Here is a 72089-nt window from a genome sequence, read left to right as displayed (position 1 = left end):
ATGCATGAGGAGGGTTTCACGTTGAGATAAAACCCCATAGAGAGAGACAGAGGCTAGGGTTGCCTGATTAATGCCAGTCTCATAGCATCATGTGCCTGATTTGGCCCTTAACAGCCCTGACAAAACCATGATGAGCTGTTGACTCATCATTTTACATTCTTCACACTATCTGTTAAAGATTAGGTGTCCTTGTGTAAATCCTTTGTGTCAGGGCCCAACCCTGGCCGGGGCCCCCGTAATTTACTCACAGCACAGATCTGGCCCCTGAAGAGCTATTGATTTAAAGTATAGCTTCGGCCCATGTGGTATCGCTTGACGAATTCTGCCGCCTCAGTCTCTGGCTTTATCTCCATCTTGAAACAGCCCTACTTAAACACAGCAAGGATCAGTAGAGGGCCTTCAAAGACTTACAGAGAGTAATCTCAATCATCTGTTGGTATAAGGAATTGATCAAAGACTTACAGAAAGTAATCTCAATCATCTGTTGTTATAAGGAATTGATCCCCAGTCTGCCCCTAGTTTAGCTCACCTTGCTTTAGTTCCTCCACCTACAGAGAACAAACCCTCTCCAAAGCCCTTCATGAACCACAACACAGACAGAGTGTTATTACCCTCGGTCATTATGGTTGATCTCGGCCACACACACACACACACACACACAGACACACACACACACACACACACACACACACACACACACACACACACACAGAGACACACACACACACACACACAAACACACACACACACACACACACACACACACACACATAATTATGGTTGATCCCACCCTGGGGTATAAAGTCCCCCTCTACCCCCCCTCTACCCCCCCAACCCCAGGGTTACAGTTAAGGACAAGCAAATCGCTCTCTGGAAATGCTTTGGATAACTCCAGGAAAGTACCTTGCCTTATAATTTGGTTTCTGGAGCTACAGTAAAGCTACAGTAAAGCTACAGTAAAGCTACAGTAAAGCTACAGTAAAGCTACAGTAAAGCTACAGTGGAGCTAGAGTAAAGCTACAGTAAAGCTACAGTGGAGCTAGAGTAAAGCTACAGTAAAGCTACAGTAAAGCTACAGTAAAGCTACAGTAAAGCTACAGTAAAGCTACAGTGGAGCTAGAGTAAAGCTACAATGGTGTGGGGGGGGCGATGGGAATGGTGTGGGGGGACGATGGGAATGGTGTGGGAGGGACGATGGGAATGGTGTGGGGGGGACGATGGGAATGGTGTGGGGGGGACGATGGGAATGGTGTGGGGGGAATGACAGGAATGGTATGGGGGGGCAGTGGGAATGGTGTGGGGGGGTGCAGTGGGAATGGTGTGGGGGGCAGTGGGAATGGTGTGGGGGGACGGTGGGAATGGTGTGGGGGGAATGACGGGAATGGTATGGGGGGGCAGTGGGAATGGTGTGGGGGGGTGCAGTGGGAATGGTGTGGGGGGCAGTGGGAATGGTGTGGGGGACGGTGGGAATACTGTGGGGGGGATGGTGGAGAATGGTGTGGGGAAATGGTGTGGGGGGACGGTGGGAATAGTGTGGGGGGACAGTGGGGAATGGTGTGGGGGGGCAGTGGGAATGGTGTGGGGGGACGGTGGGAATGGTGTGGGGGGACAGTGGGGAATGGTGTGGGGGGGACGATGGGAATGGTGTGGGGGGACGGTGGGAATGGTGGGGGGGACGGTGGGAATGGTGTGGGGGGACGGTGGGAATGGTGTGGGGGGACGGTGGGAATGGTGTGGGGGACGTGGAGAATGGTGTGGGGGGACGGTGGGAATGGTGTGGGGGGACGGTGGGAATGGTGTGGGGACAGGTGGGAATGGTGAGGGGGGACGGTGGGAATGGTGTGGGGGACGTGGAGAATGGTGTGGGGGGACGGTGGGAATGGTGTGGGGGGACGGTGGGAATGGTGTGGGGACAGGTGGGAATGGTGAGGGGGGACGGTGGGAATGGTGTGGGGGGACGGTGGGAATGGTGTGGGGGGACGGTGGGAATGGTGTGGGGGGACGGTGGGAATGGTGTGGGGGGACGGTGGGAATGGTGGGGGGGGACGGTGGGAATGGTGTGGGGGGACGGTGGGAATGGTGTGGGGGGACGGTGGGAATGGTGTGGGGGGACGGTGGGAATGGTGTCCTCCTGACTTCATAGTCAGGAATGGGTCTTTGATGTTGTCGCCACAATGTGTCAATAATGAAGAGGTCTGTGCTTTTACTGGTTGGCTTCTGTTTCTTTCTCAATCCAACAGCAGCCACACAGCCCAGAGTGCCGCACCCTTCCATTACAACGGTGAGAGGTCTCAACCCCCGAGGAAAATATATTTTTGGAGAGAACCAATCAAACCCATCGCACAATTTCTGAGTGAATATTGCATTAACCCCTTACACTTGTGGAAATTGGCCTATATGGATTGAATCTCACTGGAATACCAAATTAACCTCTGTGAATACCCTCACTAGGATTAATTGAATTAGATAGGCTTTGTGTGTGTGTGTGTGTCTGTGTGTGTCTGTGTGTGTGTGTTGATTGGAGTCCACATGTGGTAAATTCAATTGATTGGACATGGTTTGGAAAGGCACACACCTGTCTATATAAGGTCCCACAGTTGACAGTGCATGTCAGAGCAAAAATCCAAGCCATGAGGTCGAAGGAATTGCTCCCAGACAGGATTGTGTCGAGGCACAGATCTGAGGAAGGGTACCAAACAATGTCTGCAGCATTGAAGGTCCCCAAGAACACAGTGGCCTCCATCATTCTTAAATGGAAGAAGTTTGGAACCACCAAGACTCTTCCTAGAGCTGGCCGCCTGGCCAAACTGAGCAATCGAGGGAGAAGGGCCTTGGTCAGGGAGGTGAACAAGAACCTGATGGTCACTCTGACAGAGCTCCAGAGTTCCTCTATGGAAGGAAGCCACTCCTCAGAAAAGGCACATGACAGCCCGCTTGGAGTTTGCCAAAAGGCACCCAAAGGACTCTCACACCATGAGAAACAAGATTCTCTGGTCTGATGAAACCAAGATTGAACTCTTTGGCCTGAATGCCAAGCATCATGCTGTGGGGATGTTTTTCAGCGGCAGGGACTGGGAGACTAGTCAGGATCGAGGGAAAGATGAACAGAGAAAAGTACATTCTTGATGAAAACCTGCTCCAGAGCCCTCAGGACCTCAGACTGGGGCGAAGGTTCACCTTCCAACAGGACAACGACCCTAAGCACACAGCCAAGACAACGCAGGCGTGGCTTCGGGACAAGTCTCTGAATGTCCTTGAGAGGCCCAGCCAGAGCCCGGACTTGAACCCGATCGAACATCTCTGGAGAGACCTGAAAATAGCTGTGCAGCGACACTCCCCATCCAACCTGACAGAGCTTGAGAGGATCTGCAGAGAAGAATGGGAGAAACTCCCCAAATACAGGTGTGCCAAGCTTGTGCCGTCATACCCAAGAAGACTCAAGGCCGTAATCACTGCAAAAGGTGCTTCAACAAAGTACTGAGTGAAGGGTCTGAATACTTCTGAAATTTCCATTTTTTACTTTTAATAAACTTGCAAAGATATCTAAAAACCTATTTTTGCTTTGTTATTATGGGGTATTGTGTGTAGATTGATGAGGGGGAAAAACGATTTAATCAATTTTAGAATAAGGCTGTAACGTAAACAAAATGTGGAAAAAGTCAAGGGGTCTGAATACTTTCCGAATGCTCTGTGTATCACATCACCACACCAACCTAAATATTAGACATTCATATAGACTGGACTGTAGGCTAGCACCAGCCAAATTACAAACCTCCGCCAAGAGATCACAGGACTGGGTTTCTGCACCACGCGGCACACACACACACACGCACAAACACACACACACACACGCACAAACACACACACACACGCACCATCAGCAGCTGTTTGCGTGTTGTCGTCTGTGAAGTGGCATGCCAACAGACTCTACCCACATAAATAAATGCTCCAGTTTACTACAGTACTTACTATATAATTTTGTAGTAAACTGTAGTATACTGTAGAATACTATACTACACACTGTAGTATCCCCCCGATCAGGTGTAGTACTAACTATAGAATGTTAGTAAATACTAAAGTATTATATAAAAAAGCACTGTAGTAAATACTACAGTAATGTCTGCAAAAACACTCCAGTCTGCAAAAACACTACACTTGTTTTTACTACAGTAAATACTACATTATTTATACATATACCCTGCCCATTCCCCTCCTCCATATAACAACTTGTGCCACCCATAAGTGAGAAACCTACTTGCCAAGTATAGACCATATATAGTGTTCCCTACAGGTTATAGAAAATATAACAGAAGCTCTGAAATATTAGTCTTACCTACAGGCTAAATTTGCTCTTTTAGTATTTGCCCAGTAGGTTTCCTGAAGGAGAAAGCCTCCACTTCTATTTCAAAGATAATAAAGTTAAATACTAAATACTGCAGTAATGTCCCCAAAAACACTACAGTAGATACTACAGTATACTACAATCTGCAAAACACTACATGAATTACTATAGTGTATACTACGGTTTTCTTTTACTACAGTATTTATACTATAGTTAACTGTAAATATTACAGTAAATACTACTTGCAGACTGTAGTCCACAGAATCATTACAGCGAATACTACAGTAAATTCTGGAAAAAAACACCACCGACTTTTTTATAAAATAGTAATTCTATAGTATTGTTTCATGTGGGTAAGCCTGAGTTCCAAATGGCACCCCATTCCATTCCTATTTGTATTACTTTGGACCAGTCCCTCACACTATGGAGCCAAAAGTAGGGAACTATATAGGGAATAGGGTGCCGTTTGGGACCCTACCACTGCAGTCCAGTAGGTCCCGTGTGTTTCTCTTCTAGAATCGTAATTAATTACTTCTTATCCTCTCAGAGTAAGTCAACAATAATGTAGTCATCCTGCCAAGCAGTGACCGGTGAGCTTCCTTCTCCTAGTCTCCACTAGTCTCCCCTAGTCTCCACTAGTCTTGTGTATCTGGGTGAAGCTGTGGTCTGGCGCCAACCCCAGGAAGACATGGGGAGAGGGTGGAAGTGACTACAGATTGTAACACAACAAGACACAACACAATGCAACACAGAACATCACAAAGCATCTCAATGCAGTACAACACAAAACATCATGACAAAGTACAACACAAAACAACACAACAACACACAACCCAACCCTACAACACTACACTGCAACACAACAACACAACAATACAACACTACACCACACCACAACACTACAACAACACAACACTACAACAACACAACACTACACCACAACACTACACCACAACAACACAACATCACAACACCACAAAACTACACCACAACACTACACTACAACACTACAACACTACACTACAACACTACACTACAACACTACACCACAATGCGGTCCTCTGTAGCTCAATTGGTAGAGCATGGCGCTTGTAACGCCAGGGTAGTGGGTTCGATCCCCGGGACCACCCATACGTAAAAAATTTATGCACACATGACTGTAAGTTGCTTTGGATAAAAGTGTCTGCTAAATGGCATATTATATTATTACTACACTACACTACACTACAACAATACACTACTACACTGCAACACTACAACACAACAACACTACACTAAAACGCAACAACACAGACAGCAGCTGCTCCCATCAAGCGGACTACTGTCCCATTTGCTGCCATGTTGCTGAGGACTGTCTGATCCTGCCTTGTTTTTGGTTAGAGACATTTGTTGGAATTATAGCAGGACAATGTGCTTGACATGAATGCATTTATTTTTGTTTGCCATTGTTCCTCAGAGCCTAGTTTGACTGCCGCTGCTACCTCTTTTAGTTCAGTGGAGTCAGACTGACAGCTACCAGTGTGTGTGCGTGTGTGTGTTTGTGTGTGTGTGTGTGTGTGCTTACAGTACATTCATGCTACACACACATCACAACTGCTGCTAACAGACTCCTATTATCCTGCTCAGTTTATACACTGCCACATCCTCCCCTTCCTCAATACATGTGTAAATATTGGACTATAAATGCTGCCTTCCTGTATTATACTTAAGCTAAAATGTTTATTCTATTCTACTGAGCCATTTACTTTACGTTCTTATTCTCAACACGACCCAGCCCAACCCAACCCGACCCCAGCCCGACCCACCCAGCCCACCCCACCCCGACCCCAGCCCGACCCACCCAGCCCACCCCACCCTGACCCAGCCCAACCCAGCCCGACCCCAGCCCGAAAAACCCTGACCCAGCCCGACCCAGCCTGACCCAGCCTGACCCGTCTCAGCCAGGTCCAACACAGCCCACCCCGGCCCACCACGAACCCAGCCATCCCTGACCTAGCCCACCCCAGCCCAGCCCTCCCCGACCCAGCCCACCCCAGCCCACCCCAGCCCACCCCGACCCAGCCCACCCCAGCCCACCACGACCCAGCCGTCCCAGCCCTCCCTGACCTAGCCCACCCCAGCCCAGCCCTCCCCGACCCAGCCCACCCCAGCCCACCCCGACCCATCCCACCCCAGCCAGTCACTATAACGGCTGAAAACTATTTCGGGAGGTAAAAGGGCATTTGACCATCAGGTGTTCAAAGATAGGTGAACAATGGGTCCAGACTTCCATAGCGCTCGAGAAAAGCAGAGAATATTGCAGTTTCGAGAGTCCCGTTGGTATCAAATCCGCGATCGGAGGTCATCCATCTTACTATCAAGTGAATATATATTGGCCAGTAGAATGGAGGGAAGAGGTGGCCGGTTCTCCCTTCTCCTTGATCTCTCCAGGATCCCCCCTCTCTTGCCTCTGTAACGTCGGCCTTTCCTCTTGGGTAGCTCGAAAATTGAGTCGGAATTACAGAAAGAGCCCAGGGCAGATCAGTCTAAATTGAAGTCAGAATTGAGGTAAGTAACTTCCGATCTGATGTTCAAAAGTTATTGTCGGTACGGCCTCCCGAGTGGCACAGCGGTCTAAGGCGCTTGAGGCGTCACTACAGACCCGAGTTTGATCCCGGGCTGTGTCGCAGCCAGCCGTGACCGGGAGACCCATGAGGCAGCGCACAATTGGCCCAGCGTCGTCCGGGTTAGGGGAGGGTTTGGCCGGCCGGGATGTCCTTCTTCCATCGCGCTCTAGCGACTCCTTGTGGCGGGCCGGGCACATGCACGCTAACACGGTTGCCAGTTGTACTGTGTTTTCTCCGACACATTGGTGCAGGGTCGTGTTTCGGAGGACGCATGGCTCTCGACCTTCGCCTCTCCCGAGTCCGTACGGAGTTGCAGCGATGGGACAAGACTGTAACTACCAATTGGATATCACGAAATTGGGGAGAAAAAATTCCAAATGTGCTATTTCATAGTTTTGATGTCTTCAATATTACTCTACAATGTAGAAAATAGTAAAAAATAAAGAAAAACCCTTGAAATAGTAGGTGTGTCCAAACTTTTGACTGGTAGTGTACAGTTGAAGTCGGAAGTTTAAATACACCTTAGCCAAATACATTTAAACTCTGTTTTTCACAATTCCTGACATTTAATCCTAGTAAAAATTCCCTGTCTTAGGTCAGTTAGGATCACCACTTCATTTTAAGAATGTAAAATGTCAGAATAATAGTAGAGAGAATTATATATTTCAGCTTTTATTTCTTTCATCACATTCCCAGTGGGTCAGAAGTTTACATACAATCAATTAGTATTTGGTAGCATTGCCTTTAAATTGTTTAACTTGGGTCAAACGTTTCGGGTAGGCTTCCACAAGCCATTCCTCCTGACAGAGCTGGTGTAACTGAGTCAGGTTTGTAGGCCTCCTTGCTTGCACACGCTTTTTCTGTTCTGCCCACAAATGTTCTATATGATTGTGGTCAGGGCTTTGTGATGGCCACTCCAATACCTTGACTTTGTTGTCCTTAAGCCATTTTGCCACAACTGTGGAAGTATGCTTGGGGTCATTGTCCATTTGGAAGACCCATTTGCAGCCAAGCTTTAACTTCCTGACTGATGTCTTGAGATGTTGCTTAAATATATCCACATAATTTTCCTTCCTCATGATGCCATCTATTTTGTGAAGTGCACCAGTCCCTCCTGCAACAAAGCACCCCCACAGCATGATGCTGCCACCGCCGTGCATAACGGTTGGGATGGTGTTCTTCGGCTTGCAAGTCCCCCTTTTTCCTCCAAACATAACGATGGTCATAATGGCCAAACAGTTCTATTTTTGTTTCATCAGACCAGAGGACATTTCTCCAAAAAGTACGATCTTTGTCCCCATGTGCAGTTGCAAACCGTAGTCTGGCTTTTTTATGGCGGTTTTGGAGCAGTGGCTTCTTCCTTGCTGAGCGGTCTTTCAGGTTATGTCAATATAGGACTCGTTTTACTGTGGATATAGATACTTTTGAACCTGTTTCCTCCAGCATCTTCACAAGGTCCTTTGCTGTTGTTCTGGGATTGATTTGCACTTTTCGCACCAAAGTACGATCATCTCTAGGAGACAGAAAGCGTCTCTTTCCTGAGTGGTATGACGGCTGCGTGGTCCCATGGTGTTTATACTTGCATACTATTGTTTGTACAGATGAACGTGGTACCTTCAGGCGTTTGGAAATTGCTCCCAAGGATGAACCAGACTAGTGGAGGTCTACAATTTTTTTTCTGAGGTCTTGGCTGAATTCTTTAGATTTTCCCATGATGTCAAGCAAAGAGGCACTGAGTTTGAAGGTAGGCCTAGAAATACATCCACAGGTACACCTCCAATTGACTCAAATGATGTCAATTAGCCTATCAGAAGCTTCTAAAACCATGACATCATTTTCTGGAATTTCCCAAGCTGTTTAAAGGCACAGTCAACTTAGTGTATGTAAACTTCTGACCCACTGGAATTGTGATACAGTGAATTATAAGTGAAATAATCTGTCTGTAAACAATTGTTGGAATAATTACTTGTGTCATGCACAAAGTAGATGTCGTAACCGACTTGCCAAAACGATAGTTTGTTAACAAGAAATGTGCGGAGTGGTTGAAAAACGAGTTTTAATGACTCCAACCTAAGTGTATGTAAACTTCCGACTTCAACTGTATACACTAATAAAAAATATTTTAAAAAATCTTGTTGGTTGTAAGAAATGATACATTTAGAGGAAGTAAAGTAATAATAAACGACAAACAAAATCACAAAATGGCAAAGTTGGGTCGGAGCTTGCAAAGCGGTGGCCATGCAGTACGGGGCCATCTTGTCGCTGGTGGTTTATAGTCCAGGGAGTTCCTAGTAAAATATCATTAGGAAAGCCAAAGGGTCACCAAAGTACACCACATCAAGACGTATGGCTGAGACAGGGTCACCAAAGTACACCACATCAAGACGTATGGCTGAGACAGGGTCACCAAAGTACACCACATCAAGACGTATGGCCCAAAGTACACCACATCAAGACGTATGGCTGAGACGTATGGCTGAGACGTATGGCTGAGACGTATGGCTGAGACAGGGCTGAGACGTATGGCTGAGACGTATGGCTGAGACAGGGCTGAGACGTATGGCTGAGACGTATGGCTGAGACGTATGGCTGAGACGTATGGCTGAGACGTATGGCTGAGACGTATGGTTGAGACGTATGGTTGAGACGTATGGCTGAGACGTATGGCTGAGACGTATGGCTGAGACGTATGGCTGAGACGTATGGCTGAGACATATGGCTGAGACGTTTAGGGAAGATACACACTTTGTTACTCATAGGACAGAACCCAGTGGTACTTGAGACATCTTGAAACTCTCAGTCTCTCTGTTTCTCTCTCTCTACCATCTGTCTCTCTTTCACCCTTTCTTCCTCTCTCTTTCCTCGGTCTCTGACTCTCTCGCCCATCTCCCTCCCTCCGCCCCATCTCCCTCCCTCCCTCCCCCCATCTCCCTCCCTCCCTCCCCCCATCTCCCTCCCTCCCCCCCATCTCCCTCCCTCCCCCCATCTCCCTCCCTCCCCCCCATCTCCCTCCCTCCCCCCCATCTCCCTCCCTCCCCCCCATCTCCCTCCCTCACCCCCATCTCCCTCCCTCACCCCCATCTCCTTCCTCCCCCCCATCTCCCTCCCTCCGCCTGACTCATCCAGAAACAATGAGAAGGGTCCAGGACCCGGTCTGGACTATAAAGCATCCAGCAGCATCTACTTCCCTGTGTTTTAAAATATCTGTCTTCTCTCTCGGTCCACAGAGCCATGGTCCTGCAGTGTTTCACAGTATCTGTCTTCCATGAGAGGTCCAGAACCTGCCTGCCTCCCACTGTGCCTGGCTGACCATAACACAGGTTAACTCTGATAATAAACCATCTAAAACTAAAGCCCCAGCCTCAAACCCCCCTCGGCCCAGCCTCAGCCCCAGAGCCCAGCCTCAAACCCCCCTCAGCCCCAGAGCCCAGCCTCAAACCCCCCTCAGCCCAGCCCCAGAGCCCAGCCTCAAACCCCCCTCAGCCCAGCCCCAGAGCCCAGCCTCAAACCCCCCTCAGCCCAGCCCCAGAGCCCAGCCTCAAACCCCCATCAGCCCAGCTCCAGAGCCCAGCCTCAAACCCCCCTCAGCCCAGCCCCAGAGCCCAGCCTCAAACCCCCCTCAGCCCAGCCTCAGCCCCAGAGCCGAGCCTCAAACCCCCCTCAGCCCAGCCCCAGAGCCCAGCCTCAAACCCCCCTCAGCCCAGCCTCAGCCTTAGAGCCCAGCCTCAAACCCCCCTCAGCCCAGCCCCAGAGCCCAGTCTCAAACCCTCCTCGGCCCAGCCTCAGCCCCAGCCTCAAGAGGAGGGGGAGGAAGAGGAAGAGGAAGAGGAAGAGGAGGAGGAAGAGGGGGAAGAGGAGGAGGAGGAGGAGAAAGAGGATGAGGAAGAGGAGGTGGAAGAGGAGGAGGAAGAGGAGGATGAGAGAGAGAAAAGAGAACGGACAAGGAGGAGTATAGAGTATATACATCATAGACATTATAGACATCGTTTAAGGACTAACTAGAACCCAGAGATTTCCCTGCCTGCTCAGGTCACACAGTCAGGAATAACTCCTGGCTCTATACGTGATACATACAGTACATGATGTTAGCGTAACGTAACGCCTTAACGCCATTTAAATAAACACAATGATGAACACAGAGAAAGGTCATAAAACAACTAACTGATCTCAGATGCATAACGTTAGCCTACAGAATGAAAAACAGGCCATGGAAACCCATTTCATGAAGCTCGCGACAAACAGTTATTGTGCTGACCTTGCTTCCAGAGGCAGTTTGGAACTCGGTAGTGAGTGTTGCAACCGAGGACAGACGATTTTTAAGCGCTACACGCTTCACCACTCGCCGGTCCCGTTCTGAGCCGGTTCGTGGCTGAGCCGTTGTTGCTCCTAGACGTTTCCACTTCACAATAACAGCACTGCAGGGCAGAAATTTGACGAACTGACTTGATGGAAAGGTGGCATCCTATGACGGTGGGAAAGGTGGCATCCTATGACGGTGTCACATTGAAAGTCACTGAGCTCTTCAGTGGGGCCATTCTACTGCCAATGTTTGTCAACGGAGATTGCGTGGCTGTGTGCTCGATTTTATACACCTGTCAGCAACGGGTGTGGCTGAACTGGCCGAATCCACTAATTTGAAGTGGTGTCCACACACTTTTGTATATATATTGTATATTGATGGATATATGGCAGGGCGTTAAATAGTTATATACACTGTTCAAAAAAATTGAGGGAACACTAAAATAACACATCCTAGATCTGAATGAATGAAATAATCTTATTAAATACTTTTTTCTTTACATAGTTGAATGTACTGACAACAAAATCACACAAAAATTATCAATGGAAATCAAATTTATCAACCCATGGAGGTCTGGATTTGGAGTCACCCTCAAAATTAAAGTGGAAAACCACACTACAGGCTGATCCAACTTTGATGTAATGTCCTTAAAACAAGTCAAAATTAGGCTCAGTAGTGTGTGTGGCCTCCACGTGCCTGTATGACCTCCCTACAACGCCTGGGCATGCTCCTGATGAGGTGGCGGATGGTCTCCTGAGGGATCTCCTCCCAGACCTGGACTAAAGCATCCGCCAACTCCTGGACAGTCTGTGGTGCAACGATGCAGTTGGTGGATGGAGCGAGACATGATGTCCAGATGTGCTCAATTGGATTCAGGTCTGGGGAACGGGCGGGCCAGTCCATAGCATCAATGCCTTCCTCTTGCAGGAACTGCTGACACACTCCAGCCACATAAGGTCTAGCATTGTCTTGCATTAGGAGGAACCCAGGGCCAACCGCACCAGCATATGGTCTCACAAGGGGTCTGAGGATCTCATCTCGGTACCTAATGGCAGTCAGGCTACCTCTGGCGAGCACATGGAGGGCTGTGCAGCCCCCCCAAAGAAATGCCACCCCACACCATGACTGACCCACCGCCAAACCGGTCATGCTGGAGGATGTTGCAGGCAGCAGAACATTCTCCACGGCGTCTCCAGACTCTGTCACGTCTGTCACGTGCTCAGTGTGAACCTGCTTTCATCTGTGAAGAGCACAGGGCGCCAGTGGCGAATTTGCCAATCTTGGTGTTCTCTGGCAAATGCCAAACGTCCTGCACGGTGTTGGGCTGTAAGCACAACCCCCACCTGAGGACATCGGGCCCTCATACCACCCTCATGGAGTCTGTTTCTGACCGTTTGAGCAGACACATGCACATTTGTGGCCTGCTGGAGGTCATTTCTGCAGGGCTCTGGCAGTGCTCCTCCTGCTCCTCCTTGCACAAAGGCGGAGGTAGCAGTCCTGCTGCTGGGTTGTTGCCCTCCTACGGCCTCCTCCACGTCTCCTGATGTACTGGCCTGTCTCCTGGTAGTGCCTCCATGCTCTGGACACTACGCTGACAGACACAGCAAACCTTCTTGCCACAGCTCGCATTGATGTGCCATCCTGGATGAGCTGCACTACCTGAGCCACTTGTGTGGGTTGTAGACTCCGTCTCATGCTACCACTAGAGTGAAAGCACCGCCAGCATTCAAAAGTGACCAAAACATCAGCCAGGAAGCATAGGAACTGAGAAGTGGTCTGTGGTCACCACCTGCAAAACCAGTCCTTTATTGGGGGTGTCTTGCTAATTGCCTATAATTTCCACCTGTTGTCTATTCCATTTGCACAACAGCATGTGAAATTTATTGTCAATCAGTGTTGCTTCCTAAGTGGACAGTTTGATTTCACAGAAGTGTGATTGACTTGGAGTTACATTGTGTTGTTTAAGTGTTCCCTTTATTTTTTTGAGCAGTGTATATTGATGGAATACAGTGCCAGTCAAAAGTTTGGACACACCTACTCATTCAAGGGTTTATCTTTATTTTTACTATTTTCTACATCGTAGAATAATAGTGAAGACATCAAAATAAATAACACATATGGAACATATGGAATCATGTAGTAAAATATATGAGAATCTGAGATCAATAAAAACGACCTTGAATCCATCAATAGCCTAGGCCTAGGTGTGTGGAGACATACTGTAGGCTACAATATGACGAGGAAATTATATCCCTTAACCTGCTTTCCAGTTTCACTGACTCACCCAATGACTCGCAGCTCACTCGCCGGTGATGGTCGATATATTAGATTCTTCAAAGTAGCCACCCTTTGCCTTGATGACAGCTTTGCACACTCTTGGCATTCTCTCAACCAGCTTCATGAGGAATGCTTTTCCAACAGTCTTGAAGGAGTTCCCACATATGCTGAGCACTTGTTGGCTGCTTTTCCTTAACTCTGCAGTCCAACTTATCCCAAAGCATCTCAATTGGGTTGAGGTCGGGTGATTGTGGAGGCCAGGTCATCTGATGCAGCACTCCATCACTCTCCTTGGTCAAATAACCCTTACACAGCCTGGAGGTGTGTTTTGGGTCATTGTCCTGTTGGGGAAAAAATTATAGTCCCACTAAGCGCAAACCAGATAGGATGGTGTATTGCTGCAGAATGCTGTGGTAGCCATGCTGGTTAAGTGTGCCTTGAATTCTAAATAAATCACTGACAGTGTCACCAGCAAAGCACCCCCACACCATCACACTTCCTCCTCCATGCTTCACGGTGGGAACCACACATGCAGAGATCATCCGTTCACCTACTCTACGTCTCACAATGACACGGCGGTTGAACCAAAAATCTTACATTTGGACTCATCAGACCAAAGGACATATTTCCACCGATCTAATGTCCATTGCTCGTGTTTCTTGGCCCAAGCAAGTCTCTTCTTATTGGTGTCCTTTAGTAGTGGTTTCTTTGCAGCAATTGGACCATGAAGGCCTGATTCATGCAGTCTCCTCTGAACAGTTGATGTTGAGATTTGTCTGTTACTTGAACTCTGTGAAGCATTTATTTGGGCTGCAATCTGAGGTGCAGTTAACTCTAATGAACTTATCCTCTGCAGCAGAGGTAACTCTGGGTCTTTCTTTCCTGTGGCGGTCCTCATGAGAGACAGTTTCATCATAGCACTTGATGGTTTTTGCGACTGCACTTGAAGAAACTTTAAAAGTTCTTGACATTTTCCGTATTGACTGATCTTCATGTCTTAAAGTAATGATGGACTGCTTATTTGAGCTGTTCTTGCCATAATATGGACTTGGTCTTTTACCAAATAGGGCTATCTTCTGTATACCACCCCTACCTTGTCACAACACAACTGATTGGCTCAAACACATTAAGAAGGAAATAAATTCCACAAATTAACTTTTAACAAGGCGCACCTGTTAATTTAAATGCATTCCAGGTGACTACCTCATGAAGCTGGTTGAGAGAATGTCAAGAGTGTGCAAAGCTGTCATCAAGGCAAAGGGTGGCTACTTTGAAGAATCTAAAATATAACAGATGTTTTTATTTGTTTAACACTTTTTTGGTTACTACATGACTCCATATGTGTTATTTCATAGTTTTGATGTCTTCACTATTATTCTACAATGTAGAAAATAGTACAAAAAATAAAGAAAAAACCTTGAGTGAGTAGGTGTGTCCAAACTTTTGACTGGTACTGTATGTCAGTGCGTTATATAGTTATATATATTGATGGATATATGGCATGGTATTATATAGTTATATATATATTGATTGATTTATGGCAGGGCGTTATATATATATATATATATATATATATATATATATATATATATATATATATGGAGAGATTACATTGTACAGTACTTTAAACATCTGTTTCTTTATATCAAACAGACAGTCCTGAAAATAATATATGATGATAATCTCATTTTGACGCCATCAACAGCCTTGCATAAAGGTTGTAAACGTTATGTGGGTAGAGTATGGGAGGAAAAATATACAGGATACTAGGTTGGCTATTGTTTGTTAGCCTGTGGCTCAGGCACCTCAGTGACCAGCGGAGCAGGCCATCAGAAAGATAAGCACTGTGAACAGTGAACACCGCACTGTGAGTACCACAGAGAGCGAAGTACGCGGCTTGCAGGCTCTTTACATTGGAGAGTGGGCAGCTCTCTAAATCAGTGTTAACGTGTCAACGACAGCATACTCAAACTCTCCAAGCAGCTTTCGCTCTGTTTCTCTCTGTGTCTTTCTTTCTCGCCCTAATATTTCCCTCCGTCTCTCGCTCCCTCTCCCTCTCTCTCCAAGCAGGTTAAAGTATCTTTCCCCATCTTTTGGTGCGTTTTCACCTTTAAACAGCAGCTGCATCACGCCTGATAAATTGAAATACATTTGCCAAAGTTATAGAATAACTGCTGTCTGTTCATAAATAAATGAACTAATTCAGAATAGCCTACTACACCATGAAAATGCCCATAATTTAGCCACAGAAGATCAATAGCTTCTCTGAAAAAAATTGCCTAGCTGTGGGTTGTGTGTAGCCAGAAACAACGCATAGCCTACAGTCGAGAACGCGCCGCAAATCTGTCAGTGAACAGCACCGAGACAGAACAGGCCTTTCGCAATATTTCAAATACGGGTTGGAAACCAAATGGCTCCTGCTGGAAAGAGAAGACTCTAATCTGTCTGCTGCAGGCTAACAAAATATTTGATAAACGTCCAAATATTGTTTTACAAAGTAAAACAAGCGCGAGATATGGGCTTTTGGCAGGAACGCATCGACCATCACCGGCGAGTGAGATGCGAGTCATTGGGTGAGTCAGTGAAACTGGAAAGCATGTTAAGGATCATAATTTCCTCGTCATATTGTAGCCTACAGTATGTCTCCACACACGTAGGCCTAGGCTATTAATGGATTCAAGGTCGTTTTTATTGATCTCTGATTCTCAGTTTGTCAGTGTCAAAGTAGCCCATCATTTTGATCATGTGTGCGGTATTAAAAAAGATTCTGCCAAAGTCTCCAGTCATGTAAAATGATGTAGAATGGCATGAAATGGAGACAGTCATAGTAGGAAAGACACAATGGAGACATAGTCACAGGAGGAAGACACAATGGAGACAGATTCACAGGAGGAAAGACACAATGGAGACAGATTCACAGCAGGAAAGACACAATGGAGACAGAGTCACAGCAAGAAAGTCATATCAGACAGGACCAGGGATATAGTTAAGGGTGGTTCACTACAGTGGACGTTACTCGTATCAGACAGGACCAGGGATATACAGTATATATATAGTTAGGGGTGGTTAACTAAAGTGGATGTTACTCATATCAGACAGGACCAGGGATATAGTTAGGGGTGGTTCACTACAGTGGATGTTACTCATATCAGACAGGACCAGGGATATAGTTAGGGGTGGTTCACTACAGTGAACGTTACTCGTATCAGACAGGACCAGGGATATACAGTATATATATAGTTGGGGGGTTCACTACAGTGGATGTTACTTGTATCAGACAGGACCAGGGATATACAGTAGATATATAGTTTGGGTGGTTCACTACAGTGGACGTTACTCATATCAGACAGGACCAGGGATATAGTTAGGGGTGGTTCACTACAGTGGACGTTACTCATATCAGACAGGACCAGGGATATAGTTAGAGGTGGTTCACTACAGTGGATGTTACTCGTATCAGACAGGACCAGGGATATACAGTATATATATAGTTAGGGGTGGTTCACTACAGTGGACGTTACTCATATCAGACAGGACCAGGGATATAGTTAGGGGTGGTTCACTACAGTGGACGTTACTCATATCAGACAGGACCAGGGATATACAGTATATATATAGTTAGGGGTGGTTAACTAAAGTGGATGTTACTCATATCAGACAGGACCAGATATATAGTTAGGGGTGGTTCACTACAGTGGACGTTACTCATATCAGACAGGACCAGATATATAGTTAGGGGTGGTTCACTACAGTGAACGTTACTTGTATCAGACAGGACCAGGGATATAGGTAGGGGTGGTTAACTACAGTGAACGTTACTCGTATCAGACAGGACCAGGGATATAGTTAGGGGTGGTTAACTACAGTGAACGTTACTTGTATCAGACAGGACCAGATATATAGTTAGGGGTGGTTCACTACAGTGAACGTTACTCATATCAGACAGGACCAGGGATATAGTTAGGGGTGGTTCACTGTATGGCTATTGGCTTACTTCTCTTGACCATTCATAAAACTTTACACTTGAATGTTCTATTTCTACCATTTTCAGATGGACCTTCCTTGAAAATCCAGTCAATGAATTACTCAATTTAGACAATGTGTTTCATTCTGAACCTCAGTCAGCCCTATAACTAAGCTCAGAAAGAAGATCATGGTCTAAATTGATTAGGCTTTATTGACTGTGTGGATTTTCAAGGAAGGTGAATGTCCATATGATATGAAAGAAATGGTTATATACAGAGCCACAAACGTTTGTCTAAAATAATTTTGGTAGAATACTGATTGATCTAGAAATAGTTTTTTCAAGTTTTATGTCTGCTTGTTTAAAAAAAATGGTAGAATTAATCAACTAAACAAAAAAATGATCTCGAAGACCACTCACTTTATAGAATTTACCTTCCCACAATATCTTCATAGCCTACCTCAGAGCACACTACAAACATATCCAGTTATCACACAGTAAACACAGCAAAGTTATCAGTTATCACACAGTAAACACAAAGTTATCACGGTTATCACACAGTAAACTTTTCTGCAAACTCACCAGACACTCTACTGTTGATAGTGAATCCTGAAGATGAGTTATTCCACTCCAAATTGACCGCAGACAGCCTACCGATACAGCGACAGAAACGGACCGCGGCAAGCCTTGAAAAAGCGCAGTGATGTGAGAAGTCTCCACATTGTCCCCCTCCACACGTTATAAACAAACTCCGCATGCTGGGCTGGGAAGGCCACTCCTCCAATAGTCTATAACGCTCCATCCTCCTGCGCTGCGCTTCCCAACTCCCCTCGCCGATATAATATCAGCTCATTTCACTCACACCGGGTGGGAACAGCGTGTTTGTGCAGGTGTATCGAGCCCACCATGATACAGTATTGATTGGGTAATATAACAACGGGCATAGACAAGTAATTAATTTTATTCAGCAAGTTATCCCACCCTTCCAGTTCCAAATGATGAAAAATACAAATATTCAAAATCATCGTTTTTTAATTTATTATAAAAAATACAGGTTATAGAAACGTTGTATTGTTTTTATTCTCCATGTAGGTTGTAAGGTGCATGTATTACAATTCAGATTGATATAAAACCATTTAATTGATTACAATTAGAAACACACACAAGCTCCACACTGGCAATACCTCTCTTACTCTCTGAGTTTAGACTTCAGTGGATGATCCCAAACCATAGAAACAGATTGACTAGATTCTCCACAGAATTAGAATGATTCTGCTTCTCATTCTATTTCTATGGTTCCATCGCTATGATCAAAACTGGAGAGGCGTCAGAGTTACATACAAACATGACATAATTCAGAATAAAATATTCCATTATCCAACTTCATATACTTTGGATTTCATTGCTATAGTATAGCATATACTTTCAATTTAATTGTGTGAAGGAAATGGAATGACTGGAATGAACAGGCACTGATTTTACACACACTGAGTTCCACAATGGCTAGCACCCTTTTGAGTAAAAATAATAATAATTACAAACGTAAAAATGTCAGGATAGACTTTTCCTCTATGCACAATCAATAAGACGGTAGTTACACATTTCTAGCATACTGTAGATGTTCCTTATCCAATGATTATACAACAATAAGTAAAGCATATTATAATGACTATGAAATATTCATTAAAAGGACAGGACTACCATTGCATTATTGGTAGGTTATTGGTAGGTGAAATAAAAAAATAAAAAAATAAAAATGAGATATTTCCTTTATAATATAACACAGGCGGAAGGATATTTAGGAGTGAAAACCTTATTCTCGAGACCGTATACAAAGTAGTCGTAGTCTTTTCCACTGTAGGAATAGAAGGCGTGAGTGATGGGGACCAGCTCAATGGTTTGACGCTGTGAAGAAACAGAAACATTTGAGTAGATATTTAAAAGACACGCGATCAAGTCCCTGCTGTCGTCAAACCTCCTCAATCCAGGGAGGCTCTGTTATATTGATGTCAGTGCTGGCCTCTAGTGGCCGTTAAAGGCAATTGCATTTAAAAAAAAGATGCAGTTGAAAAGTAAAGAAACAGGCCGCTATGGGCCTCAGGGTGGGGCACGGCAGGAGGGAAGGAGTCCGTTCAGGAGTATTACAACATGGCCCTCAGGCTGAGATACCCTTTTCACACTATCATCCTGACCCAAATCAAAACTGGGCTGACTCCAGAAACTATGCTGGAAAACTAACCGGGCTAGCTCAGTAGCGGCTTGGTCCGACTCGGCTTGGTTAAGTTCAGTATTGTGAAAAGCCCCAGAGAAGGGTCACCAGCTGCAGGATGCGACTGACAAGAGGATGAAGGAAGGAAGGAAGGAAGGAAGGAAGGAAGGAAGTAAGAAAGAATGCAGTTGAGTAGTATTGGGACAGAACCCTTACAGGGATGACTCATGTTGCAGGATTCTACTGACAAGAGGACAGGAAGGGAGGAAAGGATGGAAGGATCCAGGAGTATTAGGAAAGGTCCCTAACAGGGCTGAAAGACTAGAAGAATACCTGTTGTAGGATACGACTGACAGGGGAGAGGGAGGGAGGGAGGGAGGGAGGGAGGGAGGGAGGGTGGGAGGGAGGGAGGGAGGGGAGAGGGAGGGAGGGAGGGAGGGAGGGAGGGGAGAGGGAGGGAGGGAGGGAGGGAGGGAGGGAGGGAGGGAGGATGCGGTTAATGAGTATTGGACCAGGACACTAGCTATATGCCCAGAGATAACTCACCTGTTGTAGGATGCGACAGGGAACTTGCTGTGGTGAGAACTTGCTGTGGTGTTCCTGAGACGCCTTCTTGGAGGCATCACAGATCTCCTGGTCAGGGAAACCCACGATGGGGTACACCTGAGGGAATGGGGCCCGGTAAGGTTAGTGTCCATGGTAACATACACCACAGTGACAGACTAGGTAGCCTGGTGTGGTTCTAGCCAACCTCTCTATCATGAACGGTCACATACAGATCTGGGATCGGGTTAACATGTCTTTACAGCACCCACTTGGGAAAATAAAATAGACCTTCACCAGAATACTTTCATCAACGAAGAACGCGTCCCCAGACACCTTCTCAAACTTCTTGAGAGGGAACTCAGGCAGCCGGTCCGGTACGAACTCAAACACGTGGTTCTTCCTGTAGGATAAAGGAGCAACAGGATGCTTCTGTTCAGTGTTTCTCTGATATTCACTTACCAAGCGGTGGCCCACCGCTCCTAAATTGTTGCCACCGCTGCCAAAAATAAGTCATCATTTATTCCTATATATTTCTGTTGTGACGCTCTTAAATGGGATAGTCGTTGGCTCAATGACTGGAAGTCTATGGGAACAGCTAGCATGTCATTGCGCTAACCCATTGTCACCACTGCTGAAATAATAATAATATATCCAAGGGGAATCACTGCTTCTGTTGACTTAGAGTTGACACAATACTACAGGTTACACAAATACTGTTCAGCAGGACAATAACATGTACTGTTGGTTCAGCTTGCATTATGACTGTTCTGTACACAGGAAGTGAGTCTTGTCTTGGACTTGCCTAAAGCGACTTATTGACAAGTCTGTCATAACTAAAGTTATTGTTCTTCTAAACAGGAGACCATGATTAGTTGATTACTGGAGTCAGGTGTTTCAGCTGAGGCAATAGTGTGTCACCAATCAGGCCCCCCTGAGGACTGGAGTTGCCCATCACTGCTCTAAAACAGCGCTATCCAGTCCAATCTAGTCCACTACCACGTGACGGTGAGCTGAATGTAGTGGGATCAGATTCTTGCAGTAGACCTCCAGACAGATCTGGGCGTAGTTTCTCAGAGCCTTTGTAGCGTTAAGATCCCATCGTTAGAACCTTCTTACGATGGATCTTTAGTAGCCGAGGTAGAAACGTGGCTCTTAAAAACCATTGAACATCCGCGAGTGATCCGGACCCCTCGTAGAGCAGCCAATTTCCCCTTCCACTTTATTCACAGAAGAGCTCCCCGTAGAATCCCAATGTTTAGGCTATCCGTCTGACGGTGACTGACGATAACTTCAGAACGAAGTTGATTACAAATACAAAGTTTGCCAAAGTATTTGCAATTGTTACAAACAGGGGAAGGATAAAATTATGCTTCAAATTAAAACCGAGATGACTGCATTAAAATATACGGTACATGGGCTACATGGGGTCAACAAGCCTATTTCAATCATATTGAGTTATATTTTACAACTTGGCCTACTGCCTGTAATTTCTTTGCCTCAATGTGTTTCATGATGTGTGACAAGATGTGCGCAATGATGTACGCAATGATGCTTCTGCATCTGCATTGCTTGCTGTTTGGGGGTTTTAGGCTGGGTTTCTGTATAAGCACTTTGTGACATCTGCTGATGTAAAAAGGGCTTTATAAATACATTTGATTGATTGATTGATTGATGTGCCAAATCTGTGATTTAGTGCATTATTATTGGGTAGGCATAATATGCCTGCTCAATAGCCTATTTGCAGCCATAGGTGGTAATATCTCTCTAGGAGCTGATCCGTCATCAGCATTGTGGACTAATTCTAATGTTAAGGTAAGATTTGAATGGAGAAAGCTGATCCGAGAGCAGTGCTGCTTTTCAGTGTCGACACCAACGAAGTAGTGAGCGTTTCTCTCTGCGTGGTGTCAGGACCAATGCATTGTTAAAACACTTGTAGGCTAGAGGTGTCACTAGAGACCCGGGTTCGATCCCAGGCTGTGTCACAGCCGGCCGCGACCGGGAGACCCATGAAGCGGTGCACAGTTGTCCCAGCGTCGTCCGGGTTAGGGGAGGGTTTGGCCGGCCGGGATGTCCTTGTACCATCGCGCTCTAGCGACTCCTTGTGGCGGGCTGGGCGCATGCACACTGACCTCGGTCGCCAGTTGTACTGTGTTTCCTCCGACACATTGGTGCGGCTGGCTTCCCGGGTTAAGCGAGCAGTGTGTCAAGAAGCAGTGTGGCTTGGGCAGGGTCGTGTTTTCGGGGGGGACGCATAGCTCTCGACCTTCGCCTCTCCCGAGTGCGTACGGGAGTTGCAGCGATGGGACAAGACTGTAACTACCAATTGGATATCATGAAACTGGGGAGAAAAAGTACAAAGAAACACACACAAAAAAACACTTAGGTTCCATCAGGAAAACGGGCCCAGTTCAGTACCATGTGATGGTGAGCTGAATGAAGTGCATCAGGTTTCTGTTGCCCTGGCAGGTAGGGCAGGTCTTGTGGCCATGTCCATGGCAGAACGTGCATCTAGAGGAGAGACATCAATCAATAAATTAGCCAACCAATCAATCAACAAATTAATCAATTATGTCCATGGCAGAACATACATCTGAAGGAGAGACATTAAGCAAGCGATCAATCAATCAAGTCCATGGCAGAACATACACCTGAAGGAGAGACATTAATAAATAAATTAGCCAACCAATCAATCAATTAGCAAATCAATCAATTAACCAACCAATTAATCAATAAATTAGCCAACCAATCAATCAATTAGCCAACAAATCAGTCAACAGAAAGTACATCTGGAGGCGAAAACCAGAACAAAGGAGAGGTTTAATCATCAAAACTCAAGTAGCTATAATCAATGAATCACTAATTAAATCACTTAATCATTATTGATACAATACAAGTTGCACTTCGTATACAGTTGCTGTCCTTTTACTTTACATAACATTATATAAAATTACATTTCCAGCTAATGCCTCGTTGCGGTAGACATCATGTTAACTTCGTTTTTTTATATCATGAAGAGAGAGATTGTGAGTTAAGCATAGCTTAGTGATGAAGAAGCTCTTCTCTGTTATGGACGCTTAACCAACCGTGCTATTTCGTGTGTTTTTATATCGCATTGTTTGTAACTTATTTTGTACATAATGTTGCTGCTATCGTCTCTTGTGACCGAAAAGAGCTTCTGGATATCAGAACAGCGATTACTCACCTTGAACTGGACGAATAATTTTTATTTAATGAGTCGGACGAGAGGGATTTGCTCCAGACACCCGACAGGGCCCTCATCCCCGTCATTCGCAGTAGAAAGAAAAGGAGATATCGCGGAAGGAGATCGGGGTCCTTGGTAAGGAACCGGCGACGAGTGGCTAATCTGCCTTTGCCATCGATACTATTGGCCAATTTACAATCGCTTGATAATAAAGTGGACGAACTACAGGCACGTTTATCCTACCAACGGGACATTAAAAACTGTAATATCTTATGTTTCACCGAGTAGTGGCTGAATGAAGACATGAATAACATACAGCTGGCGGGTTATACGATGTATCAGCAGGATAGAACAGCAGCCTCCGGTAAGACAAGGGGTGGCGGTCTATGTATATTTGTAAACAACAGCTGGTGCACAATATCTAAGGAAGTCTCGAGGTTTTGCTCGCCTGAGGTAGAGTATCTCATGATAAGCTGTAGACCACACTATCTACCAAGAGAGTTTTCATCTATATTTTTCATAGCTGTCTATTTACCACCACAAACCAATGCTGGCACTAAGACCGCACTCAATGAACTGCATACGGCCATAAGCAAACAGGAAAACGCTCATCCAGAGGTGGCGCTCCTAGTGGCCGGGGACTTTAATGCTGGGAAGCTGAAATCCGTTTTACCTCATTTCTACCAGCATGTTAAATGTGCAACCAGAGGGGAAAAAAACTCTAGACCACCTTTACTCCATACACAGACGCATACAAAGCTCTCCCTCGCCCTCCATTTGGCAAATCTGACCATAACTCTATCCTCCTGATTCCTGCTTACAAGCAAAAACTAAAGCAGGAAGCACCAGTGACTCGGTCAATAAAAAAGTGGTCAGATGAAGCAGATGCTAAGCTAAAGGACTGTTTTGCTATCACAGACTGGAATATGTTCTGGGATTCTTCCGATGGCATTGAGGAGTACAACACATCAGTCACTGGCTTCATCAATAAGTGCATCGATGACATCATCACCACAGTCACCGTACATACATACCCCAACCAGAAGCCATGGATTACAGGCAACATCCGCACTGAGCTAAAGGGTAGAGCTGCTGCTTTCAAGGAGCGGGACTCTAACCCGGACGCTTATAAGAAATCCCGCTATGCACTCCGATGAACCATCAAACAGGCAAAGAGTCAATAAAGGACTAAGATTGAATCGTACTACACCGGCTCTGACGCTCGTCGGAGATGGCAGGGCCTGCAAACTATTACAGACTACAAAGGGAAGCACAGCCACGAGCTGCCCAGTGACACAAGCCTACCAGATGAGCTAAATTACTTCTATGCTCGCTTCGAGGCAAGTAACACTGAAACATGCATGAGAGCGTCAGCTGTTCTGGACGACTGTGTGATCACGCTCTCCGTAGCCGATGTGAATAAGACCTTTAAACAGGTCAACATTCACAAGGCCGCAGGGCCAGACGGATTACCAGGACGAGTACTCCGAGCATGTGCTGACCAACTGGCAAGTGTCTTCACTGACATTTTCAACCTCTCCCTGTCTGAGTCTGTAATACCAACATGTTTCAAGCAGACCACCATAGTCCCTGTGCCCATGAACACTAAGACAACCTGCCTAAATGACTACCGACCCGTAGCACTCACGTCTGTAGCCATGAAGTGCTTTGAAAAGCTGGTCATGGCTCACATCAACACCATTATCCCAGAAACCCTAGACCCACTCCAATTTGCATACTGCCCAAACAGATCCACAGATGATGCCATCTCTATTGCGCTCCACACTGCCCTTTCACACCTGGAGAAAAGGAACACCTATGTGAGAATGCTATTCATTGACTACAGCTCAGCGTTCAACACCATAGTGCCCACAAAGCTCATCACTAAGCTAAGGACCCTGGGACTAAACACCTCCCTCTACAACTGGATCCTGGACTTCCTGACGGGCCACCCCCAGGTGGTAAGGGTAGGTAACAACACAAATGCCACACTGATCCTAAACACAGGGGCTCCTCAGGGGTGCGTGCTCAGTCGCCTCCTGTACTCCCTGTTCACCCATGACTGCATGGCCAGGCACGACTCCAACACCATCATTAAGTTTGCAGATGAAACAACAGTGGTAGGCCTGATCACCGATAACGATGAGACAGCTTATAGGGAGGAGGTCAGAGACTTGGCCGTGTGGTTCCAGGACAACAACCTCTCCCTAAACGTGATCAAGACAAAGGAGATGATTGTGGACTACAGGAAAAAGAAGAGGACCGAGCACGCCCCCATTCTCATCTACAGGGCTGTAGTGGAACAGGTTGAGAGCTTCAAGTTCCTTGGTGGCCACATCACCAACAAACTAACATGGTCCAAGCACACCAAGACAGTCGTGAAGAGGGCACGACAAAACTTATTCCCCCTAAGGAGACGGAAAATATTTGGCATGGGTCCTCAGATCCTCAAAAGTTCTACAGCTGCATCATCGAGAGCATCCTGACTGGTTGCATCACTGCCTGGTATGGCAACTGCTCGGCCTCCGACTGCAAGGCACTACAGAGGGTAGTGCGTATGGCCCAGTACATCACTGGGGCCAAGCTTCCTGCCATCCAGGACCTATATACCAGGCGGTGTCAGAGGAAGGCCCTAAAAATTGTCAGACTCCAGCCACCCTAGTCATTGACTGTTCTCTCTGCTACCAGATGGCAAGCGGTACCGGAGCGCCAAGTCAAGGTCCAAGAGGCTTCTTTACAGATTCTACTCCCAAGCCATAAGACTGTTCCAAGATGGCGTAGTAGTGCAGTTCTGTTTTTGTCGTGTGTCTGTAAATAGCCTGTAAATACCCTGTTTTTTTGTATTTTTCGTACATATTTCCCTATCAGACTTTTCATCCTTCTACAAAATATACTTTCCTGCAACCCGCCTCACTCAATGTGGAACGGATTCTATTATTGACTTACCTTTATCTAGAATCTCCAGTTGAAACTAGCTAGCCAGCTAACTAGCTACTTGCTATTAGCCACAGCTAGCGGTATTTCACCCAGAACATTGGATTTTTTTTTTTTTTTTTTTTTTTTTATACTTTGTTTATTGAATTTTCAGTACCAGCATTTAGTAAATAATTGCACTTGAAAGTTATTTGGTATGAATATGGAACAACAATTTGAAGACAACGATACAGCAAAACATAGAGAGACAGACATGAAAGAAAAAATAGACATTAAACACATAAATAAGATAAATATACTCATATACTCATATCCTTCCATATCCTTGTCTGTACATAATGCCCTGAATCTTTTCTATAACACCCGGAAATCTGCCCCCTTTATTCTATGTACCCAACGCACTAGAAGACCAGTTCTTAAAGCCTTTAGCCGTATCCTTATTCTAGTCCTCCTCTGTTCCTCTGGTGATGTAGAGGCTAACCCAGGCCCTGCAGCCCTCAGTATCACTCCTACTCCCCAGGCGCTATCATTTGCCGACTTCTGTAATCGCAAAAGTCTTGGTTTCTTGCACATAAATATCAGAAGTCTACTACCTAAGTTTGAGTTATTCACTGCGTTAGCACACTCCGCCAACCCTGATGTTCTAGCAGTGTCTGAATCCTGGCTCAGGAAGGCCACCAAAAATTCTGAAATTTCCATCCCCAACTATAACATTTTCCGTCTAGATAGAACTGCCAAAGGGGGTGGAGTTGCAATCTACTGTAGAGATAGCCTGCAGAGCTCTATCATACTATCCAGGTCTGTGCCCAAACAGTTTGAGCTTCTACTTCTAAAAATCCACCTTTCCAGAAATAAGTCTCTCACTGTTGCCGCTTGCTACAGACCCCCCTCAGCCCCCAGCTGTGCCCTGGACACCATATGTGAATTGATTGCCCCCCATTTATCCTCAGAGTTCGTACTGCTTGGTGACCTAAATTGGGATATGCTTTATACCCCAGCCATCCTACAATCCAAACTAGATGCCCTCAACCTCACGCAAATTATCAACGAACCTACCAGGTACAACCCTAAATCCGTAAACATGGGTACCCTCATAGATATCATCCTGACTAACATACCCTCTAAATACACCTCAGCTGTCTTCAACCAGGATCTCAGCGATCACTGCCTTATTGCCTGCGTCCGTAACGGGTCCGCGGTCAAACGACCACCCCTCATCACTGTCAAACGCTCCCTAAAACACTTTAGCGAGCAGGCCTTCCTAATTGACCTGGCCCAGGTATCCTGGATGGATATAGATCTCATTCCGTCAGTAGAGGATGCCTGGTTGTTCCTTAAAAGTAATTTCCTCTCAATCTTAAATAAACATGCCTCATTCAAAAAATACAGAACTAAGAACCGATATAGCCCCTGGTTCTCCTCAGACTTGACTGCCCTTGACCAGCACAAAAACATCCTGTGGCGTACAGCATTAGCATTACATTTACATTTACGTCATTTAGCAGACGCTCTTATCCAGAGCGACTTACAGTTAGTGCATACATATATTTTTATTGTTTTTATATATATTTTTTATTGTTTTATTTTATTTTTAAATTTTTAAATTTATTTAAAAAAAAAATTATACTGGCCCCCCATGGGAATCGAACCCACATCCCTGGCGTTGCAAACACCATGCTCTACCAACTGAGCTACCTCCCTGCCGGCCATTCCCTCCCCTACCCTGGACGACGCTGGACCAATTGTGCGCCGCCCCATTGGTCTCCCGGTTGCGGCCGGCTACAGCAGAGCCTGGATTCGAACCAGGATCTCTAGTGGCACAGCTAGCACTGCGATGCAGTGCCTTAGACCACTGCGCCACTCGAATACACATCAAATAGCCCCCGCGATATGCAACTTTTCAGGGAAGTTAGGAACCAATATACACAAGCAGTCAGGAAAGCAAAGGCTAACTTTTTCAAACAGAAATTTGCATCCTGTAGCACTAACTTCAAAAAGTTTTGGGACACTGTAAAGTCCATGGAGAATAAGAGCACTTCCTCCCAGTTGCCCACTGCACTGAGGCTAGGAAACACTATCACCACCGATAAATCTACAATAATCGAGAATTTCAACAAGCATTTTGCTACAGCTGGCCATGCTTTCCATCTGGCTACCACTACCCCGGCCACCAACTCTGCACCCTCCGCTGCAACTTGCCCATGCCCCCCCCCGCTTCTCCTTCACACAAATTCAGACAGCTGATGTTTTGAAAGCGCTGCAAAATCTGGACCCCTACAAATCAGCTGGGCTAGACAATCTGGACCCTTTCTTTCTAAAACTAGCCGCCGAAATTGTCGCAACCCCTATTACTAGTCTGTTCAACCTCTCTTTCATAACGTCTGAGATCCCCAGAGATTGGAAAGCTACCGCGGTCATCCCCCTCTTCAAAGGGGGTGACACTCTAGATCCAAACTGCTACAGACCTATATCCATCCTGCCCTGCCTTTCGAAAGTATTTGAAAGCCAAGTTAACAAACAGATCACCGACCATTTCGAATACCACCGTACCTTCTCCGCTATGCAATCCGGTTTCCGAGCTGGTCATGGGTGCACTTCAGCCACGCTCAAGGTCCTAAACGATATTATAACCGTGATTGATAATAGACAGTACTGTGCAGCCGTCTTCATCGACCTGGCCAAGGCATTCGACTCTGTCAACCACCGCATTCTTATTGGCAGACTAAATAGCCTTGGTTTCTCAAATGACTGCCTCGCCTGGTTCACCAACTACTTCTCAGATAGAGTTCAGTGTGTCAAATCGGAGGGCCTGTTGTCTGGACCTATGGCAGTCTCTATGGGGGTGCCACAGGGTTCAATTCTTGGGCCGACACTTTTCTCCGTGTATATCAATGATGTCGCTCTTGCTGCTGGTGACTCTCAGATCCACCTCTACGCAGACGACACCATTTTGTATACATCTGGCCCTTCATTGGACACTGTGTTAACAAACCTCCAAACGAGCTTCAATGCCATACAACACTCCTTCAGTAGCCTCCAACTGCTCTTAAACACTAGTAAAACTAAATGCATGCTTTTCAATCGAACGCTGCTGGCACCCGCCCACCCGACTAGAATCACCACTCTCGACGGGTCTGACCTAGAGTATGTGGACAACTACAAATACCTAGGTGTCTGGTTAGACTGTAAACTCAACTTCCAGACTCACATGAAGAATCTCCAATCCAAAGTTAAATCTAGAATCGGCTTCCTATTTCGCAACAAAGCCTCCTTCACTCATGCTGCCAAACATGCCCTCGTAAAACTGACTATCCTACCGATCCTTGACTTCGGCGATGTCATTTACAAAATAGCCTCCAACACTCTACTCAGCAAATTGGATGTAGTCTATCACAGTGCCATCCGTTTTGTCTCCAAAGCCCCATACACTACCCACCACTGTGACCTGTACGCTCTTGTTGGCTGGTCCTCACTACATGTTCGTCATCAAACCCACTGGCTCCAGGCCATCTATAAATCACTGCTAGGCAAATCCCCGCCTTATCTTAGCTCATTGGTCACCATAGCAGCACCCACCCGTAGTCTGCGCTCCAGCAGGTATATCTCACTGGTCATTCCCAAAGCCAACACCTCCTTTGGCCGCCATTCCTTCCAGTTCTCTGCTGCCAATGACTGGAACTAATTGCAAAAATCTCTGAAGCTGGAGACTCTTATCTCCCTCAATAACTTTAAGCATCAGTTGTCAGAGCACCTTACCGATCACTGCACCTGTACACAGCCCATCTGAAATTAGCCCACCCAACTACCTCATCCCTATATTGTTATTTATTTTGCTCTTTTGCACCCCAGTATCTCTATTTGCACATAATCTCTTGCACATCTAGCATTCCAGTGTTAATACTATTGTAATTATTTTGCACTATAGCCTATTTATTGCCTTACCTCCATAACTTGCTACATTTGCACACACTGTATATATATTTTCTGCTGTATTTTTGACTTTATGTTTTGTTTACCCCATATGTAACTCTGTGTTGTTTTTATTGCACTGCTTTGCTTTATCTTGGCCAGGTCGCAGTTGTAAATGAGAACCTGTTCTCAACTGGCTTACCTGGTTAAATAAAGGTGAAATAAAAATAAATAAAAAAAACTCCTGAACATCTAATCAAATGGCTACCCGGATTATTTGCATTGCCCCCCCCCACCCCACCCCCCCTCTTTTACGCTGCTGCTACTCTGTTTATTGTCTATGCACAGTCACTTTAATAACTCTACCTACATGTACATATTACCTGAATTACCTCGACTAACCGGTGCCCTCGCACATTGACTCGGTACCGGTACCCCCCTGTATTTGTTTGTGTGATTTTTAAAATGTTTATTCTATCTTAAAACTGTATTGTTGGTTAAGGGCTTGGAAGTAAGCATTTCACTGTAAGGTCTACACCTGTTGAATTTGGCGCATGTGACAAATACAATTTGATTTGATTTGCAATGGTGGAACTAGCACGGATTACTTATTGCTACTGTATTGAAGGAAAATGTATTTACTATGAATGTGATATGTGGTATGTGGTTGTTGCACCTAGCTATCTTAAGATGAACGCACTAACTGGAAGTTGCTCTGGATAAGAGCGTCTGCTCAATGTAAAATATACTGTCAATGTTTACCTCTTCCTTCCTCTCCCCTGACAGCTGGAACATCTGTTGTTGCCGGCCCTGTTGTTACGTCCATGTCCTGTTGTCCTGCGTCCATGTCCATGGCAGAACGGACATCGCCTCTGAAACAGGGGATCGTCTATTAATACCTCTGAAACAGGGGATAGTCTATTAATACCTCTGAAACAGGGGATAGTCTATTAATAGCTCTGAAACAGGGGATAGTCTATTAATACCTCTGAAACAGGGGATAGTCTATTAATACCTCTGAAACAGGGGATAGTCTATTAATACCTCTGAAACAGGGGATAGTCTATTAATACCTCTGAAACAGGGGATAGTCTATTAATACCTCTGAAACAGGAGATAGTCTATTAATACCTCTGAAACAGGGGATAGTCTATTAATACCTCTGAAACAGGGGATAGTTTATTATTACCTCTGAAACAGGGGATAGTCTATTAATACCTCTGAAACAGGGGATAGTCTATTAATACCTCTGAAACAGGGGATAGTCTATTAATACCTCTGAAACAGGGGATAGTCTATTAATACCTCTGAAACAGGGGATAGTCTATTATTACCTCTGAAACAGGGGATAGTCTATTAATACCTCTGAAACAGGGGATAGTCTATTAATACCTCTGAAACAGGGGATAGTATATTAATACCTCTGAAACAGGGGATCGTCTATTAATACCTCTGAAACAGGGGATAGTCTATTAATACCTCTGAAACAGGGGATAGTCTATTAATACCTCTGAAACAGGGGATAGTCTGTTAATACCTCTGAAACAGGGGATAGTCTATTAATACCTCTGAAACAGGGGATAGTCTATTAATACCTCTGAAACAGGGGATAGTCTATTATTACCTCTGAAACAGGGGATAGTCTATTAATACCTCTGAAACAGGGGATAGTCTATTAATACCTCTGAAACAGGGGATAGTCTATTAATACCTCTGAAACAGGGGATAGTCTATTAATACCTCTGAAACAGGGGATAGTCTATTAATACCTCTGAAACAGGGCCAGGAGGTTTCCCTGACAACATGTCCAGACCAGAAACAACTCAGCACCCTGCTAGTTATAACCTATGGGACGATTCTCGGACATTTAGTTGGGATAGGCCTTAATATTATTTATGTACGGAAAAACCACCCCTATAACTTGCTGGTCAGGTCGCTTTGCTCAGGCAAAACTCCTGGACCTCCTTGACTAAAATGTCTAAAGAGAAGTGAGAGAGAGAGAGAGGGAATGTAAATAAGGAGGGAGGAGTTGCTACTTACATTTCCCCTCCCAGCACAGTGTGTGCAGCGCGTCCTACCACAGCCATGGCATCGGTGACACGTCTGAAACAACCACAGCAGTAGTGAGGAGACACGTCTGAAACAACCACAGCAGTAGTGAGGAGTGTAACACACAACCTTTACAATAGAATTTTGGACTTGGAAAAATTTATAAATTACAAAAAAAAGTAGAGTTGATGTAATTACAAAAAAGTTGATTTTATGTGTAGAATCAAATCAAATCAAATCTTATTTGCCACATGCGCCGAATACAACAGGTGTAGACATTACAGTGAAATGCTTACTTACAGCCCTTAACCAACAATGCATTTATTTCTTAATAAAAAAGTAAAATAAAACAACAACAACAAAAAAGTGTTGAGAAAAAAAGAGCAGAAGTAAAATAAAATAGCAGTAGGGAGGCTATATATACAGGGGGGTACCGGTACAGAGTCAATGTGCGGGGGCACCGGCTAGTTGAGGTAGTTGAGGTAATATGTACATGTGGGTAGAGTTAAAGTGACTATGCATAAATAATTGCCTACCGAGTGGCGCAGTGGTCTAAGGCACTGCATCGCGGTGCTAGCTGTGCCACTAGAGATCCTGGTTTGAATCCAGGCTCTGTTGTAGCCGACCGGGAGACCCATGGGGCGGTGCACAATTGGCCCAGTGTAGGGGAGGGAATGGCCGGCAGGGATGTAGCTCAGTTGGTAGAGCATGGCGTTTGCAACGCCAGGGTTGTGGGTTCGATTCCCACGGGGGGGCAGTATGAAAAATAAAATAATGTATGCACTCACTAACTGTAAGTCGCTCTGGATAAGAGCGTCTGCTAAATGACTAAAATGTAATAATTAACAGAGTAGCAGCAGCGTAAAAAGATGGGGTGGGAGTGCAAATAGTCTGGGTAGCCATGATTAGCTGTTCAGGAGTCTTATGGCTTGGGGGTAGAAGCTGTTGAGAAGCCTTCTGGACCTAGACTTGGCGCTCCGGTACCGTTTGCCGTGCGGTAGCAGAGAGAACAATCTATGACTAGGGTGGCTGGAGTCTTCGACCATTTTGAGGGCCTTCCTCTGACACCGCCTGGTATAGAGGTCCTGGATGGCAGGAAGCTTTGCCCCAGTGATATACTGGGCCGTACGCACTACCCTCTGTAGCGCCTTGCGGTCTGTCTCCAGACTCCTTTCCGGAGGTAATAAAGTACACATACCTTTACAAAGGAGGAGTGAGGGACACGCACTTTCAGGATCACATCAGTGTATCTCTGTGGCTGTTGCACCGGGACGTCCCACGGAGGGGGGCTCATCCCGTACTGAGGTCCGTCGACCACCTGGCCTGGGAGATGGGAGGAAGAGGAAGAAATACTCATTTAGCACAGAGTGCTGTGGATACCTCGCCTGGTTGCAGATCCGTGTGTGCTGTAGTTAAGCCAACTGTGTTGTCATGCGTTGTCGTGCCTTACATTACACGCCCTACACGTACTGTATAGGAAGAACCTGGAACTCCACTCAGAAATGTGTGTATTTTGTAACTGACAGCAATATGTCCGTTTCTGACGAACACCTTGTCTAGTTATTTGAAACAGACAAAAAGCTGTCCTGAGACAGTATTACTTTACCAGTATATGGCTCCATCTCCCAGGCACTGGATCTGGACTCAGTGTACGTCTCCAAACGATACTACCAACAAGAGGTTTCATAAGAGATACTACCAACAAGAGGTTTCATAAGAGATACTACCAACAAGAGGTTTCATAAGACATACTACCAACAAGAGGTTTCATAAGACATACTACCAACAAGAGGTTTCATAAGAGATACTACCAACAAGAGGTTTCATAAGAGATACTACCAACAAGAGGTTTCATAAGACATACTACCAACAAGAGGTTTCATAAGACATACTACCAACAAGAGGTTTCATAAGAGATACTACCAACAAGAGGTTTCATAAGAGATACTACCAACAAGAGGTTTCATAAGAGATACTACCAACAAGAGGTTTCATAAGAGATACTACCAACAAGAGGTTTCATAAGAGATACTACCAACAAGAGGTTTCATAAGACATACTACCAACAAGAGGTTTCATAAGAGTTTCATAAGACATACTACCAACAAGAGGTTTCATAAGAGATACTACCAACAAGAGGTTTCATAAGAGATACTATCAACAAGAGGTTTCATAAGAGTTTCATAAGACATACTACCAACAAGAGGTTTCATAAGAGATACTACCAACAAGAGGTTTCATAAGAGATACTACCAACAAGAGGTTTCATAAGAGATACTACCAACAAGAGGTTTCATAAGACATACTATCAACAAGAGGTTTCATAAGAGATACTACCAACAAGAGGTTTCATAAGAGATACTACCAACAAGAGGTTTCATAAGAGATACTACCAACAAGAGGTTTCATAAGAGATACTACCAACAAGAGGTTTCATAAGAGATACTACCAACAAGAGGTTTCATAAGAGATACTACCAACAAGAGGTTTCATAAGAGATACTACCAACAAGAGGTTTCATAAGACATACTATCAACAAGAGGTTTCATAAGACATACTACCAACAAGAGGTTTCATAAGAGATACTACCAACAAGAGGTTTCATAAGAGATACTACCAACAAGAGGTTTCATAAGACATAAAAAATTAAATGAAAATTAAATGACTAAAATGTAAAATGTAAATACTACCAACATCGGGTCTAGCATGAAGGGCTCGTTAGCAGACCTACCCGATACATTGTGATGGGTTGTAACTCCTTGAAGGTCAGGTTTCTGGCAGGCTTGCTGCTTTTGGACCACTTGGAGCCCACAAACCTCAGGAGAGCTTCTCTGGCTACATCCTCTGACACTTGAGGCACCCTGTAGAATACAGTCAGATCCAAAAGTATTGGTGCCCTTGATAGAATTGCAATAAAATGCAAATTAATTACTTTAAAATCATACAATGTGATTTTCTGGATTTTTGTATTAGATTCCGTCTCTCACAGTTGAAGTGTACTACCTATGATAAAAAATTACAGACCTCTACGTGCTTTGTAAGTAGGAAAACCTGCAAAATCGGCAGTGTATCAAATACTTGTTCTCCCCACTGTACATAACAGTCAGATCCAAAAGTATTGACGCCCTTGATAGAGATGAGCAAAAAATAGTGTATAAAATAAATAATATAAATACTGAGATATATTGTATGCTCAAACAAATGAAAAAAGTATATATTATACTAGTACAATCGCTCAAATAAATAGATTTTTTATTAACAAGTAAAAAATAAAAAAATCTCAAAAAGATATGGGTCAAAATTATTGGCACCCCTAATAATAAATACAATCAAACACAATTAAATTGGAATTCTACTTTTTTTTTTATGTATCTCAGCAGTTTTTTTTTATGTATTATATTTTTTTTTTTATCATCACTGTACGTCTAATAAATCACTGTGTGTGTTTATTTCATGAAAATAACTCCGAATACATGTTTTATCATTTATTTCCCTGAACCTCCTTTTGCCAATGGCATAATCGTCTGATCGTGAGGGCGTGTTGATATAAATGTTTCTATATTTACATACACAGCCCTGATTGGCAGATAGGATCGTCTAGAATCTAGAGCAGGGGTGTCAAACATACGGCCCGCGGGCCGGATCAGGCCCGCAAACGGGTTTAATCCGGCCCGCGAGATGGTTAAAAAAATATATATATATATATATATATATATATTTTTTTTTAAGTATAAAAATGCGCTGCAATTTTTCAATAAAATAAACTGCTGTTCCAATTGGGTCCACTGGATGGCGCAATAGCAATTGTGTTAAGCAAGCGAACTGTTTATACCGGGGCAGAGCAAGTAGGTCAAGCACGTGCAGCCAATGAGCTACTTTGTTTTGCCCGCGATATTTATTACGGCTTCTACTTTTAACATTATGTGCTTTGGCACCCTCATTGCCCCAATATGTCTCTGTCAAAAAAGAGAAAAGTGGACGCAGAGTGCAGAGTGTTCCAAGAAAAATGGTCATCCTATTTAATCACGGAATTGAATGGGAAAGCTGTGTGTTTGGTGTGTTCAGAGCATGTTGCAGTGCTGAAAGAATATAACCTTCGTCGCCACTATGTGAGTCTTCATGCCAACAAATATGACAACTTTCAAGGACAGCGGAGATGAGAGAAGGTGAATGAACTGTTGGCGGGTCTGAAGAAACAGCAGTCTGTGTTTACTCACAGCCGAGACATCAGTGACGCTGCAGTGAAAGCTAGCTACCTCATTGCTAATGAAATCGCAGTGGCTTCAAAACCATTTAGTGAGGGTGAATTTGTAAAAACATGCATGATGAAGGCAGCGGAGATTGTGTGCCCTGAAAAGCGGCAGGCTTTTGCAAATATCAGCCTGACAAGAAACACAGTTGCAGACAGGATTTCCGATCTTTCAGTGGATTTGGACAGCCAGTTGAAGCAAAAAGTAAAGTCATTTATTGCGTTTTCGGTTGCAATTGATGAAAGCACGGACATTACAGATGTTGCACAACTGGCCATTTTTTCCTCCGCGGAGTTGATGACACATTGACCGTCACCGAGGAGTTCGTGGAGTTGGTGCCGATGACAGATACAACGACAGCAGCTGATATTTTTACCGCACTCGTCGGCGCGCTGGACAGGGTCGGAGTGGACTGGTCCCGCGCTGTCAGCCTGGCTACAGATGGTGCGCCCTCAATGATCGGGAAAAAAGCAGGCGTTGTGACAAAGTTCAGAGAGAAAGTGCAATCTGCAAATGGAGGACGTGATTTTTTGACTTTTCACTGTATTTTGCACCAGGAGGCTTTGTGTTGCAAGTCATTAAAGATGGATAACGTCATGAAGGTGGTCATCCAAACTGTTAATTTCATCCGATCCAGAAGCCTGAATCACCGTCAGTTGACAGCCTTCTCAGAGAGAAAGACCACATCTATGGCCTGCCATACCACACTGAGGTAAGATGGTTAAGCCGAGGTGCTGTGCTGAGGCGTTTCTTTGATTTACGAGAAGAAATTGAACAGTTCATGGAAGAAAAGGGCAAACCAGTGTTAGAATTTCATTCCGCAGAATGGATGCCGGACCTTGCATTTATGGTGGATGTTACAGAGCACCTGAATAACTTGAACAAACAGCTGCAAGGGCGCAACAAAGTTGTCACGCAGTATTATGACAGCATACGTTCTTTCAAGTTGAAGCTGTCATTGTGGGAGACGCAACTTGCCGGTGGTGATGCAGCTCACTTCCCCTGTCTGAAAAATGTGTGCGCGACCCAACATGTGGCAGACATGAAGCGGTTCAAAGATAAAATAACTGGACTGTTACGGGAGTTTGAGCAACGCTTTCAGATTTATGTTTATATGTTTTTATGTTGATGTGCTATTGTTTTTAATTGATTTTATTTTATTTGTATATTTAACCTATTCTTGACTCTGTGGTTCTTGCACTTGTTTGGGGAACAGGATTTCATTATTTTTATCTACATTTCTGCCTGAGAAATGACACCCTGATATAGTTCTGTGATCTGTGATATACTTCTGTGAATCACTGAGGCATTGTGTGTTTGTGTGTTCTTTGTCCTCAGAACTTTCAAATAACTTGAGGTGTTTTATGATTAATAGTGATGTTGTGCTTTTGGACACTGTCCTCAGGCTCCAGCTTTATGTTGTATGTTGATCGTATTAAAACAAAGAAAACAATCTGAAGTTGTTGTTTTTAAGTTATATATACCATGATTTTTCCGGTCCGGCCCACTTGGGAATAGATTTTCCTCCATGTGGCCCCTGAGCTAAAATGAGTTTGACACCCCTGGACTAGAGCCTACACCGCTTACCTCTTCAAAGTAGGAGGATACATATGCAAATAAAAGATGACTGGTCATTGGTCAGAATAATCAGATCAGATTGAGACAATACAAATATTGTGGGGGCTGTTTTGTTAGACTTCAGTGTGGCTTTTGACATTATCGATCATAGTCTGCTGCTGGAAAAACTTATGTGTTATGGCTTCACACGCTGCTATGGGAGGTGCACAGTACTACATAGAGCCATGACTATTCCACATTAACTCTATTCCACATCAGGTAACTGATGCAAGTAGTAAGATCAGATTTTTAAAAAACTGATAAAAATACACCTTATGGAACAGCGGGGACTGTGAAGAGACACTCACACAGGCACAGACACACGCTTACACACACACACACGATAAGACATGCACTCTACACACACGTACACATGGATGTTGTATTGTAGATATGTGATAGTAGAGTAGTGGCCTGAGGGAACACACATAATATGTTGTGAAAAGTGTTATGAAATGTAATGTCATGTAATACACTGCTCAAAAAAATAAAGGGAACACTTAAACAACACAATGTAACTCCAAGTCAATCACACTTCTGTGAAATCAAACTGTCCACTTAGGAAGCAACACTGATTGACAATACATTTCACATGCTGTTGTGCAAATGGAATAGACAACAGGTGGAAATTATAGGCAATTAGCAAGACACCCCCAATAAAGGACTGGTTTTGCAGGTGGTGACCACAGACCACTTCTCAGTTCCTATGCTTCCTGGCTGATGTTTTGGTCACTCTTGAATGCTGGCGGTGCTTTCACTCTATTGGTAGCATGAGACGGAGTCTACAACCCACACAAGTGGCTCAGGTAGTGCAGCTCATCCAGGATGGCACATCAATGCGAGCTGTGGCAAGAAGGTTTGCTGTGTCTGTCAGCGTAGTGTCCAGAGCATGGAGGCACTACCAGGAGACAGGCCAGTACATCAGGAGACGTGGAGGAGGCCGTAGGAGGGCAACAACTCAGCAGCAGGACTGCTACCTCCGCCTTTGTGCAAGGAGGAGCAGGAGGAGCACTGCCAGAGCCCTGCAAAATGACCTCCAGCAGGCCACAAATGTGCATGTGTCTGCTCAAACGGTCAGAAACAGACTCCATGAGGGTGGTATGAGGGCCCGACGTCCACAGGTGGGGGTTGTGCTTACAGCCCAACACCGTGCAGGATGTTTGGCATTTGCCAGAGAACACCAAGATTGGCAAATTCGCCACTGGCGCCCTGTGCTCTTCACAGATGAAAGCAGGTTCACACTGAGCACGTGACAGACATGACAGAGTCTGGAGACGCCGTGGAGAACGTTCTGCTGCCTGCAACATCCTCCAGCATGACCGGTTTGGCGGTGGGTCAGTCATGGTGTGGGGTGGCATTTCTTTGGGGGGCCGCACAGCCCTCCATGTGCTCGCCAGAGGTAGCCTGACTGCCATTAGGTACCGAGATGAGATCCTCAGACCCCTTGTGAGACCATATGCTGGTGCGGTTGGCCCTGGGTTCCTCCTAATGCAAGACAATGCTAGAACTCATGTGGCTGGAGTGTGTCAGCAGTTCCTGCAAGAGGAAGGCATTGATGCTATGGACTGGCCCGCCCGTTCCCCAGACCTGAATCCAATTGAGCACATCTGGAACATCATGTCTCGCTCCATCCACCAACGCCACGTTGCACCACAGACTGTCCAGGAGTTGGCGGATGCTTTAGTCCAGGTCTGGGAGGAGATCCCTCAGGAGAACATCCGCCACCTCATTAGGAGCATGCCCAGGCATTGTAGGGAGGTCATACAGGCACGTGGAGGCCACACACACTACTGAGCCTCATTTTGACTTGTTTTAAGGACATTACATCAAAGTTGGATCAGCCTGTAGTGTGGTTTCCCACCCTTAATTTTGAGGGTGACTCCAAATCCAGACCTCCATGGGATGATACATTTGATTTCCATTGATAATTTTTGTGTGATTTTGTTGTCAGCACATTCAACTATGTAAAGAAAAAAGTATTTAATAAGATTATTTCATTCATTCAGATCTAGGATGTGTTATTTTAGTGTTCCCTTTATATTTTTGAGCAGTGTATATTAAATTGTATATAACTGCCTTAATGTTGCTGGACCCCAGGAAGAGTAGCTGCTGCCTTGGCAGGAACTAATGGGGATCCTTAATAAATACAAATACAAATGTCATGCTGTGTGCCAAAAACTCCATGACACCTGAGCATCCACAAAGAAATGGCTAATTGACCGCAAAATTAAGTCTCCGGACTTGGATCCCACTGAAAACCTGTGCAAACAAAGGATATCAAGGATCTGGAAAGATTCTGTATGGAGGAATGGTCTACGACCCCTCCTTTTTAGAAAAAGGCTCAGTGCCGTTATACAGTTTTATTACGGTAGTCTGGGGTGTAGTACTACAGTACTGTAGTCTGGGGTGTAGTAGTACAGTACTGTAGTCTGGGGTGTAGTACTACAGTACTGTAGTCTGGGGTGTAGTACTACAGTACTGTAGTCTGGGGTGTAGTAGTACAGTACTGTAGTCTGGGGTGTAGTACTACAGTACTGTAGTATGGGGTGTAGTACTACAGTACTGTAGTATGGGGTGTAGTAGTACAGTACTGTAGTCTGGGGTGTAGTACTACAGTACTGTAGTCTGGGGTGTAGTACTACAGTACTGTAGTCTGAGGTGTAGTACTACAGTACTGTAGTCTGGGGTGTAGTAGTACAGTACTGTAGTCTGGGGTGTAGTACTACAGTACTGTAGTCTGGGGTGTAGTAGTACAGTACTGTAGTCTGGGGTGTAGTACTACAGTACTGTAGTCTGGGGTGTAGTACTACAGTACTGTAGTCTGAGGTGTAGTACTACAGTACTGTAGTCTGGGGTGTAGTAGTACAGTACTGTAGTCTGGGGTGTAGTACTACAGTACTGTAGTCTGGGGTGTAGTAGTACAGTACTGTAGTCTGGGGTGTAGTACTACAGTACTGTAGTCTGGGGTGTAGTAGTACAGTACTGTAGTCTGGGGTGTAGTAGTACAGTACTGTAGTCTGGGGTGTAGTACTACAGTACTGTAGTCTGGGGTGTAGTACTACAGTGCTGTAGTCTGGGGTGTAGTACTACAGTGCTGTAGTCTGGGGTGTAGTAGTACAGTACTGTAGTCTGGGGTGTAGTAGTACAGTACTGTAGTCTGGGGTGTAGTACCACAGTACTGTAGTCTGGGGTGTAGTACTACAGTACTGTAGTCTGGGGTGTAGTACTACAGTACTGTAGTCTGGGGTGTAGTAGTACAGTACTGTAGTCTGGGGTGTAGTACTACAGTACTGTAGTCTGGGGTGTAGTAGTACAGTACTGTAGTCTGGGGTGTAGTACTACAGTACTGTAGTCTGGGGTGTAGTACTACAGTACTGTAGTCTGGGGTGTAGTACTACAGTACTGTAGTCTGGGGTGTAGTACTACAGTACTGTAGTCTGGGGTGTAGTACTACAGTACTGTAGTCTGGGGTGTAGTAGTACAGTGCTGTAGTATGGGGTGTAGTACTACAGTACTGTAGTCTGGGGTGTAGTACTACAGTACTGTAGTCTGGGGTGTAGTAGTACAGTACTGTAGTCTGGGGTGTAGTAGTACAGTACTGTAGTCTGGGGTGTAGTAGTACAGTACTGTAGTCTGGGGTGTAGTAGTACAGTACTGTAGTCTGGGGTGTAGTACTACAGTACTGTAGTCTGGGGTGTAGTACTACAGTACTGTAGTCTGGGGTGTAGTACTACAGTACTGTAGTCTGGGGTGTAGTAGTACAGTGCTGTAGTCTGGGGTGTAGTACTACAGTACTGTAGTCTGGGGTGTAGTACTACAGTGCTGTAGTCTGGGGTGTAGTACTACAGTACTGTAGTCTGGGGTGTAGTACTACAGTGCTGTAGTCTGGGGTGTACTAGTACAGTGCTGTAGTCTGGGGTGTAGTACTACAGTACTGTAGTCTGGGGTGTAGTATTACAGTGCTGTAGTCTGGGGTGTAGTAGTACAGTACTGTAGTCTGAGGTGTAGTACTACAGTACTGTAGTCTGGGGTGTAGTAGTACAGTACTGTAGTCTGGGGTGTAGTACTACAGTACTGTAGTCTGGGGTGTAGTACTACAGTACTGTAGTCTGGGGTGTAGTACTACAGTACTGTAGTCTGGGGTGTAGTACCACAGTACTGTAGTCTGGGGTGTAGTACTACAGTACTGTAGTCTGGGGTGTAGTACTACAGTACTGTAGTCTGGGGTGTAGTACTACAGTACTGTAGTCTGGGGTGTAGTACTGCAGTACTGTAGTCTGGGGTGTAGTACTACAGTACTGTAGTCTGGGGTGTAGTACTACAGTACTGTAGTCTGGGGTGTAGTACTACAGTACTGTAGTCTGGGGTGTAGTACCACAGTACTGTAGTCTGGGGTGTAGTACTACAGTACTGTAGTCTGGGGTGTAGTAGTACAGTACTGTAGTCTGGGGTGTAGTAGTACAGTACTGTAGTCTGGGGTGTAGTACTACAGTACTGTAGTCTGGGGTGTAGTAGTACAGTACTGTAGTCTGGGGTGTAGTACTACAGTACTGTAGTCTGGGGTGTACTAGTACAGTGCTGTAGTCTGGGGTGTAGTACTACAGTACTGTAGTCTGGGGTGTAGTAGTACAGTACTGTAGTCTGGGGTGTAGTAGTACAGTACTGTAGTCTGGGGTGTAGTACTACAGTACTGTAGTCTGGGGTGTACTAGTACAGTGCTGTAGTCTGGGGTGTAGTAGTACAGTACTGTAGTCTGGGGTGTAGTAGTACAGTACTATAGTCTGGGGTGTAGTAGTACAGTACTGTAGTCTGGGGTGTAGTACTACAGTACTGTAGTCTGGGGTGTAGTAGTACAGTACTGTAGTCTGGGGTGTAGTAGTACAGTAATGTAGTCTGGGGTGTAGTAGTACAGTACTGTAGTCTGGGGTGTAGTAGTACAGTACTGTAGTCTGGGGTGTAGTAGTACAGTACTGTAGTCTGGGGTGTAGTACTACAGTACTGTAGTCTGGGGTGTAGTACTACAGTACTGTAGTCTGGGGTGTAGTACTACAGTACTGTAGTCTGGGGTGTAGTACTACAGTACTGTAGTCTGGGGTGTAGTACTACAGTACTGTAGTCTGGGGTGTAGTACTGCAGTACTGTAGTCTGGGGTGTAGTACTACAGTACTGTAGTCTGGGGTGTAGTACTACAGTACTGTAGTCTGGGGTGTAGTACTACAGTACTGTAGTCTGGGGTGTAGTACCACAGTACTGTAGTCTGGGGTGTAGTACTACAGTACTGTAGTCTGGGGTGTAGTACTACAGTACTGTAGTCTGGGGTGTAGTAGTACAGTACTGTAGTCTGGGGTGTAGTACTACAGTACTGTAGTCTGGGGTGTAGTAGTACAGTACTGTAGTCTGGGGTGTAGTACTACAGTACTGTAGTCTGGGGTGTACTAGTACAGTGCTGTAGTCTGGGGTGTAGTACTACAGTACTGTAGTCTGGGGTGTAGTACTACAGTACTGTAGTCTGGGGTGTAGTACTACAGTACTGTAGTCTGGGGTGTAGTAGTACAGTACTGTAGTCTGGGGTGTAGTACTACAGTACTGTAGTCTGGGGTGTAGTACTACAGTACTGTAGTCTGGGGTGTAGTACTACAGTACTGTAGTCTGGGGTGTAGTAGTACAGTACTGTAGTCTGGGGTGTAGTACTACAGTACTGTAGTCTGGGGTGTAGTAGTACAGTACTGTAGTCTGGGGTGTAGTACTACAGTACTGTAGTCTGGGGTGTAGTACTACAGTACTGTAGTCTGGGGTGTAGTAGTACAGTGCTGTAGTCTGGGGTGTAGTAGTACAGTACTGTAGTCTGGGGTGTAGTACTACAGTACTGTAGTCTGGGGTGTAGTACTACAGTGCTGTAGTCTGGGGTGTAGTACTACAGTACTGTAGTCTGGGGTGTAGTAGTACAGTGCTGTAGTCTGGGGTGTAGTAGTACAGTGCTGTAGTCTGGGGTGTAGTACTACAGTACTGTAGTCTGGGGTGTAGTAGTACAGTACTGTAGTCTGGGGTGTAGTAGTACAGTACTGTAGTCTGGGGTGTAGTAGTACAGTACTGTAGTCTGGGGTGTAGTACTACAGTACTGTAGTCTGGGGTGTAGTAGTACAGTACTGTAGTCTGGGGTGTAGTACCACAGTACTGTAGTCTGGGGTGTAGTACTACAGTACTGTAGTCTGGGGTGTAGTAGTACAGTACTGTAGTCTGGGGTGTAGTAGTACAGTACTGTAGTCTGGGGTGTAGTAGTACAGTACTGTAGTCTGGGGTGTAGTACTACAGTACTGTAGTCTGGGGTGTAGTACTACAGTACTGTAGTCTGGGGTGTAGTAGTACAGTACTGTAGTCTGGGGTGTAGTACTACAGTACTGTAGTCTGGGGTATAGTACTACAGTACTGTAGTCTGGGGTGTAGTACTACAGTACTGTAGTCTGGGGTGTAGTAGTACAGTACTGTAGTCTGGGGTGTAGTACTACAGTACTGTAGTCTGGGGTGTAGTAGTACAGTACTGTAGTCTGGGGTGTAGTACTACAGTACTGTAGTCTGGGGTGTAGTAGTACAGTGCTGTAGTCTGGGGTGTAGTAGTACAGTACTGTAGTCTGGGGTGTAGTACTACAGTACTGTAGTCTGGGGTGTAGTACTACAGTGCTGTAGTCTGGGGTGTAGTACTACAGTACTGTAGTCTGGGGTGTAGTAGTACAGTGCTGTAGTCTGGGGTGTAGTAGTACAGTGCTGTAGTCTGGGGTGTAGTACTACAGTACTGTAGTCTGGGGTGTAGTAGTACAGTACTGTAGTCTGGGGTGTAGTAGTACAGTACTGTAGTCTGGGGTGTAGTAGTACAGTACTGTAGTCTGGGGTGTAGTACTACAGTACTGTAGTCTGGGGTGTAGTAGTACAGTACTGTAGTCTGGGGTGTAGTACCACAGTACTGTAGTCTGGGGTGTAGTACTACAGTACTGTAGTCTGGGGTGTAGTACTACAGTACTGTAGTCTGGGGTGTAGTAGTACAGTACTGTAGTCTGGGGTGTAGTACTACAGTACTGTAGTCTGGGGTGTAGTACTACAGTACTGTAGTCTGGGGTGTAGTAGTACAGTACTGTAGTCTGGGGTGTAGTAGTACAGTACTGTAGTCTGGGGTGTAGTAGTACAGTACTGTAGTCTGGGGTGTAGTACTACAGTACTGTAGTCTGGGGTGTAGTAGTACAGTACTGTAGTCTGGGGTGTAGTAGTACAGTACTGTAGTCTGGGGTGTAGTAGTACAGTACTGTAGTCTGGGGTGTAGTACTACAGTACTGTAGTCTGGGGTGTAGTACTACAGTACTGTAGTCTGGGGTGTAGTACTACAGTACTGTAGTCTGGGGTGTAGTACTACAGTACTGTAGTCTGGGGTGTAGTACTACAGTACTGTAGTCTGGGGTGTAGTACTGCAGTACTGTAGTCTGGGGTGTAGTACTACAGTACTGTAGTCTGGGGTGTAGTACTACAGTACTGTAGTCTGGGGTGTAGTAGTACAGTACTGTAGTCTGGGGTGTAGTACTACAGTACTGTAGTCTGGGGTGTAGTACTACAGTACTGTAGTCTGGGGTGTAGTAGTACAGTACTGTAGTCTGGGGTGTAGTACTACAGTACTGTAGTCTGGGGTGTACTAGTACAGTGCTGTAGTCTGGGGTGTAGTACTACAGTACTGTAGTCTGGGGTGTAGTACTACAGTACTGTAGTCTGGGGTGTAGTACTACAGTACTGTAGTCTGGGGTGTAGTACTACAGTACTGTAGTCTGGGGTGTAGTAGTACAGTACTGTAGTCTGGGGTGTAGTACTACAGTACTGTAGTCTGGGGTGTAGTACTACAGTACTGTAGTCTGGGGTGTAGTAGTACAGTACTGTAGTCTGGGGTGTAGTAGTACAGTACTGTAGTCTGGGGTGTAGTAGTACAGTACTGTAGTCTGGGGTGTAGTACTACAGTACTGTAGTCTGGGGTGTAGTAGTACAGTACTGTAGTCTGGGGTGTAGTAGTACAGTACTGTAGTCTGGGGTGTAGTAGTACAGTACTGTAGTCTGGGGTGTAGTACTACAGTACTGTAGTCTGGGGTGTAGTACTACAGTACTGTAGTCTGGGGTGTAGTACTACAGTACTGTAGTCTGGGGTGTAGTACTACAGTACTGTAGTCTGAGGTGTAGTACTACAGTACTGTAGTCTGGGGTGTAGTAGTACAGTACTGTAGTCTGGGGTGTAGTACTACAGTACTGTAGTCTGGGGTGTAGTAGTACAGTACTGTAGTCTGGGGTGTAGTACTACAGTACTGTAGTCTGGGGTGTAGTAGTACAGTACTGTAGTCTGGGGTGTAGTAGTACAGTACTGTAGTCTGGGGTGTAGTACTACAGTACTGTAGTCTGGGGTATAGTACTACAGTACTGTAGTCTGGGGTGTAGTACTACAGTACTGTAGTCTGGGGTGTAGTAGTACAGTACTGTAGTCTGGGGTGTAGTACTACAGTACTGTAGTCTGGGGTGTAGTAGTACAGTACTGTAGTCTGGGGTGTAGTACTACAGTACTGTAGTCTGGGGTGTAGTAGTACAGTGCTGTAGTCTGGGGTGTAGTAGTACAGTACTGTAGTCTGGGGTGTAGTACTACAGTACTGTAGTCTGGGGTGTAGTACTACAGTGCTGTAGTCTGGGGTGTAGTACTACAGTACTGTAGTCTGGGGTGTAGTAGTACAGTGCTGTAGTCTGGGGTGTAGTAGTACAGTGCTGTAGTCTGGGGCGTAGTACTACAGTACTGTAGTCTGGGGTGTAGTAGTACAGTACTGTAGTCTGGGGTGTAGTAGTACAGTACTGTAGTCTGGGGTGTAGTAGTACAGTACTGTAGTCTGGGGTGTAGTACTACAGTACTGTAGTCTGGGGTGTAGTAGTACAGTACTGTAGTCTGGGGTGTAGTACCACAGTACTGTAGTCTGGGGTGTAGTACTACAGTACTGTAGTCTGGGGTGTAGTACTACAGTACTGTAGTCTGGGGTGTAGTAGTACAGTACTGTAGTCTGGGGTGTAGTACTACAGTACTGTAGTCTGGGGTGTAGTAGTACAGTACTGTAGTCTGGGGTGTAGTACTACAGTACTGTAGTCTGGGGTGTAGTACTACAGTACTGTAGTCTGGGGTGTAGTACTACAGTACTGTAGTCTGGGGTGTAGTACTACAGTACTGTAGTCTGGGGTGTAGTACTACAGTACTGTAGTCTGGGGTGTAGTAGTACAGTGCTGTAGTCTGGGGTGTAGTACTACAGTACTGTAGTCTGGGGTGTAGTACTACAGTACTGTAGTCTGGGGTGTAGTAGTACAGTGCTGTAGTCTGGGGTGTAGTACTACAGTACTGTAGTCTGGGGTGTAGTATTACAGTGCTGTACTCTGGGGTGTAGTAGTACAGTACTGTAGTCTGAGGTGTAGTACTACAGTACTGTAGTCTGGGGTGTAGTAGTACAGTACTGTAGTCTGGGGTGTAGTACTACAGTACTGTAGTCTGGGGTGTAGTACTACAGTACTGTAGTCTGGGGTGTAGTACTACAGTACTGTAGTCTGGGGTGTAGTACTACAGTACTGTAGTCTGGGGTGTAGTACTGCAGTACTGTAGTCTGGGGTGTAGTACTACAGTACTGTAGTCTGGGGTGTAGTACTACAGTACTGTAGTCTGGGGTGTAGTACTACAGTACTGTAGTCTGGGGTGTAGTACTACAGTACTGTAGTCTGGGGTGTAGTAGTACAGTACTGTAGTCTGGGGTGTAGTACTACAGTACTGTAGTCTGGGGTGTAGTACTACAGTACTGTAGTCTGGGGTGTAGTACTACAGTACTGTAGTCTGGGGTGTACTAGTACACTGCTGTAGTCTGGGGTGTAGTACTACAGTACTGTAGTCTGGGGTGTAGTACTACAGTACTGTAGTCTGGGGTGTAGTACTACAGTACTGTAGTCTGGGGTGTAGTACTACAGTACTGTAGTCTGGGGTGTAGTACTACAGTACTGTAGTCTGGGGTGTAGTAATACAGTACTGTAGTCTGGGGTGTAGTACTACAGTACTGTAGTCTGGGGTGTAGTACTACAGTACTGTAGTCTGGGGTGTAGTAGTACAGTACTGTAGTCTGGGGTGTAGTAGTACAGTACTGTAGTCTGGGGTGTAGTAGTACAGTACTGTAGTCTGGGGTGTAGTAGTACAGTACTGTAGTCTGGGGTGTAGTAGTACAGTACTGTAGTCTGGGGTGTAGTACTACAGTACTGTAGTCTGGGGTGTAGTACTACAGTACTGTAGTCTGGGGTGTAGTACTACAGTACTGTAGTCTGGGGTGTAGTAGTACAGTACTGTAGTCTGGGGTGTAGTACTACAGTACTGTAGTCTGGGGTGTAGTAGTACAGTACTGTAGTCTGGGGTGTAGTACTACAGTACTGTAGTCTGGGGTGTAGTACTACAGTACTGTGGGAGGTCTAGCGGTTTTAAGCTGCTGCCTCTGGAGCACACGTATAATGTACCGCTCCCAGCATGGGTTCAAATCCGGACAACTGCTCTTTCAGCATTCCCTTTATCCAATAAACATAGAAAATACTTATATATTAAATAGTACAGTACTGTATCTAGTCTCACCTGACGTTAGGGACGGATGCATTCCTGTCATTCTCAGGTTGAGGGTTGTAGGCAGGAGGCGGCGGGTACAGCTGGTCTGTGTCTGAGGGAAATACATGCATTTCAGTCATTCATAAAGGCATTCTGGTCTCCTGTGTCTGAGGGAAATACATGCATTTCAGTCATTCATAAAGGCATTCTGGTCTCCTGTGTCTAAGGGAAATACATGCATTTCAGTCATTCATAAAGGCATTCTGGTCTCCTGTGTCTGAGGGAAATACATGCATTTCAGTCATTCATAAAGGCATTCTGGTCTCCTGTGTCTGAGGGAAATACATGCATTTCAGTCATTGATAAAGGCATTTCAGACATTCATATGAAGGCATTCATTAAGTTATTTTGGTCTTTAATCCTCAAAACAGACGGGGTAAATAAACACTAGGATCTCAAATCAAATCAAATGTTATTTGCCACATGCGCCAAATTCAACAGGTGTAGACCTTACAGTGAAATGCTTACTTACAAGCCCTTAACCAACAATGCAGTTTTAAGAAAAAAAAGTGTTAAGTAAAAAATAGATAAGTAAAAAATAAAAATAACAAATGATTAAAGAACAGCAGTAAAATAAAATAACAGTAGGGAGGCTATATATACAGTGGGTACCGGTACAGAGTTAATGTGTGGGGGCACCGGTTAGTCGAGGTAATTGAGGTAATATGTACATGTGGGTAGAGTTAAAGTGATCTACAGCCAACTCAATCACTTTGTCTGTGTCCCAAATTGCACCCTATTCCCAACACAGTGCACTACTTTTGGCCAGTGCCCACGTAGACGTCTGGTAAATTGTAGTGCACTGTGTAGGGAATAGGGTGCCTTTTCAGACCCAGACTTCGATCACGTTCAATGTTGTGTGCTGAAGTGAGTAACACAGACAGCTGAATGAGCTGATAAAGGAGGTGTTGATTATTTAGGGAGACAAACTGACTGACACTCACCCCCGCCTTTTGGCTTCTCGTACTCTGTCACACAGTTCAGTGTGTGTGTGTGTGTGTGTGTGTCTCACCTCCTCCTTTGGGCTCATCGTACCCCGTCACACAGTCTAGCCAGCCAGGAGGGGGCGCCGACGGACCCTCCTCTGGAATGTTGGGATCAAACGCTCCTGTCGATGTCAGAGGAACACAAACAGTGAGTGATGTAATCAAACCAGGGAGATACCAAATCACAAATGGGAAACATCTGGTTCATGTCCCAACTATCCATTAGGCCACGCAACGAAAAACAAGAATGAGTGTTTGTTATTGGACAAATTCCAATAGTACCTCCCCATTTCACTCTGTTTCAGACAGTCTTTTTCCCATTTGGTGCCTAATGAATATGACCCTGATATGAGTAGGACCAGGAGTCTTTCCTGACTCTAATAACTGGGGCCAGGAGTGTTTCCTGACTCTAATAACCGGGGCCAGGAGTCTTTCCTGACTCTAATAACCGGGGCCAGGAGTCTTCAAGGTTCAGGTCTGGTCAGGTCACGTGGTCAGAAGAAACCCAGTTATGACAGAGACTCAGATGTCAAGGTTCTGGTCAGGTCACATGGTCAGAAGATGTTGGATATAGGCTAGGCCCTGGTTATAGTCCAACTTAAAGGGGGTTATACTGTATGTCACAAGTTTAACAGAGCAGTAAACAAGTTTTATAAATCATTGGCTTGTGTCCAATAGGGAAGTTTGTATCTAAATAACAGTGAAGTTTCTATCTAAACAACAGTGAAGTTTCTATCTAAACAACAGTGACGTTTGTCTCTAAAAAACATTGAAGTTTCTATCTAAACCATATGGATTCATCAGTCTGCTCAGTCTCATCATTGGTAACGTTCTCGCTCAATGAGACAAACAACATTAAAACCTTAGATATAGAATTGAATAATAGAGACAAAAAAAGACACAGATGCTCTTTTGAAAACAGTCATTTTGTAATTGATCAAACAGTCTCATTATTCCGATGGTCACATCATTGGAAACTTCTCTCAATCAGGCAAATAACATTAGCTTTCATCTAACATGAGTATCTGGCAGGCTTGAGTCATGGAAATAGAGAACCCCACCACCGGCCCAGGTGACAGGCCCAGGTGACAGGCCCAGGTGACAAGCGACAGGCCCAGGTGACAGGCCCAGGTGACAGGCCCAGGCCGATAGTGGTCAAGTTCCTGAGGTTCAAGGACAAGGTAGCCGTTCTGGAAAGAGCCAAGAACTTGAGAGGAACATACATCTTCTTCAACGAGGACAATCCTGAAGTCTTGCACCAGAAGATAAAATAACCTATCCCGGCCATGAAAGCTGCCAGAGCACGTGGGGACATTGCTTACATCCGCTATGACAGGCTCATTGTCCGCCCTCCCTCCCAGAAGCCTGGAAGGGATGAGACAGCCAAGCCTATAGGTTCGTAGCTTCAACCCCACAGCACACACACACACACCAACTGATTAATGGACTGCTGAATGTATGTTTTTTTGTTGTTGTTGTTATTTTCAGTATTATGTCTATCTCTGATAGGCTACCCAGGAAAGGGCTGAAAATAGCCCATATTAATATATGTAGCCTTAGAAATAAGGTTAATGAAATCAATAACTTGCTAACATCAGATAACATTAATATATTAGCCATTTCTGAGACTCACTTGGATAATTCCTTTGATGATACAGCAGTAGCAATACAAGGATATAACATCTACAGAAGAGACAGGAACGCTTATGGGGGAGGTGTTGCTGTATATATTCAGAGCCATATCCCTGCAATGCTTAGAGAATAACTCATGTCAAGCGTCCCGTGTAGCTCAGTTGGTAGAGCATGGTGTTTGCAACGCCAGGGTTGTGGGTTCGATTCCCACGGGGGGCCAATATGAAAACGCATGCGCTCACTAACTAACTGTAAGTCGCTCTGGATAAGAGCGTCTGCTAAATGACTAAACTGTAAAAGTGTTATTGAAGTTCTGTGGTTGCAGGTTCACCTGCCTCATCTAAAGCCTGTTATTTTGGGGTGTTGCTATAGGCCACCAAGTGCTAACTGTCAGTATCTAAATAATGTGTGTGAAATGCTTGATAGTGTATGTGATGTAAACAGAGAGGTCTTGGCATGTTGAATATTGGCTGGTTTTCATCAAGCTGTCCGCTCAAGAGGAAGCTTCTCACTGTAACCAGTGTCTGTAATCTTGTTCAGGGTATTAATCAACCTACCAGGGTGTTTACAAACACTACAGGAACAAGATCATCCACATGTATTGATCACATTTTTACTAATACTGTAGAACTTTGTTCTAAAGCTGTATCCGTACCCATTGGATGTAGTGATCACAATATAGTGGCTATACTCCAGGAAAGCCAAAGTTCCAAAAGCTGGGCCTAAAATTGTGTATAAGAGATCATACAAAAGATTTTGCTGTGACTCTTATGTGGATGATGTAAAAAATATTTGTTGGTCTGATGTGATTAATAAGGAGCATCCAGACGCTGCACTTGATGAATTTATGAAATTGCTTCTTCCAATTATTGATAAACATGCACCTGTTAGGAAACTGACTGTTAGAACTGTTAAGGCTCCATGAGGAATTGAAAAACTGTCTGGTTGAAAGAGACGGGGCAAAAGGAGTGGCTAATAAGTCTGGCTGCACATCTGACTGGCTGACTTACTGCAAATAGAGAAATTATGTGATTAAACTCAACAAAAAGAAGAAGAAACTGTATTATGCACACATGACTGTAAGTCGCTTTGGATAAAAGCGTCTGCTAAATGGCATATTATTATTATTATTTTATTATTATTATGAAGCCAAGATCAATGACATAATGACAAATTCAACTCCATCATTCATCAAATCAACAATTTGATGTTGGCAATTATTTTAATGATTAATTCATTGGCAAAGTGGGTAAACTTAGGCAGGAAATGCCACCAACGAACAGCGAGCCATCGTATTCATGCATTAAAAAACAAATAATGAAAGTTTGAATTCTGTAAAGTTAGTGTGGGAGAGGTGGGAAAATGATTGTTATCGATCAATAATGACAAACCTCCTGGCATTGACTACTTACATGGAAAGCGACTGAGTCCACTCCTATCTGTCATATCTTTAATCTGAGCCTAGAGGAAAGTCTTTGTCCTCAGGCCTGGAGGGAAGCCAAAGTCATTCCACTACCCAAGAGTGGTAAAGTGGCTTTTACTGGTTCTAACAGAAGACCTATCAACTCGCTGCCAGCTATTAAAAATTGTATCTGACCAAATACAACGCTATTGTTCTGTAAACAAATTGACAACAGACTTTCAGCATACTTATAGAGAAAGGGCACTCAACATGTACTGCACTGACACAAATGACTGATGATTGGTTGAAAGAAATTGATAATAAGATGATTGTGGGAGCTGTACTGTTAATGTCAGTGCAGCTTTTCATATTATTGACCATAACCTGTTGTTGAGAAAACGTACACTACCGTTCAAAAGTTTGGGGTCACTTAGAAATGTCCTTGATTTCCATGAAAACATACATGAAATGAATTTGAACAGGAAATATAGGAACATGAATAGGAAATGTCGTCATTGACAAGGTTAGAAATAATGATTTTTAATTGAAATAATAATTCTGTCCTTCAAACTTTGCTTTCGTCAAAGAATCCTCCATTTGTAGCAATTACAGCCTTGCAGACCTTTGGCATTCTAGTTGTCAATTTGTTGAGGTAATCTGAAGAGACTTCACCCCATGCTTCCTGAAGCACCTCCCACAAGTTGGATTGGCTTGATGGGTACTTCTTACGTACCATACGGTCAAGCTGCTCCCACAACAGCTCAATAGGGTTGAGATCCGGTGACTGTGCTGGCCACTCCATTATAGACAGAATACCAGCTGACTGCTTCTTCCATAAATAGTTATTGCATAGTTTGGAGCTGTGCTTTGGGTCATTGTCCTGTTGTAGGAGGAAATTGGCTCCAATAAAGCCCCGTCCACAGGGTATGGCATGGCGTTGCAAAACGGAGTGATAGCCTTCCTTCTTCAAGATCCCTTTTACCCACATTTGCTGATGCTCCAGATACTCAACTAGTCTCAAGAAGTTGTATTGCTTCTTTAATCAGCACAACAGTTTTCAGCTGTGCTAACATAATTGCAAAAGGGTTTTCTAATGATCAATTAGCCTTTTTAAATGATAAACTTGGATTAGCAAACACAACGTGCCATTGGAACACAGGACTGATGGTTGCTGATAATGGGCCTCTTTACGCCTGTGCAGATATTCCATTAAAAATCAGCTGTTTCCAGCTACAATAGCCACTCGGGCCCAGTGTCGTCCAGGTTTGGCCGGTGTAGGCTGTCATTGTAAATAAGAATTTGTTCTTAACTGAATTGCCTAGTTAAATAAAGGTAAAATAAAAAATAAAATTTACAACATTAACAATGTCTACACTGTATTTCTGATCAATTTGATGTTATTTTAAATGGACAAATAAATTGCTTTTCTTTCGAAAACAAGGACATTTCTAAGTGACCCCAAACTTTTGAACGGTAGTGTATGTTTTATGGATTTTCAACCTGCCATATCGTGGATTCAGAGCTATCTATCTAATAGAACTCAAACGGTTTTCTTTAATGGAAGCTTCTCTAATGTCATACGTGTGGTAAAGTGTGGTGTACCACAGGGCAGCTCTCTAGGCCCTCTACACTTTTCTATTTTTACCAATGACTTGCCACTGGCATTAAACAAAGCCTGTGTATCCATGTATGCTGATGATTCAACCATATACATGTCAGCAACCACAGCTAATGAAGTCATTGAAACCCTTAACAAGGAGTTGCAGTCAGGTTTGGAATGGGTGGCCAGTAATAAACTGGTCCTGAACATCTCTAAAACTAAGAGCATTGTATTTGGTACAAATCATTCCCTAAGTTCTAGACCTCAGCTGAATCTGGTAATGAATGGTGTGGCTGTTGAAGAAGTTGAGGAGACTAAATGACTTGGTGTTACCTTAGATTGTAAACTGTCATGGTTAAAACATATAGATTCAATGGTTGTAAAGATGGGGAGAAGCTTGTCTGTAATAAAGAGACACCACACTCCAAAAAGCAAGTCCTGCAGGCTCTAGTTTTATCTTGATTATTGTCCAGTCATATGGTCAAGTGCTGCAAAGAAAGACCTAGTTAAGCTGCAGCTGGCACAGAACAGAGCGGCACGTCTTGATCTTCATTGTAATCAGAGGGCTGATATAAATACTATGCATGCCAGTCTCTCTTGGCTAAAAGTTGAGGAGAGACTGACTGCATCACCACTTCTTTTTATAAGAAACATGAATGTGTTGACAATTCCAAATTGTTTTTATAGTCAACTTACACACAGCTCTGACTCACACACTTACTCCACCAGACATGCCACCAGGGGTCTTTTCACAGTCCCCAAATCCAGAACAAATTCAAGAGAACATACAGTATTATATAGAGCCATTATTGCATGGAACTCCCTACCATCTCATATTGCTCAAATGAACAGCAAACCTGGTTTAAAAAAACAGATAAAGCAACACCTCACGGCACAACGCCTCTCCCCAATTTGACCTAGATAGTTTGTGTGTATGTTTTGATATGTAGGCTATGTGTGCCATTTTTAAACGTACAGTGCCTTGCAAAAGTATTCATCCTCCTTGGCGTTTTTCCCATTTTGTTGCATTACAACCTGTAATTTAAATGGATTTTTATTTGGATTTCATGTAATGGACATACACAGAATAGTCCAAATTGGTGAAGTGAAATGAAAAAAATAACTTGTTTCAAAAGATTCAAAAAAAAAAATACGGAAAAGTGGTGCGTGCATATGGATTCACCCCCTTTGCTATGAAGCCCCTAAATAAGATATGTTGAAACCAATTACCTTCAGAAGTCACATAATTAGTTAAATAAAGTCCACCTCTGTGCAATCTAAGTGTCACATGATCTGTCACATGATCTCAGTATATAGATACCTGTTCTGAAAGGCCCCAGAGTCTGCAACACCACTAAGCAAGGGGCACCACCAAGCAAACGGCACCATGAAAATCAAGGAGCTCTCCAAACAGGTCAGGGACAAAGTTGTGGAGAAGTAAAGATCAGGGTTGGGTTATAAAAAAATATCAGAAACTTTGAACATCCCACAGAGCGCCATTAAATCCATTATTAAAAAATGGAAAGAATATGGCACCACAACAAACCTGCCAAGAGAGGGCCGCTCACAGACCAGGCAAGGAGGGCATTAATCAGAGAGGCAACAAAGAGACCAAAGATAACCCTGAAGGAGCTGCAAAGCTGCAAAGCTTAACTTAAAGTTGCTGTACACCAGTGGAACCCATCCAACTTGAAGGAGCTGGAGCAGTTTTAACTTGAAGAATGGGCAAAAATCCCAGTGGTTAGATGTGCCAAGCTTATATAGACATACCCCAAGAGACTTGCAGCTGTAATTGCTGCAAAAGGTGGCTCTACAAAGTATCGACTTTGGTGGGTTGAATAGTTATGCACGCTCAAGTTTTCTGTTTTTGTGTGTTATTTCTTGTTTGTTTCACAATAAAGAAAAATTTGCATCTTGAAAGTGGTAGGCATGTTGTGTAAATCAAATGATACAAACCCCCCCAAAAATCCAGTTTAATTCCAGGTTGTAAGGCAACAAAATAGGAAAAATGCCAAGGGGGGTGAATACTTTCGCAAGCCACTGTATGTAGTTCTGTCCTTGAGCTGTTCTTGTCTATTAATGTTCTGTATTATGTCATGTTTCATGTTTTGTGTGGACCCCAGGAAGAGTAGCTGCTGCTTTCGCAACAGCTAATGGGGATCCTAATACAATACCAAAATACCAATACCAAGTTTCAAATTGTATTATGTATAGGATACATCGTCCACCAAAATGCTTAATTGCAGGTTCCTTCTCGACAATGCAACAACAATAAGAAATAATAAAATATAAGAATAGGAACAAAGTAAATGGCTCAGTAGAACAGAATAAACATGTTATCATAAGTATAATACAGGAATAACAATAATACTATAATAATAATACTATAATAATAGGAGTATGGGTGGACTGGACAGTGCTCTCGCTCCCACAGGAAAAACAGACATTTGTTGGGAGGGAGAGGACAGGATGTTATATTGTCATCCAACAACAATCCTACTCTCTCTGGCTTCTAAAGATCATGTTGGATTTGAAAGGTCTGGGCTAGGGAGTAGTCAGGCAAGTTTTTTTTTTTTTTAAATCAAACAATATTTTTTTTCTCCAAGAACTGGAAGGCGGGAGAGTCGAGCTGAGCTGAGCAACATTAGGCGTATTATATGAACCAATAAACCTTCTACTATAGTCATATTATTAGCAGCTAATGTCCATGTAGGTAGGTCCACAGTGTGATGTCTCCGTAGTATATTTACATGCATTGTATTACCATTAAAAGGTTTAATACTGGCAGCAGGTGGCTTAGTGGGTAAGAGCGTTGTGCCAGTAACCGAAAGGTCGCTGGTTCTAATCCCCGAGCCGACTAGGTGAAAAATCTGTCGATGTGCCCTTGAGCAAGGCACTTAACCCTAATTGCTCCTGTAAGTCGCTCTGGATAAGAGCGTATGCTAAATGACTAGATAGCTGGACATTATACATGTGCTGCAAACTGTTGCCAGTCCACGCACACATCGTCTGTGCAACATCATGCACAGTGATTCGATACATGTGTGAGAATCAAAGGAAAAAAAATTGCAAGAAAACACTTCACTGTTGTCCTTATTACTGTGTAATAACTCCTGTAAAATGTGACAATATACTATAGTTTACATATTACACTGTAGCTCAGTTGGTAGAGCATGGTGTTTGCAACGCCAGGGTTGTGGGTTCGATTCCCACGGGGGGCCAGTATGAAAATGTATGCACTCACTAACTGTAAGTCGCTCTGGATAAGAGCGTCTGCTAAATGATGTAAATGTGAAATGTACTAACATTGTAATAACTATGGTATTACAAAGGTAGAAGGTATCCATTACCTTAGTGGCACCATGACCCAGACACCATCAACATGGTGCCACTCAGGAACCTGTAGGGCCCAGACACCATCAACATGGTGCCACTCAGGAACCTGTAGGGCCCAGACACCATCAACATGGTGCCACTCAGGAACCTGTAGGGCCCAGACACCATCAACGTGGTGCCACTCAGGAACCTGTAGGGCCCAGACACCATCAACGTGGTGCCACTCAGGAACCTGTAGGGCCCAGACACCATCAACGTGGTGCCACTCAGGAACCTGTAGGGCCCAGACACCATCAACATGGTGCCACTCAGGAACCTGTAGGACCCAGACACCATCAACATGGTGCCACTCAGGAACCTGTAGGGCCCAGACACCATCAACATGGTGCCACTCAGGAACCTGTAGGGCCCAGATACCATCGACGTGGTGCCACTCAGGAACCTGTAGGGCCCAGACACCATCAACATGGTGCCACTCAGGAACCTGTAGGGCCCAGACACCATCAACGTGGTGCCACTCAGGAACCTGTAGGGCCCAGACACCATCAACATGGTGCCACTCAGGAACCTGTAGGAACTAGACACCATCAACATGGTGCCACTCAGGAACCTGTAGGCCCAGACACCATCAACGTGGTGCCACTCAGGAACCTGTAGGGCCCAGACACCATCAACATGGTGCCACTCAGAAACCTGTAATCAAGTGGCAACTTTGTCTTTGTGCACCAGAATGCCCCTTTTCATTCCATTGACCTTTAGCACTACACAGCACCACCTTATTCCTTACGTAGTGCACTACTTTTGAACAGAGCTCTATAGGCCCTGGTTAGAAGTAGTGTAAATAATAGGGTGCCATTTGGAACACAGCTACAGGATTATTCCTATGGGTGCTTTCCCATTCCTTCCAAATGTTCGTTTGAATGTACCAGCGTGAGCGTACAGGGCTAAATATAGTACAGTACAGGCTGGTCATTGGTGTCACTGAACACAATACAGTTATCAGTCTATTTAAACACCTATGAGAAGCAGTTTCCCTGCACTGTTATGAGATCTGAGTTTAAGATTATAAATCATATATATGTCAGGCCTTTATCCCAAAAGGCTTACAGTACAGTATGAAGAAAAGTATGAAAATGTATGCACTCACTACTGAAAGTGGCTCCTGATAAGAGCGTCTGCTAAATGACTCACTACTGTAAGTCTCTCTGGATAAGAGCGTCTGCTAAATGACTCACTACTGTAAGTCTCTCTGGATAAGAGCGTCTGCTAAATGACTCACTACTGTAAGTCTCTCTGGATAAGAGCGTCTGCTAAATGACTCACTACTGTAAGTCTCTCTGGATAAGAGCGTCTGCTAAATGACTCACTACTGTAAGTCTCTCTGGATAAGAGCGTCTGCTAAATGACTCACTACTGAAAGTGGCTCCTGATAAGAGTGTCTGCTAAATGACTCACTACTGTAAGTCTCTCTGGATAAGAGCGTCTGCTAAATGACTCACTACTGGAAGTCTCTCTGGATAAGAGTGTCTGCTAAATGACTCACTACTGAAAGTCTCTCTGGATAAGAGCGTCTGCTAAATGACTCACTACTGTACGTCTCTCTGGATAAGAGTGTCTGCTAAATGACTCACTATTGTAAATCTCTCTGGATAAGAGCGTCTGCTAAATGACTCACTACTGTAAGTCTCTCTGGATAAGAGCGTCTGCTAAATTACTCACTACTGGAAGTCTCTCTGGATAAGAGTGTCTGCTAAATGACTCACTACTGTAAGTCTCTCTGGATAAGAGCGTCTGCTAAATTACTCACTACTGGAAGTCTCTCTGGATAAGAGCGTCTGCTAAATGACTCACTACTGAAAGTGGCTCCTGATAAGAGCGTCTGCTAAATGACTCACTACTGAAAGTGGCTCCTGATAAGAGTGTCTGCTAAATGACTCACTACTGTAAGTCTCTCTGGATAAGAGCGTCTGCTAAATGACTCACTACTGAAAGTGGCTCCTGATAAGAGCGTCTGCTAAATGACTCACTACTGTAAGTCTCTCTGGATAAGAGCGTCTGCTAAATTACTCACTACTGGAAGTCTCTCTGGATAAGAGCGTCTGCTAAATGACTCACTACTGTAAGTCTCTCTGGATAAGAGCGTCTGCTAAATGACTCACTACTAGAAGTCTCTCTGGATAAGAGCGTCTGCTAAATGACTCACTACTGAAAGTGGCTCCTGATAAGAGCGTCTGCTAAATGACTCACTACTGAAAGTGGCTCCTGATAAGAGTGTCTGCTAAATGACTCACTACTGTAAGTCTCTCTGGATAAGAGCATCTGCTAAATGACTCACTACTGAAAGTGGCTCCTGATAAGAGCGTCTGCTAAATGACTCACTACTGTAAGTCTCTCTGGATAAGAGCGTCTGCTAAATTACTCACTACTGGAAGTCTCTCTGGATAAGAGCGTCTGCTAAATGACTCACTACTGTAAGTCTCTCTGGATAAGAGTGTCTGCTAAACCTGCATTCTACACCTGCATTACTAGCTGTTTGGGGTTTTAGGCTGGGTTTCTGTACAGCACTTCGAGATATTAGCTGATGTAAGAAGGGCTATATAAAATAAAATTGATTGATTGATTGAAATGACTCACTACTGTAAGTCTCTCTGGATAAGAGCGTCTGCTAAATGACTCACTACTGAAAGTGGCTCCTGATAAGAGCGTCTGCTAAATGACTCACTACTGTAAGTCTCTCTGGATAAGAGCGTCTGCTAAATTACTCACTACTGGAAGTCTCTCTGGATAAGAGCGTCTGCTAAATGACTCACTACTGTAAGTCTCTCTGGATAAGAGCGTCTGCTAAATGACTCACTACTAGAAGTCTCTCTGGATAAGAGCGTCTGCTAAATGACTCACTACTGAAAGTGGCTCCTGATAAGAGCGTCTGCTAAATGACTCACTACTGAAAGTGGCTCCTGATAAGAGCGTCTGCTAAATGACTCACTACTGTAAGTCTCTCTAGATAGGAGCGTCTGCTAAATGACTCACTACTGTAAGTCTCTCTGGATAAGAGTGTCTGCTAAATGACTCACTACTGAAAGTGGCTCCTGATAAGAGCGTCTGCTAAATGACTCACTACTGAAAGTGGCTCCTGATAAGAGTGTCTGCTAAATGACTCACTACTGTAAGTCTCTCTGGATAAGAGCGTCTGCTAAATGACTCACTACTGAAAGTGGCTCCTGATAAGAGCGTCTGCTAAATGACTCACTACTGTAAGTCTCTCTGGATAAGAGCGTCTGCTAAATGACTCACTACTGTAAGTCTCTCTGGATAAGAGCGTCTGCGTCTGCTAAATGACTCACTACTGTAAGTCTCTCTGGATAAGAGCGTCTGCTAAATGACTGTCAACGATGTAGTGATGGTGTGGTGGGGAATCAGGCGCAGAAGCAGAGGTACAGTCCAACAAGACTTTACTATGCAAAAATAATCCACAAACGGCAGGAGGCCAAACAGACGCGCACAGGCGTCAAACACGATCGCACGAAAACACAGTGCGCAAAACTCTCCTCAACAGAGGAGGACACTACTAATACTGGCGTACTGGAAATTAACACAGCTACGCAACCATCTGACAAGCGACAATTACACACAACACTATACACACAAACAGGGAACTAAATAGGGTGCATAATGATACCTAACACAAAACAGGTGTGGCTAACAGACAAAACTAATCAAACAGGAAACACAGAACATAGAACGGTGGCAGCTAGAATTCCGGAGACGACGAACGCCGAAGCCTGCCCGAACAAGGAAGAGAGGCCGCCTCGGCCGAAACCGTGACAATGACTCACTACTGTACGTCTCTCTGGATAAGAGTGTCTGCTAAACCTGCATTCTACACCTGCATTACTAGCTGTTTGGGGTTTTAGGCTGGGTTTCTGTACAGCACTTCGAGATATTAGCTGATGTAAGAAGGGCTATATAAAATAAAATTGATTGATTGATTGAAATGACTCACTACTGTAAGTCTCTCTGGATAAGAGCGTCTGCTAAATGACTCACTACTGAAAGTCTCTCTGGATAAGAGTGTCTGCTAAATGACTCACCACTGTAAGTCTCTCTGGATAAGAGCGTCTGCTAAATGACTCACTACTGAAAGTCTCTCTGGATAAGAGCGTCTGCTAAATGACTCACTACTGTAAGTCTCTCTGGATAAGAGCGTCTGCTAAATGACTCACTACTGTAAGTCTCTCTGGATAAGAGCGTCTGCTAAATGACTCACTACTGTACGTCTCTCTGGATAAGAGCGTCTGCTAAATTACTCACTACTGTAAGTCTCTCTGGATAAGAGCGTCTGCTAAATGACTCACTACTGTACGTCTCTCTGGATAAGAGCGTCTGCTAAATGACTCACTACTGTAAGTCTCTCTGGATAAGAGTGTCTGCTAAATGACTCACTACTGTAAGTCTCTCTGGATAAGAGCGTCTGCTAAATGACTCACTACTGTAAGTCTCTCTGGATAAGAGCGTCTGCTAAATGACTCACTACTGTAAGTCTCTCTGGATAAGAGTGTCTGCTAAATGACTCACTACTGAAAGTCTCTCTGGATAAGAGCGTCTGCTAAATGACTCACTACTGTAAGTCTCTCTGGATAAGAGCGTCTGCTAAATGACTCACTACTGTAAGTCTCTCTGGATAAGAGTGTCTGCTAAATGACTCACTACTGTAAGTCTCTCTGGATAAGAGCGTCTGCTAAATGACTCACTACTGTACGTCTCTCTGGATAAGAGCGTCTGCTAAATGACTCACTACTGTAAGTCTCTCTGGATAAGAGCGTCTGCTAAATGACTCACTACTGAAAGTCTCTCTGGATAAGAGTGTCTGCTAAATGACTCGCTACTGTACGTCTCTCTGGATAAGAGCATCTGCTAAATGACTCAAATGTCAATGTAAAATGTACAGTAATTGCAAAATGGTAATACGTTTTTAGTATGTGTATGTGTGATCCCAGCAGGAATTGAACCCATGACCTTGGCGTTGCTAGCGCCATGCTTTAGGCCTAGATGAACACACTGATAATGAATGGCGGCAGGACAAGGGTGGAAAGTAAAGATTGATTAGTATTCAGACAATGTACCTAACATACATCACAGAGACAGAGAGTAGTACTGTAGGGTGGGGCTTACATTACATTTACATTTACATTTTAGTCATTTAGCAGACGCTCTTATCCAGAGCGACTTACAGTTAGTCACATTATTATTATACCCTGGCGTTGCAAACGCCATGCTCTATCAACTGAGCTACATCCCTGCAGGCCATTCTCTCCCCTACCCTGGACGACGCTGGGCCAATTGCGCGCCGCCCCATGGGTTAAGGTAATCCAATAGAATAGACGTTGATGGGTGGTCTGTCAATCTGAACCCATCCTGCAGCATAAAACCTAGAGGATGTGGGCCTACGGTATACAAGGAAAAAGAAGACGCATACAGAACTACCTAGCTACAACACAGAAATAATGTTCTTAGAGGGATCATTTTCCGGGTTTTTGACCCCAAATCTTAATTGTTTAAAACTCAGAAAACTATCCCTTTAATAAGTAGTAATCTACTAAAACTACTCATTTTACATTACAGTCATTTAGCAGACGCTCTTATCCAGAGCGACTTACAGGTAGTGAGTGCATACATTATTTTATTTTATACTGGCCCCCCGTGGGAATCGAACCCACAACCCTGGCGTTGCAAACGCCGAGCTCTACCAACTGAGCTACATCCCTGCCAGCTACATTCCCTCCTATACCCTGGACGACGCTGGGCCAATTGTGCGCTGCCCCATGGGTCTCCCGGTCGCGACCGGCTACTACAGAGCCTACTAGGCCTACTAGTGATTACATTCATTTGGCCAGATCTCACGGCACAGCACCGCTCAATGCTTCTCAATAACAATGGCACAGTACGCAAATAGACTCTAGGCTAGTCCTGGAAAGAAAGAAAGAAAGAAAGAAAGAAAGTTTGATTAATGTACATAGAGCGGAGGAACAATCCCATAGAAGGTGAACAAATACCAAGTTTATAATAGAACATAGGGAGGTGGGGCATATCCTTTCACTCAAACAAATGGACAAAAACCGAGTAGTAAAATTAGCTGACTGACGAGGATGGATCGAGCAACTTAATCTGAACGGGATACTGTTTTTAGATCGAGTTAATAGAAGAAAAAGAAAAGAAAAATGTTTAATAGGAATAACTTTTATGATAACAAAATGGTCTGCTTGGAAAAACCAACACAAGCACCATGCGCCTGTAGATAAGCAAGGCTACACGAGGACAAGCCCTTGGAGACGTCATCGAAATTCAATTTGGAAACATACCAGCCTACCCCTACGCATCCAGGCAAAAATAACTTACACACACATCAAACTGGATGGAAGGGCTCCTACCCCTACGCATCCAGGCAAAAATAACTAACACACAGAACTGGATGGAAGGGCTCCTACCCCTACGCATCCAGGCAAAAATAACTTACACACACAGAAAACTGGATGGAAGGGCTCCTACCCCTACGCATCCAGGCAAAAATAACTAACACACAGAACTGGATGGAAGGGCTCCTACCCCTACACATACAGGCAAAAATAACTTACACACAGAAAACTGGATGGAAGGGCTCCTACCCCTACGCATCCAGGCAAAAATAACTAACACACACATCAAACTGGATGGAAGGGCTCCTACCCCTACGCATCCAGGCAAAAATAACTAACACACACATCAAACTGGATGGAAGGGCTCCTACCCCTACGCATCCAGGCAAAAATAACTAACACACAGAACTGGATGGAAGGGCTCCTACCCCTACGCATCCAGGCAAAAATAACTAACACACAGAACTGGATGGAAGGGCTCCTACCCCTACGCATCCAGGCAAAAATAACTAACACACACAGAAAACTGGATGGAAGGGCTCCTACCCCTACGCATCCAGGCAAAAATAACTAACACACAGAACTGGATGGAAGGGCTCCTACCCCTACGCATCCAGGCAAAAATAACTAACACACACAGAAAACTGGATGGAAGGGCTCCTACCCCTACGCATCCAGGCAAAAATAACTAACACACAGAACTGGATGGAAGGGCTCCTACCCCTACGCATCCAGGCAAAAATAACTTACACACACAGAAAACTGGATGGAAGGGCTCCTACCCCTACGCATCCAGGCAAAAATAACTAACACACACACAAAACTGGATGGAAGGGCTCCTACCCCTACGCATCCAGGCAAAAATAACTAACACACACACAAAACTGGATGGAAGGGCTCCTACCCCTACGCATCCAGGCAAAAATAACTAACACACACACAAAACTGGATGGAAGGGCTCCTACCCCTACGCATCCAGGCAAAAATAACTAACACACACACAAAACTGGATGGAAGGGCTCCTACCCCTACGCATCCAGGCAAAAATAACTAACACACACACAAAACTGGATGGAAGGGCTCCTACCCCTACGCATCCAGGCAAAAATAACTAACACACACACAAAACTGGATGGAAGGGCTCCTACCCCTACGCATCCAGGCAAAAATAACTAACACACACAACTGGATGGAAGGGCTTTGCGTGTAGCCAGAGGAAAGCATCATTTAACTCCCTCAAAACGGCTGTTATATTGATTGCTATCCATACTGAATGAAGCAGTTAAGGGACTTTTTCCACTTTATTTATGGGGGGAATTCGCATTAGATCCCACCTTGTCTAGTGTATTCTGTTTAGTCGACATTGTGAAGTTTAGCGACACATTTGCTGTTTCCATCAGGCCTGTCGTGAAATGTTTTATCCCACATGTTCTATCTATACTAGCATAACAAGTTGGATTGAAACCTGGGTAGGAACCTCCTTTACATCCACAGTTTTTATGCGAGTAAAGTCATACCGAAAAGAAGAAAAACACGACAGCTGCAATGGAAACAAATAGTTTCAGTACAATTGTATAAATGCCGACATAATTTGTTGGTTCGACATAGTGGGAGCTTTTTGTGTCGGTAAAATGAATTGGCAGTGGAAATGCCTTTACGCTCAAACATTGATATAACAACCATCATATCAAAGTCAACTTGGAGTCACGGGATGATAAGGTGTGTGGTCCTCCCACTACGACTCGGCAAACCATGCAGTTTATTAGGCTACAGACTAAATACATTATGATGAACTTCACATGGTCGTGAAAGTGTAGGGGTAATGAGCTTGATGCTGCTTTCCGATAAATATATTGAGGCTCTTATTCTGGTGACATGATGATCAATGCTTGACCGCCGTTTGACAAATACAAATATTCTCGCTATTATTCATAATAATGTGGACTCGAGCATAATACATTTTACCGACACAAAAATATCCCACCATGTCGAATGAACAGGTGATCTGTTGGCATTTATAAAATTGTATCGAAACTTCCTGTTTCCATCAGGGCTGTCATGACTTTTTTTTATATATATACCGTATGACTTTACTCACATAAAAACTGTGGATAGACACGTGGCTACACTGCAAATTCACCGCAAGAATCCCAAACAGATACAGTATTAGACAAATCATTTCAAATCTTGATTTCATTGGGATACGATCACATATGCCTCTCTATTGATTGATTTATCGATTTTATTTGTCAGTTTAAAAAAATACATATAGACCTACAAACAGTACAAATATTTATTTATGCGTGAAAACACTCGGGAAGAGATTTCCTGAATTAAAATCTATTTGATCTGATTTCCTGGTGAGGAGTGGGGGGGGGGGCTCAGAAAACTTTGCGGCCAAAATAAGGTTTGCCGATTGGGGAACCCTGCACTAGGGCAGTGGTTCACAACCTTTTCCGGTTACTGTACCACCAACAACTGAATTTTGCCCCCAGAAGTACCCCCTAATGTGCATTTTAACATTAGGCCTATGGTCTCATGAGTCTTCTCAAGTACCCCCCTGTGGATAGGCCAAATACCCGCAGGGGTCCTAGTACCCCAGGTTGGGAACCACTGCACTAGGAGATGACACACGGACGTTTACCGATGGCCACTTTCACTTTCCTGTAGTAAATTACAAAGAAAAGTAAACTCACCCAGTTGTTCGTCATCCTTTTCGTCCATACCCTGGTTTGTTTCTTTCAAACTACCTAAACTTTCTCTATACCTGGTCGCATTCCACCCCCTTCCATGTCATGTTTAAATTGATCATCGGGTCTAGGTCACATGGCATATGAGAAGGAATGCCGAGTGCAAACCACGCCCGGGAAAAAATATCTTCTGTTTTTAGAAAACTGCCATATAATTACTTTGCTCAAACATTCAACGGGCTTCATAAAAAGCATTTGATATCTTCCATAGGGCACATTTTATGAGTTTAAGAGTTGTATTTGGTTACTTTATTATAGTCTCTTCGCAATGTGCTCTTGCTGGCTGGCTGCTCTCACGCAACCCCGGACCTGCATGAATTAGTTCAGTGTAGTGTTGGGCGTTCAAGCGTTGGACTCTGTAAATAAGACCGAGGATAGGCTATATCATCCACAGCCACCGGAGGGCGACACGACATCAGTTTCATACGAAGTCAACAGGTAATACTTTTTGATGGAATCTTTAACCATAGCCTGCACTAGATTATGAACTGGGGTGGTTTGAGCCCTGAATGCTGATTGGCTGAAAGTCGTGGTATATCAGGGTATGACAAAACATTTATTTTGACTGTTCTAATTACGTTGATAACCAGTTTATAATAGCAATAAGGCACCTCTGGGGTTTGTGGTATATGGCCAATATACCACGGCTAAGAGCTGTGTCCAGGCACTCAGCGTTGCGTCGTACATAAGAACAGCCCTTAGCACACCTCCTCAGGCCTTATTGCTAAATGGCATATTATTATATATATTATTAAAAATAAAATTAGAATACTAAAACGCTATACTAGAATAGTATAAAAAGGAATCACAGGTGGTCTGATTAATTAGGCTATAATACACAATTAATTGGTACATACAGCCTGAAACTAATCAAATCAAATCAAATGTTATTTGCCACATGCGCCGAATACAACAGGTGTAGACATTACAGTGAAATGCTTACTTACAAGCCCTTAACCAACAATGCAGTTTTTAAGAACATTTCAAAAAGTGTTAAGTAAAAAATAGATAAGTAAAAAATAAAAAATAGCAAATAATTAAAGAGCAGCAGTAAAATAAAATAACAGTAGGGAGGCTATATACAGGGGGTACCGGTACAGATTCAATGTGCGGGGGCACCGGTTAGTCGAGGTAATTGAGGTAATATGTACATGTGGGTAGAGTTAAAGTGACTATGCATAGATAATTAACAGAGTAGCAGCAGCGTAAAAGAGGGGGCAAATAGTCCGGGTAGCCATGATTAGCTGTTCAGGAGTCTTATGGCTTGGGGGTAGAAGCTGTTAAGAAGCCTTTTGGACCTAGACTTGGCGCTCCGGTACCGCTTGCCGTGCAGTAGCAGAGAAAACAGTCTATGACTAGGGTGGCTGGAGTCTTTGATAATTTTTAGGGCCTTCCTCTGACACCGCCTGGTATAGAGGTCCTGGATGGCAGGAAGCTTTGCCCCAGTGACGTACTGGGCCGTACGCACTACCCTCTGGAGTGCCTCGCGGTCGGAGGCCGCAGTTGCCATACCAGTCAGGATGCTCTCGATGCCTGCAATAATCGTGTAAATGTTCCTTACAAGCCAGAATATTGAGAAAAAAAATACATTAAACTTACTCTACCGGTTGTCTGTGTGGTTTGTCCTTCTGCTGCTCCAAATGAGACAAAATATCCACAAGCAAATATTGTTTAGGCCTACCCGACTTTTTAGATAACCGGTAGGTACTGTATATGGTCCGGTAGGTACTGTATATGGTCCGGTAGGTACTGTACATGGTCCGGTAGGTACTGTATATGGTCCGGTATACCAAGGTAAAATTTGTTTTATATTGGATATTTGGTTCTCTCGTCAATAGCTATTGAATAAAGAATGTCATGTCAATAACATATTTATATATTCTGAATTAGGGGAGGATGGAGAACAATCAACACCCTTTTTAGTGTGCATTTAAAAAAATAAATATATATATATATATGATTTCAATCTTTTACAAAACATTTTTTTTTAAATACAAGAGGTGTCGATTGTTCTCCAACCTCCCCTGATTCAGAATATAAAATGTTCTAGCAGGCAGAAGGCAAAAGATAGGCCTAAGGTGCAGAAACAGTGATTTTATTCAGGCTAGAGGTGAATAATGATGGTGGCAAAAACTATTTACAAAACAACAAAAAAACGTTTGACAGAAATAAACAGGTTCTGAAACTAAAGTCAAACCTTTCCTAACCAATCCGAACTGGATCTGGCCTTGCCAGAAGATTCCGACCCTACCTTTATGTTTGTTTACACTGAGCTGCACTGGGGTCAGAACGCAATCATGGTCACGTTAAGACACAGTGGAGCCGGCGCGAGATATGGGTCAGAAAACGTACCTCAATGCAGGGATGGGATAATGCATTGTACTCCAAATGTGTGTGTGTGTGGGGGGATTCATGTAAATGGCCAGTTGTTATTCACTTCAGCGAGCAGGCCTTTCTAATTGACCCGGCCCGGGTATCCTGGATGGATATTGACCTCATTCCGTCAGTAGAGGATGCCTAGGTTGTTCTTTAAAAGTGCTTTCCTCTCCATCTTAAATAAGCATGCCCCAATCAAAAAATTTCAGAACTAAGAACAGATATAGCCCCTGGTTCACCCCAGACTTGACCGCCCTTGACCAGCACAAAAACATCCTGTGGCGTACTGCATTAGCATCGAACAGCCCCCCGCGATATGCAACTTTTCAGGGAAGTCAGGAACCAACATACACAATCAGTTAGGAAAGCAAAGGCTAGCCTTTTTCAAACAGAAACTTGCATCCTGTAGCACTAACTCCAAAACGTTTTGGGACACTGTAAAGTCCATGGAGAATAAGAGCACCTCCTCCCAGCTGCCCACTGCACTGAGGCTAGGAAACACTGTCACTACCGATAAATCTACGGTATGGCTGGCCATGCTTTCCACCTGGCTACCCCTACCCCGGCCACCAGCTCTGCACCCTCCGCTGCAACTTGCCCATTCCCCACCCCTGCTTCTCCTTCACCCAAATTCAGATAGATGATGTTCTGAAAGAGCTGCAAAATCTGGACCCCTACAAATCAGCTGGGCTAGACAATCTGGACCCTTTCTTTCAAAAATTAGCCGCTGAAATTGTCGCAACCCCTATTACCAGCCTGTTCAATCTCTCTTTCGTATCGTCTGAGATCCCAAGAGATTGGAAAGCTGCCGCGGTCATCCCCCTGCCTCATCCCCCTGACGGTCATCCCCCTGACACTCTAGATCCAAACTGTCCATCCTGCCCTGCCTTTCGAAAGTATTTGAAAGCCAAGTTAACAAACAGATCACCGACCATTTCGAATCCCACCGTACCTTCTCCGCTATGCAATCTGGTTTCCGAGCTGGTCATGGGTGCACGTCAGCCACGCTCAAGGTCCTAAACGATATTATAACCGCGATCGATAAAAGACAGTACTGTGCAGCCATCTTCATCGACCTGGCCAAGGCTTTTGACTCTGTCAATCACCGCATTCTTATTGGCAGACTAAATAGCCTTGGTTTCTCAAATGACTGCCTCGCCTGGTTCACCAACTACTTCTCAGATAGAGTTCAATGTGTCAAATCGGAGGGCCTGTTGTCTGGACCTCTGGCAGTCTCTATGGGGATGCCACAGGGTTCAATTCTCGGGCCGACTCTATTCTCTGTGTATATCAATGATGTCACTCTTGCTGCTGGTGACTCTCAGATCCACCTCTACGCAGATGACACCATTTTGTAAACATCTGGTCCTTCATTGGACACTGTGTTAACAAACCTCCAAACGAGCTTCAATGCCATACAGCACTCCTTCCGTAGCCTCCAACTGCTCTTAAACGCTAGTAAAACTAAATGCATGCTCTTCAATCGAACGCTGCTTGCAAACTGACTATCCTACCGATCCTTGACTTCGGCAATGTCATTTTCAAAATAGCCTCCAACACTCTACTCAGCAAATTGGATGTAGTCTATCACAGTGCCATCCGTTTTGTCACCAAAGCCCCATATACTCCCCACCATTGTGACCTGTACGCTCTCGTTGGCTGGTCCTCACTACATATTCGTCGCCAAACCCACTGGCTCCAGGTCATCTATAAATCACTGCTAGGAAAATCCCTGCCTTATCTTTGCTCATTGGTCACCATAGCAACACCCACCCGTAGTATGCGCTCCAGCAGGTATATCTGTCAGTGGGTGCTGTAGGTGGGTGTGGTGCAGGAATCAGATGCAGGACGCAGAAAAATAAGTCCAATATACTTTAGTGAACAGCACACTCAAATTCACGAGTCAAACGCCCGGAGGCGAGAAAGTCCGCACACAGGCGAAAACCAAAAGGTGCACAAAACCGTGCGTAAATAACCTCCGAACACAGAGGAGGAAAATACGAAATGCACAAGGCAAAACAGTAGCGCACAAAACACGACAGCGAAACAATAACACACAAACACAGACACACACAACGAGAACTAAATAGAACACTAACGAGGACTAACTAAAAACAGGTGTAAAACATCAAGACCAAACCAAACGAACATGAAACATAGATCGGTGGCAGCTAGTACTCCGGAGACGACGACCGCCGAAGCCTGCCCGAACCAGGAGGAGGAGCAGCCTCGGCCGAAACCGTGACAATATCTCACTGGTCATCCCCAAAGCCAACACATTCTTTGGCCGCCATTCCTTCCAGTTCTCTGCTGCCAATGACTGGAACGAACTGCAAAAATCTCTGAAGCTGGAGACTCTTATCTCCCTCACTAACTTTAAGCATCAGTTGTCAGAGCAGCTTACCGATCACTGCACCTGTACACAGCCCATCTGTAATTAGCCCACCCAACTACCTCATCCCCATATTGTTATTTATTTTGCTCATTTGCACCCCAGTATCTCTATTTGCACATCATCTTCTGCACATCTATCATTCCAGTGTTAATACTAAATTGTAATTATTTTGCACTATGGCCTATTTATTGCCTTACCTCCATAACTTACTACATTTGCACACACTGTAAATAGATTTTATATTGTGTTATTGACTGTACGTTTTGTTTTACCCCATATGTAACTCTGTGTTGTTGTTGTTTTTATCGCA

General features: G+C 44.5%; 1 protein-coding gene across 1 annotated transcript; it reads right to left on the bottom strand.

The window, feature by feature from the left end:
• Positions 1 to 18530: 18530 nt before the first annotated feature.
• LOC311125808 (protein SSUH2 homolog) lies at positions 18531 to 67064 on the bottom strand. The gene is made up of 12 exons (XM_084199840.1): positions 66955 to 67064; positions 49902 to 49997; positions 48860 to 48941; positions 35070 to 35199; positions 33945 to 34005; positions 33537 to 33661; positions 32330 to 32392; positions 31052 to 31161; positions 22660 to 22752; positions 20539 to 20644; positions 20245 to 20361; positions 18531 to 19394 (listed from the first exon to the last, which is right to left on the bottom strand). The coding sequence occupies exons 1-12, from the start codon at positions 66980 to 66982 to the stop codon at positions 19260 to 19262; spliced, it is 1146 nt and encodes a 381-aa protein (XP_084055966.1). The 5' UTR covers positions 66983 to 67064; the 3' UTR covers positions 18531 to 19259.
• Positions 67065 to 72089: the final 5025 nt, after the last annotated feature.

Source organism: Coregonus lavaretus (genome assembly GCF_964263955.1).
Source record: "Coregonus lavaretus genome assembly, contig: HAP1_SCAFFOLD_466, whole genome shotgun sequence".
Taxonomy (NCBI): Eukaryota; Metazoa; Chordata; class Actinopteri; order Salmoniformes; family Salmonidae; genus Coregonus; species Coregonus lavaretus.
Note: the sequence above shows the minus strand (reverse complement) of the source record. Positions and strands in the feature narration are given on the sequence as shown.

Coding starts and splice junctions, on each gene's coding strand:
- LOC311125808 (XM_084199840.1), bottom strand. CDS start 66,982: ATGGACGAAAAGGATGACGAACAACTGG. Junction 48,942..49,901: donor CGATGAGCCCAAAGGAGGAG/GTGAGACACACA, acceptor TATTTCCCTCAG/ACACAGACCAGCTGTACCCG. Junction 20,645..22,659: donor ATTCAGCTCACCATCACATG/GTACTGAACTGG, acceptor TTTATCCTACAG/GAAGAACCACGTGTTTGAGT.